This window comes from Caloenas nicobarica, chromosome 1, assembly GCF_036013445.1.
Source record: "Caloenas nicobarica isolate bCalNic1 chromosome 1, bCalNic1.hap1, whole genome shotgun sequence".
Lineage (NCBI taxonomy): Eukaryota > Metazoa > Chordata > Aves > Columbiformes > Columbidae > Caloenas > Caloenas nicobarica.
Window position 1 is genome coordinate 138,913,849 of NC_088245.1, and position 72,089 is coordinate 138,985,937.

Below are 72,089 nucleotides of genomic sequence, written 5' to 3' on the forward strand. Positions count from 1 at the left end.
AAATTTGAATGGCTATAGGTGGAACTATGCTGAGCACATAACTAGACACATCTGAAAAGCTTGGCCTTCAATCATCACTGCCACAGTGAAACAGCAGCAGAAGTGGAAACTGGAAATAAGTACCAGAAATAAGACTCAAAAGAATCAGAAATAACAAGAACAAAAGATGGACTTTGTCTGGTAACTTTAGATCAAGGAATGAACAATATAAGTGATTTTGGGTGCTGGTGTATGCTCCATATATTCTAATTACTCATTCTAGAAAGGCTGCTGCTAAGAACACTTTGAGTTCAAAAGACTTCAAAATCCCTTGTTTAAGGCTTCAGTAGATTCTAGTAAGGATATTACATTAATCAGAAGACCTAATTAAGATGGCTGCATTTTTCTTTTGCAGTAAGCAATACAAGAGCAAAGGATGACTTTTCCAGGAAGCATGAACAGTGAATCTGGCTGGATTGTTCTTACCTCCATGTTGAGGAAGACTAAAATTGCAACACACCACAAGGTCTGGTGATATTATCTACACTTTAAAATACCGATAAATGAAGTGGTTTGGTACCTGCTCAAGGAACTAGATATTAAATGAGGGTTTTGGGTCTTCTTTTTTAGCATATACAGAGGTATAATATTTTAAACTGGCACCCAGTTTAAAATGGAGCACTGACCCGTGTTTCTCAGAGTCACTTTTTTTTTTTTCAAATTCAAACAATATTTTCATTGTCACTGGACAGGGGATAGGCACCACAGTCAAGCTATTTATCACCTCATTTCCAGGTAATGAAGACAAGTGTTCAAACTCTGCTATTCCCTGCCATTCCTTGTCACAATATTTAGGTAGAAGCCCTGAGGACAGGGACTATGTTTTTGAGCATTTGCATAGCACTTTAAAGAAGGGGTGTTAAGTGCCAACTAGTGCTCTGGGAACTTACCCAGTAAAAATGTTAGCAAAGCAAAATGTCTGCAGTGGTGTTACTAAACCCCCCAAAGTGTTTCCAGTCTTTCAACATCAATCAGCACAACTGAAGCCAGTAGTAAATTGATTCTCACATTCCACTGCTGCCGGTTTTTGTTAGAAATGATTTGTGATAGATATGGTGGAATATATTGATTAGTACTGACAGTCCCAGTTTCCCAGGCTCTTTGTAGCACTGCCATTCCAAAATGACCTGCTTTCCACCTTGTCAATTTTCTTCTGCAGAGTCTGTTATAAATATCTATTCTATTCTGAGAGCTTCAGCCCCTCCAGAAAACAAAAAAGGGTCAGGCAAGTGAAAAAAAATATATACATATATCAGTACAATAAAATTGGTTTGCAGTGTTGCAAAAGAGCTTGTTTTTATTGACAGATTTTGTGTCAGGGAAGAAAAGGCACAAAATAAGTTACAAAGACAATATATGAACTGTATGAGACAGAGGCAGTATCAGAGCTGTTACAAATCACCTAGAAGTTGGCTTACTAACATAGGTTAGCCTCTACAAAAATCTTAAAAGAAAAAATATATTTCAAATGATCAAAATCATTGAGAAATTAAGTGAGAATGTAAAGACCACCAACATTAACTTTTGACCAAATTCACCTGGGCTTATCACCATAACTCTCGCTTAAAACACATATCACTGGAAAACATGTAGTATTACAGAATTATTTAAAAAATTCATTTACATTTTATAAATTAAGAACCTGATCTTTACCTTTCGTACCTTCAGTGAAGTACAGTACACACAGGCAAGGTAGTATGCATAGGAAATACATTAAGAAAACAAAATAGGTAAGTACAATTTTTCAGAATATTTCAACATTTGTTATGGCCCCTCACCTATGGCAATGAACATCTTAAAAAGATGGATCCAACAGCTGTTCACAGAACATATGAATATACCACCATAAAAGGTCTATTGTGGAAAAGCTTATGCTGTCTTTAGTTGTGACTTCTCAGATCAAGTATTCTATTAACAGACTTTTCAGCAGTATAACTGAGTTAACAAGAGCACTCTAATACAGTTAAAGAAGAGAATGTACTTCTGAAATATAAAAGTCCTCATTCTAAGGTGGGAATGCTCAAAACTCTCAGTATATTCAAGTAATCCAAGTTAAATATTTAAAAATACACCAAATATATACAACTTGATTTTTGTTTGAAGCAGTAAATCTATTCCCCTTCATTCCTATTTTCCTATAACTCAACTCTCAGCTGGCAAGGACTTTTGATTGTTCGTTCAAATTAAACTGGCATGAGGAAACAGTACAAAGTCTACAGGATATAGAGACTATACAAAGATCTGATTTCATGATGATGAAGGGTTGAGCAGAAACAAAAAGTAGTTTACCCCTTTGGCTGCTCCTCTGGTCAAGCAGAGATCTAAGTTCTGTCTGCTGAAATCAACAGGGATGTAAATGTAACCAGACACAGAACTTGGCTATAAATGTCTGATTATATCCTAAGGAGTTTCATTTACTTGACCTAAGACAACAGTAACACAGAAAGGGAACACAGTACCAACTACTACTCACAAAAACTGTCAGTCCAAACTGTGAGGACTTCATCTGCAAGAAGACCCTGTATAGTCATGTATTGAGCATAACTGTCAGGGGTTTGGTAGGGAGGGAGCTGCCCTGTGCTGGTCCCAGCCAGCTCAGCAACATGCAGCACAGAATCACAGAATGGCTGAGGTTGGAAGGGACCTCTGGAGGTCATCTGGTCCAACCCTCTGCTCATGCAGGGCCACCTACTAAAGCAGGCTGCCTAGAGCTATGTCCAGAGAGTTTTTGAAGATCTCCACAAATGGAGACTCCACAACTTCTCCAGACAACCTGGTGCAAGTGCTCAGTCATCCTCAAAGAAGTGCTCCTCTGTGTTCAGATGGATCTTCCTGTGTTTCAGTTAGTGTTCACTGGCTTTTGGGCACTGACCTACTGCACTCCAACACTGCCAGAGGAGTTTCGGGCAGTTCTACAAAAGCATGTTTAAGAAAGGGCAGTAAATGCCAAGAAAAAGATATTACAGTGCTATAGCAGTAGGAGGAAGAAAGGATAAGACCATGCCAGCACGAAAGGAGCAGAAAGGAGAAACAGCCGAGCAGGAGAAATGCCAAAGGAAAGTCATAGCCTGAGCAGAGGCTGAGAGTAGACTCAGAAGGAACTACAACTTTGAAGGGACTGCAGCTGATAAAGAAACCCACACAAGAGCAGTTGAGTAAAAAACAAGGTGCAGTGGAAGAACCGCTCCTTGCAAGTACAGACAGATGCTGATCTCCTGTGCCACCTATTGCCTTGCTGAAGGGGTTGAGCGTAACATGCAGCCAAGGAACTGGAGAGCACCATGGGGTGGTGGATGGCATGTGGGGAGAGAGGGAAGAGTGATGCTTGGAAGAAAGCAGTGGTGCTTTCCCCATAAGTGTTTAATCTATTTTTTATTTCAATACCAAATCCAGTAACTAAAAGCTATTTAATTGGCAAAAAATTAAAATTCATTAAAACTCCAACTCTAAACTTTTTATTGGCCCCAAAAATTCATGTCCTCAACTGAGTTGGTATAAAATTAAGGGCTTTTTGGCCCTTTTAAAAGTAAACAGTACACACAGGAGAACTGATCTTTTAAGTGTGTTATTATTATGCTCCTTTAAAAGCTTAAGTCTTTTAACTAAAGGACTTTAGAAAAAACTTTAAACAGAAGGAAGTCTTGTGATCTTTAAGTAATGGATTCCCACATAAAAGGAAATAATTTGCAGTTTCCTAAAAAAAAAAATCTATTAAATACAAAATTGACAAAAAGGCTCAACATAAAGAGGTAGCTTAAAAAAAAAAAATCAAAGTATTATTAGATTCAGGAAGGAAAGGTAGTGCAATAAAAATATCCATATGAGAAACATACTTCTACTTTCTACATGACTCACTCAAATTTTAACAAGAACAAAATAAAATTTGAGTTAGACTTTGGAGAATGACAAGGATCAAATACTCAAACCCAGTCTTTTAGAGGCATGCTTGATATTACAACAATCACAATAAAATCTTCTACAACAAATCACCCAGCAGTTGTCTGCTCTATAACAATTTTCAGTGCCTGCGACACCTTTTTTTTTTCCTCCTACAAACTAGCATCAGAAATGCCTGTCTCTCAATCAAGTTGCCATCATTTCAAAACATTTTGTTTGAACACAGAAGTGCCAGATACCTCTTATGGGGCATCTTTAAGTAAATATAACTTTCAACATTAGCAAAGGTTTTCTTACTGCCATACTTTTTGCCCGCCTCCTGATAACGTAGGTATAATATGGGCACCTCAGATGTGCTGGTGGGAAGCAGTACCATGCATACTGAAAACCTGTTTCCTTCTACAAACTTTTTGTAAATGAGGGTAGGCAAGTACTTATTTAAACATCCTCCATTCTATAAGCTTGCTGTAAATAAGACCCTGACATCCCACGGACCCGCTTCATTCATTTCTTTCAAACAATTATTTTGAGGGCAGACAGCTCTTGCTGCACAAGCTTTTAGGCACTTGCTTATTTACTGGCAAACAGGCAGCCATGATAGGGCTGACTTGCAGTGAATTTCAGTTGTAACAGGGATTTAAACTCCTGACATTACTACTTAGCAATGCCTCAAACAGACTGTGCATTTTATAGAAATCTGCTAGATTCTATGAAGCTCCAGGCAAGCTGTTATTAGCAATGCTAATTTGTAAGGCTGATGAATGAACTTAAATTCTAATTTGCAGTTTTTAACCTGGTTTTATCAGTCAGAGTAAGCTTTTGACATTTGCAACTCAGAAGCAAGTAAGCTCTGCAGATTTATCTATATGGGCTACATGGTATAAATTCTCCATGTTCTGCAAAACCTACACTTTATCTTTAAATCCTTCATTTAATTTCTTTAGTTTCTCAGAAACAAAAGCTACTTAAGTGAATTGAGCAATGAAAGACAAGCAAAGGTAGCTCTCTTACTGTCCCCTAAAGCTCCAGAGATGCTTGTAAATACCAGCTTTAGCAGGTTGCATGGAAGAATTCCAAATGAATGCAGCTAGAACTAGTTTTGGACTGTCTTTGGCACTTATATAATCCAATTCTATGATACTACTTTACACACAGTCTCACATCAAGTTGACTGAGGAAATTAGAAATGACTTCTATAAAGCAGGCACTTCAAATAAGAACAGAAAAATCTGCTCCCCATTAGGCAATACAGGAGCTTTTTTCAGAATGACAGAATCAGCCAGCAGTACCAAAAATAAGATGAGAAAGCTCAGTAAATTCAGATTGTCAGGGTGGAAATTTTAACCAGCTCTATTAGACTTAAATTAATGGTAGCACCTGGAAAGCTACAATAGACTGGACAAAGCATTAAAAATACATAGGATGGAAAAATTCTATATAAATTTGTTCACCTTCCAATTCTACATTTAGATCTGTCACAGAGGTTCTCTTATGTATGTATCTTTTTTCCACTTAATACATCTTGTAGTAAGATACAAGTAAGCAATGAGACTCAAAATACAGCTATACTTTCAGTTTCCTGTTTGGTAAACAAATGAATATAGACATTTCTGACAGGCATTAAGTGTGTTAGGCCAGACTAATTTCCACCATCAAATGACAGCAGTGCTCTTGGGCTTTTCTAACATACCTTGCATGCACAGATGCCTAGATTTGACCGTGTCAAAGAGCATGATCAAAGAAGCTCTAGCAGGGTGGCAAAAGATATACAAAGCACACTATCCTTCAGCTAAAACAAAACAAGACTAACTAAATATGCATTTGGTGACTTTGCAGAAGACTCAAGAAGGGGAGTTTTAGTTCAGATGTTTCCATTAACATACTCCAGGAAAAGTAAGTTTGTTCCTCACTTTCTCCTTTTCCTCAGCACAACAAAAACATTCTGCATTGCCTATAGTCTTGCAAAGGCTATTCTGCTAACCTCAGTACATCCACAGAGTCTGAAAACCCTCACATAGATTGTGCACTGTGAGCAGAGGAGCATGTGGCTTCAATCCTTAAAGCTTTGACTGTAACAAAGCGGGTAACTAGCCACAACCTGCTCCGTGCAAATTAGATGTCTCTGGAGAGATGTGGACAAGTTCTCCACTCAGCACCCTGACCTGAACAGAGTCACTTGTGGCCCTCCTTCAACATAGAGCTTCTAAATTTCTGGTGTGTCAGGGAGTCTCTGAACAGCACTTTCCCAGTCCCTAAATGGAGAGCCTTAGCTTTGTTTCCAAAGGAAGGAGTTTAAAAAATAAACTAGTCAAATCACTTCCCTATTTTATTCTCTTCAGCCTAGCAAAAATAGCCAGGTAGTAAAATCCTTTTAGAAGGCTGAAGTTTCACTTCATAAGAAGTTGTGTGACAAAAATGCATCAAATTCTTCCAATCTTTCTAAAGCAAAGCTGGTAAATTAAGCAATGCAAAGTTATACAGCATTCTCCAAAACAGGGCTTTACAAATTTTAATGATTTCAGTGACATGCCATCTCACAGAAAAGCCAAATCCAAAAGAAAATGGAAGCATGCCACATTTTATATGGATCAAATGTTTCATTATTAAAGTAGCAGTCCTGAACAAAGCTGACATTAAAAAGGAAATGATCAAACTAGTTGCCCCAATAGGACACTCCGGAATCAATACTAGCTCTGAAAGGAGACACTTGAAGTCAACGTAAGCAACAAGAAGAATATTTCCACCCAATGGCTACTATCTTGTGTTTTCACTTACCCTTGCCCCAATGTGTTTCTGTTGAATCCTCTATTCTTTCAACTCCCTCCAGCTAATTCTCCTCCATGCTGTCTTACATGACCTGTCACTCTCCTTCACTCCTAGCTGTATTCAAGAATCACTTGTGAGGTCCCCAGATATTAGAATCCCAAACATACCTCACCTGAGACAGTATTAAGATCTGACTGATCAGCACCATAGGAAAGCCGCTCTCATCTCTAGCATAACCCCAACAAGTGAGCTGGCTGAAAACAAATGACAGTTACAAAACGGAAGGAATCAAGGGAAAGGATTCCTATCTTGGGAGTAGGTATCCTAGTGCCTGCACAACACAAAAATCAGTTAACAGTGCAGGTTGCTTAGCATACAAAGCTACTCTAGCAAAAAAAAATGTGGGATAATGTTGTCATACTTAACTACAGCAAGGACATTGGGTCTCAGACTCTTAGCATTACAATATGTCAAACTGTAATATATCTAGTGCTGTATCAGCCTTTGCTTTCCAATAGCTTCTCAGGGCAAACTTAGTGCCCAAACACTGACTTATTAATTGGGCCTACACAGACTGCTTACATGTAACTTCAAAGTCACAAGTTCTCTCTGACCTTCCCATAGGTTTTGAAGTAGCATGGTTGCAAGACCCATAACAGGTTACAACTGAAGAACCTCTGCTTATCAATAATGGTCCATCTAGATAAAAAAATGCTGACCACACAGGCTACAGAACACTGTGCAGCATCTCCCTCCAGTGAATGCTACATACAGCACAAGTATCTCAGTATTATAAAGCATTACACTCTATGGGTAAGAAAAAAGTGCTCCTACTGTTTTCTGTACCAGAAGGACAGTTCTTATAAAACAAACCTTTCTGAAAAGAAACTTAATGCACCTAATAGATTTGGACAAAGGGGGAGACCAAGTAATTGCAAGAAGTCTGATACTACATTGCTGAGCTCCTCCTGGAGACATTCTCTCCTATAAAACTTCTAAATTAACTGGCCAGGAAAAGTAACAATAGAGAGTTCCTATGGTTGACACAAAAAAGATACTGCCCTTTAAAATTCCAAAGGTGCAAACATGGGAGAAATTCAAGGTTAAAAAAGAGCAGCAACTTCTATAGAAAAAACAAAACCTGCTGATGTTTTCTTCACTCTTGTTTTTGCAATTTTATATATGTATACTTATCATATAAAAGTACATGAGTGGAGAGGTAAGTTTAATTATAAGTTGATGACTGTCACAATATCCAGCTCAGGTCCTGTGAAGAGTGATCTCCTACACCTGAACCATTACAGCACCCTATTCTTCTAATGAAAATTATGTTGAGGTGTCCCATTGCATGACCAGGGTTGCCAGTACCCGATAATGACAGTCAAACTATGGGAGGAGGAAGGCTAACGACACCTGTCTGCTTCTCAGGTGACTTACTCCACCTACCGTCCAGAGAGGGACAGAGGCAGCGAACACCTAAAAAAAACCTGTTGGGTCTTGGCAGCACATTAATACCACCGGACTTGCCACTGTTGACTTCTAAGTAAGCAGGTTTTATTTCTTTAGAAGCCATCAGCAACAAAAAGTCATTTTTCCAGCTGTCCATAATTCAAAACGTGAATGCAAAACTAAAAAGTTCTTTGAACAAATAGATTCAACCTTTCCAAGTATTTCTGAGTACCTTATTTGGAGCAATTTTCTTGCACACAAAAGGGCCAAATAAGGCAGAAAGACTATCCAGCTCAATTTAAAAGTGTCCTGCCACATCTGCAACAACTATTCAACAGTCTGGAAAAAAGCAAGTAAAGACAGCAGGCTGGAAGTTCCTAAATTCAGGCAAAAAAAAAAAAAAAAAAAAAAAAAATCACAAGAATACTGACACATTGTCCATAGGGACTGAGGCTCCCAGTTTTGCTCCCAGTCAGCGTCTGGATCAAGTTCAGGACAAGTGGGAGCACTGCATGTGTGAAGCTGCAATCTCTGGGCTGTCTCTGCTCAAGCAGCTAGCTGCAAGCCTCAGATGCTGCTCACTTTCCCTTCTTCTCAGGGTAAAGGAGCTTCCTACTTTAACCAGAAAATATTCAGCAGTCACCTTTTAGATTTTTTTTTTCCTCATCCAGTTTTTTTTTAAGCTAACATCCACAAAAATGGCTAGCAAGTCTGACAATATACTTGCTGCCATTGTGTAGGACTTTGCTAGGAACTCCAAGTATAAAGACTAACAAATATTTTATGGAAATCAATCTTAATAAATAGAAAGCCACAGGTCAGAGGATGAAGACGCCAATGTAATCAAGAAAACTGAATCCTTGCAAGGACTCATCTTTGTAATTGGAACATTTCACATGTTCGTGTTTCATATTTCAAGATTCCACATCCTCCTCACGAAGCACTTACAAAAAGTTCAGTGTGAACAAGACACTGAAGTTGTTTTCCTCAACAAGGTCAAGTAATCAAGTGCTTGAGCAAGCCCCTGGTTAAGAAACAAAGTTAAGTACCCAAAAGTTGTCTCAAAGAGATTTGTCTTTTTTTTTAATGAGAACTTTATCTGCACATAAGAATTTTAAATAAATGCTATAGTAGCTTCCTGGCAATAAACCCTAAAATATAACAGCAACCCATAGTTCCTCTTATCACTTCAGAGTTAAGTTTTTTCTAGAAATAAAGACACAGATAGATCCACAAAAATGAAATACATATTCTATGTCCCACCCATGAAATTATATCCATCACAGAATTATTTCACTGCACATAGAAGTTGCAGAGCTTCAAAATTTATGGCAAAGTGAGGACAAGGTAAAAGTGGGCAAAGCTATAAACAGCAGTGTGGAGATGTGGGGAACATGTGGCAAACATGCATAAGACAGTCCAAGAAAATGCCTGGTAGATGAAAAGGAAAAAAAGAAATAATTAGTAATATCCTTTATGTCTGCAGACTTTATGGGTTGCTCTTTTGTGTAGTCTTTTCTCCTGGCCTTTCATTATCACTAAGCTAATGCACAGCTCATGACTAACCAGCTGCACCCTGTAACTCTATACAGGTGTTTGTGTGCAGCAAGACAAACCTTATGTTCATAGTTGTCTCTCCCTTACTCAATATGCAGAAGCCATTTTAACATACAATTTCAGTCATTTGTTACCACTGAAGTAGCACAGATTACATTCTGTGACGACTTTCACTCTACAGAAGAAAAACCACACAGTGAATGGTTTCAAGTTTAACAATTTATACTGATCCAAAAATCAACCACCTTGAAGATAAAATAGAAACATGTTCATTGATGATCTGTCCAAATCTGCCTAAGCCTAGGTAATTTCCTAGGCTTCAGAAATACATGATCCCACCCTTGCTGTCTCACCTTGTTTGAAATGTGGTCTATGCACTGTCATTCTGAACCACAAGAATTTGAACAGCTGTCTCATACTCATCAGTAGTGTGATTAGTCTGAATAGTACTCAAACCCCTCTCCCAGTCAGGAAAACACCACAGTCACTTGCCCAATTACATTCCCTGACAGGCGAGGTCCCCAGTACTTGTCTTACAGCTGGACTGACTGGACAAGTAAGAAAAGGCATAAAACAGGCCAGTGTTTCTTCTTTTCATTGCTTGATCATGTGAGTCTCTTCATCAGCATCATAAAACTCCTCATCTTCACTTCCACTCCCTGCAGAACTGTCTTTATCTCCAGACTAGAAAGAAAAATGAAGTCATTGGTTAGTGCAGAAGCCACTAAATCAATCTCAGAATATGTAAGCATGAACCATTACACCTCTGTTGGAATGATGGTAGAGAAAAAAGTAAGGAAGGACAGGTCAAATCACTGTATTAAAACTTTGTCACAAAGACATGCAAATGAAGATTTCTTTGTGCTCTTGGTTCTTCAAAATCTCTCTAAAAGAGATGGCCTTGTAGTGGATGGACTTTCTCTGCTCCATGAGTACACTAGAGAATACATGCAGAAGAGAGACTAGCTAGAATGGTTCTGAAGTGAGCACCTACTCAGCTTTAAGTCTAAGGTCCCTACTCTGTGGTGAGCTACTGGAAACAGAGGCTCAGAACACATAAAATTACTTGATTAGGTAAAAGCTTCTCCATCCCAAATTATTACTTCTCCATGTGTAGCATAGGCATTTTCATTTTAATTAAAAAGATCCCCCCACAATACTATCTAAAGGTGCTATGCAAAAGGGAAAAAGCAGTATCCCTTCATATGTTCAGAGAGTAAACTCCCTATTACAGGCATACCTACTCCAGCCAGAGTCCTTTTAACAACATGTTTTATATTATACATCATACCCAAACTAAAGTCAGCTATTACAGCTAATTGATTTTTATTTGGCCAGTGTAGTATTTTTCCATGGAACTGATGATTCCATGGAACAAATGATTCCAGTTAAAAAGATTATCTTGCTAGTATAAACTCCATCTAGTTTGAGTATTTAGGATTTTTTTTTTCCCCAGTATGCTCACCCTAAGACTTCTGCCTGCCTAGTCCTATGTGAAGAAGGGTGAGAGAGAGGGTGAAAAATAGATAAATGGAAATGATGTTCCTGACTGACAGTAACATGCAAGCAAAATCTGTAGCTTTAGATCTGTCTTCAGAGGAGTTTTGCTACAGCAATGTGCGTTAACTGCAAATGAATTTCAGACAGTTTGAGTACTAAGACCTGTCAGAAGATATAAAGTGAATCGTGTTATGATTTTTTTCTGGATTTCTAAAATTATTTGAGGAAAGTCAGGCTATCACTGGATGCTGTCCAACTTGAATATCACATTCATGTATGATAACAGGGACAAAACCTTCATTCTGGGCAACCAGAATGCATGTTATCCTGAAAGTGGTACAAAAGGACAATGGATTCCACAGGGGGAATTCAGGGTATGCCAAATAAATTCTACACCTTTCTTACAGCAGTTTCATAAGACCTTTCCATGGCCTTGTCAAGTAGGGTTAATGTTTAACAGCTTTCTATTTTATCAGTGTTTTCTTTGTGAGTTTTAAAATAAACCCCTAATGTGTCACAGACATTCCAGATACAACTTCACTGAAATCATAGGACTGCTTCAGGCCTGAACCAATGACTCTTTCTTCATTTGGATTCAATAATTTAAATCCACCCGAGGAAAAGTGTTCTGAAGAATGCTCTCATTTCTTTCCTTTTGTTGATCCTGTTCACATTGGGATTTTTAAGAAGCCTGCAGAAGTGCAAGTAGGGAAGATTTAAACCTGAGAAGACTGCTTGACATAAGTGAACAAAGTTGCGCAAATACTGATAGACAGAGAATACTTGTCACTCTAAAGGGCAATACTGATCTTACTTGGTTAGAAAGGAAGATAAAAATGTGACTTTTGCCCCTCTAACACCTGCACTGTTTGCTAGAATTGTTTTTTGTAAGCCATCTGCACAGTTAAGATATAATAATGATATCATTACCTAAATAACAGCTGGTGTAAACTTGATGTAAATATATATGACGGGTTTGTGTAGCCAGCAAGAACACAGTGCCACAACACATTATCCAGTATGGTTAAAAATGTTCATAAAATGTGCATGTAAAGTAGCTGCCTCTTTCAAGCTTTCTTCAAGGGTGCTTTTGTCACTGAACCACGCTGTCCTGTCAAGAATTATTACAGATAAAATTGGTAAACAAGGCAACACCTTGAAGCCTTTGAAAGGAAGCAACTGTTCTCATTCTAGAAATAAATATTACTCTGTCTCCTGATTTCTGTAAAAATTAGTTTGACTACCTCTGAATCTCAGGCTGCTTGACCAAAAATTAATCAAATCACAGTAAAAAGTATTATAAGGATCATACCTCACCTCAGCTGAATGGGACAAATAACATTTTTTGTTACGAGTTCCCCTTCAAGTCTTCTGACTACTTACTTGATTTTTACCAGTCTCTCTATACTTAAAATTTTGGGACCAGGATTTAAACATTAAAACTTTACCCAAATTCAAACACCCACTTCCAGCTCTCTAGCTACTTCTCTGTAATCCCACTCCACTCACGGAGGACTAGCCATGTAGAAAAACCTCCACAGACTGGAAGATATACACACGTCAAGAGGTGTCCAGGAGTTTGACAAAATGTATAGAGTAGTATGAAAAAACAACATTAAAGGAAACCTCACTGAAAACCATCCTGCTGCCACATTTATTTATGCTTACGCCTGGGAGGTTTGTAGTTCTAATGTTTCCAACAAGTCTCATTTTACAGAACAGTGGGACAGATCTCAGAGGTTCACCTAGCTTTAGCCCATTTAAAGACTATCCAGGATAGACTCAACAACTGATGTTGCAGAACAGCCAGTGCAGGTTAGGGCAGAAGAACAGTGTGCTGCCTTTGAGAACAGCCCTTCAGAAACAGGCTTCTGATTTCTTTAACCTAAGGCTTGTCAAACTTCAATGGCCAGCTTTGCATGAAGCACGCTGCAGCAATCCATCTTAGAGACCAGAGAGCCACAAACACCACCAAGTTATTTATCCCAAAGGAGAAAGATCATAAGCTTTCAATCTTGAATGGATGAATTAACCCAGTTATGTTCCAGCCTGCATTTCCAGACAACATTTCAGATGTGACGATAAGGTTACTAAACTATCTCTGCATCTCCTTGGGGCCTGCCCTCCATAGGACAAGAATCACTATCCTAATCTAAGTAGAGTGGCATATTCAAGCTGACAGCCAAAATCAACACAACAGGAAAAAAAAAGAATATACCTGTGAGCCATCTAGGGCTTGCAATGACATGGTTTCATCACCCAGCCTCCAGTACGAGCATACCTGCAGGTCTGAAATAGTTTCTAGCAAAGGGCTATTTAAGGTCTCTGGCAACAATAAACTTAAGAGTCCAGACAAAAGACCAGTTGCTCCAAACACAATGTAAGGCAGAGACCACTGTACAGATTTCTGGAAAAAAGAACAGAGAGAGTTAGGTTGAGATTGGTTTCCTCTAGTTCATACTGCATATTTAAGCACCTAACCTTTACAATCATTCCATATGGCAAGCATTTGTGTTCATATTTAACATAAAAGTAACCAGTCCTACTGGTTTTTTTAACCATTATCTTCAATTTTATCTTACCAATACTATTAGATTCACACAGAATTTGGGATGGACTTTTAAAGAAATACCTGCTGAATTTATATTCAATTATTTTCCATATTTTTTTTAACAAACACAACATCACTTTGTAGTAGGGAAGAGGTATCACAGAATCACACAAATCTTGGTTGGAAGAGATCTCTTAAGGTCATCTAGGCCAACCACCTACTCTAACCACAACTACAGACAACACTAGACCAGGTCAATCATAGCTTTGTGTAACCAAGTATTGAAAAGACTCCAAGGATGGAGATTTCCCCCTCTAAGTAGATTGTTCCAGGGCTGCATTAAGCCTCTCAAAAATAATGTTTTCCACATTTCCTATCTAACCCCCAAGCCAAAATTTGTGGCCATAGACCCCTGCTGAACTGTTCCACACTGCTGGGGAAATCAAAGGTGCAATATTCCCTCAAGCTTTCGTCTGAAGCCATGTGCCTAGTCTAGGGCCCCTGACCATCTTATTTACCCTCTGCTGGATCCTCCCCAGATTTTTCAACATCCCTTTAAAACTAGAAGGGAACTTAATCTGTGGGCCATATACTGAATTGGGCCTGATGCAGCTCAACATTAAGTTTGCCTGTTCATGATAAGATACGGCTGGCTCCCATTTAACCTGTCGTCATAACTGGCTCTTGTCCAGCAAGGCTGCTACTCAGCCAGTTGGTTCTCAGCCTGTACTGGCCATGTAATTAGTTCACATGAGAAACAGAATTTTATTCTTCTTGTTGGCCTTCATGGGACTTCTGTTGGTCCAAAAGGTCCCACTGGACTCAAGATCTACCATTTAGTGTGACAATCACTCCTTCTTTCGCACTCTCTAAAAATAAGAAGAGGATGTATTCTTGCCTTGTCTTCCACTTGTTACCAGCCACCAAATACTGAGCCTGTCAGTATTTGAGTCAGTATTCCCTTTGAGCCTGGTGGTCCATGCAGCATTCAAATCTAATGTTCTTTTCATCCAGAACACACTTCCTCAGCTTCCAAACAAAAATGCTGTGAGACAGTGTCAAAAATCTTACAAAAGCCTTTCCTGCTTTCCTCTCTTTCCTCATTACATATTACTTTCAGTGATGAAATAGCTGACTACCAAATCAAGCTGGCTGATAGTGAATTGACCTTGCTAAATCCATGTTCACTGATCCCAATTTAACATTTTGGCCTTCATATGCAAAACAGACTGAGCCGTCATGTCTCATGATCATCCCAGAGACTGAGTTTGAGCTGCTCATCCTGTAACTCCCTGGATCCACTTTTTGATCTTAAAGATGCACACAGCATTAGCTTTTTCCCTCTCCCCTCCTGTAATCAGTGATCTTTCTCTACAACAGCGGTTTATAACAGATGGAGACTTGCCTCACTATCACAGCCAGCTCCTTCACCACCTCTTAGGGAATCCCCTCCCATAGAATGGAAAGTTTTTCTTGAACCTATTGCTCTGCCACTGCTGGCTGGCCATCTGCTTCCTCAACTGTGCTTAAATGCACAGTCTTAGGGTTGGGTCTTGCCTATGAAGGCCAGAGCAAAAGTGTTAAGTATTTCAGCTTATTCCATCTCATCCACCAATAGGATGTCTATCCCATTCAACAGACTAAATATTTTCTCTAAATTTTCTTTAGCTGATGGTATCTCTATTTAAACTCCTTGCTAGTTTTAGCTTCAACTGAGCTTTTGCCTTTCTGTCATCACCCCTGACAGCTTAAGCAATGTTTATATTCCTCCTTTGATGCCTGTCCCTGTTTTCACATGGCTTGTTACAAGCAAAACTACACTGGGAAAAGGTGTGTGCAAAAAGACGAGCCATCTACAAAATAGCTCCAAAATGTGTACCTTCACTTTCAGACAACCAATGAAGCAAGCTCATTTAAAAAAAAGGCAAGAGTTTAGCTGTTTGTTTCAAAAACTCACTTTGTATAGTAAGGAGCAATTCTAAATTGACAAAATAACAGGTTGTGATCAAATAGAAGAGCAACATTTAATCTGTCTCAGCAATTAACTTTTTCCATTCTCACCCATTTTATAAGATCCCCAGATAAAAGATACTGAAAATGCATTAAAATAGTTGAAGAAATTCCAAAACACAAAAATTCTTCCCTCAAATCAATGTTCATTTGTTATTTAAACAGAGCTAGTTGCACTTTCATGGGACCCGTTCAAAGATGATGATCCAAGATTCGTAGTGCTTGATACAACAAAGCGAATGGTCCAACTGCTACATAAGAACTGCCTATTAAATCTACCTTGGAGACTTGCACCAGTCTTGGCTTTGCCTGTTGTATCCCAGAGGTGCTCACGCTCTCACCTACCCAGAATTTCTTTCTGCAGATTAAAAGGCTCACTGTGCTCATGTGCCCTTTTGCAAGCCCTCTGCCTGACATAACAAGATGGCAAATGGCAGATCGGAATGTTATCCCAGATGAAATCTACCATATTAAAGGAATTGTTACTTGACCTCAGCAAGCAGTTTATGTGAAAAACTGGCACACTCTTCTACCTGCATACACACAAGTCTATGAACATTGAGCAAAATAACAGTATCATCCCCATGTTTCATTCTTCAGAATTTTTCTTTGCCTTGACAGGCTGCTGTGAAGTTTGTGCTCAAAAGCCTTGCCAGTGTATCATCACCTTCATTCATTTAAAGATAAACCACTTTGCTGATAATTTTAATCCATGATATTCCATGAAGTGGATTGATGGTAAAACTGATTTACTGTCAAAAAAAAAAGTGTTCTTGAGCCCACATGCTTTATCTTGGTGCAACAGATCTTTTAACCACGTGGCGGTTTTGCTATTGTTTGCTTAGCATTTAAAATTGGGTATCACCACCTTGGGTATTCTGAAATCACTATATTGCTGAAGTCCACTAGCTAAGTCCCAAAATTATTACAGGGCTAAAACACCTTCTGAACTAAATGACATTGAATTTTTGTCTAATCACACAGATTATATTGCAATGCCTTTGGCCTACCACGATACTGTTAAGACATGCGATTTCCGTATCTCAGTTTATATACGTAATTTATCCAAAATATTCCCACCTCTGTAAGCCTCTGATACATCAGAGCCACAAACAAAGATATACATAACAGTGAGAAGTTCAGACAAACCAATGAGGGGACGAAAGGTGCAATGATTCCACCAACACGGGAAAACATGGAGCAGGCACCCATTCCAACATTCCTAAGAAAACAAAAGTCATTAATCAGTGACATCTGCATAGGAGAGATATTACGACTAGAAAACTGTCATTGAGCAAGGGAAAAAAAAAAAAAAAAAAATCTCAGTCATGACCCTGACCACATTAACTGGCAAAGTCCAATGTAACTGGAAGCATCCCTAAACAGGAATTAATACATATGCTTTGTGCTTAAAGAGAAGCAAAAATCACCTGCACATTCAGAATTCTAACAAACATACACATATAAAAAGGTGAAAAAAGTGTGATTTCAGCTAATACAACTTGTCTCTGCCTGAAACTTCAGCTAAATTCCTTTATCCAAATCCTATTTGTCAGCAGATTTGCCCACCCATGAAAAACATCACAGTATAGTTTCACTGGTTAAAATAGCTATTAAAAATTGCAAGCATAAGATAGATGTTTTTGTCTGCTCTGACAGCACAAGCAGGGGGTACTTCTGCCTCTACTGAGTGAAACATTACTGTTGCTTACATATGGCCTATGAAGCATCAAGTTACATTTACAAAGCTTATTGAGCAGTCATCTTCAGTGTTGCTGGTTAAGCAAGTATGGATGTTTTAATAGAGTTGTCTGGTTTATAAAACACTGAAAAAGTTAGATATCACTCATTAAAAAGAAAAAAAATATCAGCAATACCATTGTTATCCTCTTGAGTGGAGAGGGCTGTGAGCATACCAAACAGCCAAAGGACTATTTTATTGTTGCATAAAGAATATGGTTAGTCTCAGGAGAGCACTGCAAATTTGTGGGAAGAGAAAATGAGAACAGGATAAAGGAAGAAATTTAGCATATAAACCTACAGATAATCACATAATAACTGAAAATCTCAAATGAAAAAGTATAGTTAATAGAAAAAAGTAACAGAGAAGTAAAAGGTGATATCAGGTAAAAGAACCAGAAAAATCAAGACCTTAAAATTAACTTGTATTACCTGATCACTGTGGGATACAGTTCTGATGTGTAGATGTAGACAATGTTAAATGCAGCACTGATTGTCAGTTTCCCCAGCAAAGACAGAGAGCGACTATTCACCACTGCAAACACTCCAGTATCTGATAGAGAAAATGCGACCCTTTTAAGGCTGTCAAGCACTCAAATACATCTCTCTAATCATTTCAACCACACAACAGCATGGAGTGAAAAGGAATCTACTGAAGAATCTGCTATGACAGCCGAGCATTTTTCTATTAAAGGACAGTATTTGTCAGAGGTGATCTGTACCTTCAGGAGAACCCTCAAAACTCAAGAGACTCCAAGGAGCCTTCTTTTAGGCAGCAATGTCAGAAATCATCCAACATAATTTATATTCTGTGTCTAAAGATTTATTACCTTTATCTGTGCAACCAAATTTGCACAAAGAGGAAAATTCCCCATGTAACACTGAAAAAAAAAAGGATTTTAAATCCATGGCAGACTTGCTACTAGCTCAAAATATTTTCAATTCAATTAAATATAATCCAACAGAGAAAGATGGGGTTAAATGACTGAACAGTCCCCGAGACTACAGACTGGAACTATTTCTCAATACCAGAAAAAAGAGCAACCGAGTTTTCCTTTCCTTGTCCTCAGTGTTACAATAAGTGACACCTTTAAAGCATTAAAATCCTGCATTAAGGCTTTACTACATCAAATTTAGAAATTTAAGATAAAAATCCTATAAACATCGTGAAAGCTGAAACAAAAAAAATCATTTTCTGAGTCTATCACTAATAAAATACTAAACTAGTTCTCTTGGTAAGTTGAAGAGTAATTGATGTATTTTTCAAAAGTAAGCAAGTTTTTTTAGTGACAAGAGCCCTCTTCAGTGTCAGTTCCACAGTACGATAACATGCTTCTAACATTATTACTTTGGAAGAAAACAAAAGACAGGAAGGTGCTGTAAAGAACTATACCAAGTATCCCATCCAGCTCAGTTTTGTCAGAATGGCCAATGCTTATTCACATATGCCAGGCATATCAGAACACATTAAACACTTGCCAAGCAAGGCTACAGCATAAGCCATTAATGAGCATGATTAGTTCAAGGCAGTAGAAGCAGGCGCTTGCTTCTGGCCAGTCACCCATTCCACTTCCTAAGGCACTTTGCTCCTGCCTGACTTTGGCAGTTCAGCACACAGCTGATCTCCTGAGGTCTGACAGTTCTGGCCTCTGAAAAATCTCTTTTTGCATGTTTTGCTTGGACTGATATGCAAACACTACTTGATGACTGGTACCAGCCTAACCACAATATCTGAGTGTCTAGGCTCTAGCATCTGGAATACTTTTGGAGATTTCAGCTGCACTTCTTTTAAAAAAAAGTTTAACCTATTGGATTCATTGTCATCTAGAGCAACTTATTAAACATTTATGATGACAGTATACATCTTTTTGAACCATGCTTCAAATGTTTGAAGCACCTTCTCTCCTTACGACAGGTGTTACACATGAACAAATCCTACAAGCTGACATGAATTTCTGTATCTAGTTTTCAAAAGAAAAATTGCTCACTGTGCAATTTTATTCCTATCATTTCGAAAAACATCTGAAAATGAAGAAATTACCATTAGTGTGTCTTTAAGAAATGTGAAATGAAATGTGTTTTTTGTAAAGACCCCTTGCTTCAGAAGATAATGCTCTCTGAGCTGTAAATTGTGTGGCCATATTACTAAGACCACAATCACATAGCCTTGAGCATTATAGAGCAGTGAGAAAAAGATAGAAACTTGCTCCAAGATTCAACTCTTAGGACCTTTTGACATTGGTCTTTCACTAGGAGAGACAGCTACAAGTTCCATGGGTACTACTTACACTGACCTATCATTTGGCTAACAGGTACCCCAAGAAACATCATTCTTTGGGATTAAGTCAGAAACACTAGAAATGAATGATTGACATGATCAGAAGTAAATGGCAGAATCCAAAGACAAACATTCAAATCCAAGCCTTTCTAACAAGCCTTCCTTAAGGTTTTCGGGAGGTTGCTACTAATACGTTTTGGAAATTGCCTTCTCTGGCTTAAAAAATTGAGACTCACATGTGGTATAAGCCTAGACTATTGACAACCACCAAATCCTTAGTGTGTAGGATGCCGTGTTTACAACTTCTTATCATGTACTCCAGAAACAAAAGGAAGCCTTTACCTTTCTTTTTAGGAAGAAACATGACAATAAGACAAGCCAGTCCTCCCAGGAACAGAAAAGCACTCAGTGTCCGCTTCCGACCAAACCTGATGTGCAAGGATAACAAAGCTTTATTCTGCATTAAATCTGTAGTTTGCAGAGCAATGAGTCCTCTAAATTCACATTGCCTCTTTATTTGCAGTTGGAAATTCTGAATGTCATCTCTCAAACACTTCCTCTCACACTGTTTTTAACAAGCTTCTACTGCACTCTTAACAAAATGAACACCAAGAAGCCTTTATGCAGTGGCTGACAATTTCTAGGGTTTCGATTTGCTTCCCACTGTGCGTGCACATTTGTAAAACTCTTCGGGAGACATGTAAAGTAGAAATCGGGAGGTGAATTCTACAAAAAGTAAACGACATTGTCCAGAGAATCATGACTCAGGAAAAGACTAAATATACAAATCAAGAGCTCTAAAATACTAGTGCACGCAGTGACTTACACAAAACCACATGACAGCTTTGGTTGAGTTTAGTTGCAATAGCTTTGACACAGCAGTGAGAATGGGGTTTATACAACAGAGGTAGGAAGAATGGCACCTTGCGTTAGCATGGAGTCAGCACAGCCAGGTTTGATTGACATATATCAGCCTCACCTCTGAGCCAGATTTAAACAGCTCATTAATAAGTGAGCTACTGAGAAGAAGTTAAACTGTTATTATTTGAAATAATGATATATCAAGTGGCACTTTCAAATAAAAACGCATTTCCCAGGATAATATAATGAAGTAGTAACATTGAAGCAGGAAGCCCCACGCAACAGATGCGAGCTAGGAGACACAATATACAGGAAACCTATCTTTGATAAAAATTACAACAAAACCAAACCCTGAATGCGTTAATAAGTTTCATACTTACCATTTTTGGTTAATCAAGTAAATACAGATTGGGTATGCTGGGATTTCTATCAACCCTGAAAGGGCTAAATTGGCATAAATACTTCCACCTAAGTCACCCACATTAAGGGTAAGACCATAGTAAACCAAACTGCAGACAAACCTGCAGAAGACAGAAAAAGAATAAAATCAGAGCTGCTGTTTTGCCTGCCAAATCAAAGCACTGGTCTGTCACAATATACTATAAATGATATTTAGTGTTTCAGAAGATAGATGTAAAATGTTTTGCTGTAAGTGTATGATGCTTTCTAGGTAAAGAAACCATCTTGTCTCTGCACAGACCCAACTCCTGAGTTATTACTCAATGAAACTTAAGACTACACTTAAGAAGAATGTGCATAAACCAGAATAAAGTTAAAATATGATCATAATTTGTTATTTGACTTGAGAAATGATGGCTTTGTCCTTTTCATTTTTATCAGGTTTCACTTTAGTCCATACTTTTCCAACTGTGTGTAAACCCATTCTCAAACAGTTCAGATGTCATTTCTGTCGTCTTTTAAGTCCTACACCCTAGTCCAGATTTACTCCTTCTCTGATTCTGATTTTTACTTTTCTTTTGTAACCCCGACTGGCTGACTTCTTTACAGAGAGGAAAGGAACAGGTCACTAATTCGTTCTGCAGGAAATCAGCAATTCTCATTTAGGGAACAGAAAAATCAACTATTCTGCAGTAAGCGTTTGGAAAAGCAACCGAAAAAACAGTTTTGTGTTGTCTGCTGACACAGTAATGCCATTTGTTCTTTTCTTAATCAATACATCTTTCCCAAACATACACATTATACAAGCAACTGTATGAACAGTAATGCCAGAAGACTCACATACCATGTCATACATAAGGTTTATTTCAAAGTGGCAGCAAAAGACCTCAGGGCTAGCAGAGCTACCTGAAACAAAACAGGCACTTTTGGAGAGTTAAACTTCTGCTAGTGACTAGAGGTAGTTCCTGCTCCATGTTCCCATCTGTGTTCCTGCCCGTTACTACAGCAATTGCTAACACTGGCAGAACCTTCCCTTAAGAAAATAAACATTCATTAGATGAAGTAGGCCACCCACCTGCTAATGGGCTCCTTACAAACAAAACAAAGAATAATCCCTGTGACCGGAAGTACTGGCACACAGCACTAGGCCAAAGAGGGGGACTGTCTCACTAACCTCAGCAACCTTTGAGGATCAGAAAGGAAGATAGTTCTCAACTAATGTGAGACTTAAAAAGCATGAAAAATTCAAAGATAAAAGCCCTCAGAACTAGATCGTAAAAACAGCTTCACGTTACAAATGTACTAAGGAAATACTATAATACAAGGATCCTTTTTAGGTACCATGTCCCTAGTAGTACAGGCTGAGACTAAGTACAATCTGCAGGATAAGCCAATTCTCAGCAACATATTCTCTCAAAGACTTAAAGAAGCAACAGTAGCACAGCTGGGCATACAAAGTATTTCAAGTACCAGGTAAACATCATGATCAAGGTGCGTCCCAAGAGAATCTTATATCGGAACAGATCCAAGAAGCTGCCAGTCTCTCTGGAGCTCCTCTCTGCTGGGAGTTTTAATGAAAAAGTGCACTTTTGCTTGCGGTTCCTCTTTGCAATGAGGTAGAGGGCATCTTCTGCTTCATTCAGCCGCCCTTGTGAATAGAGCCAGCGTGGGGACTCTGGAATGAATCTGAAACACACAGAGACACAGACAGCTTTAGGGGTTTTCTCTTCCAGAAGGCTGGACTTGTCTATGGAAATAAGGCTGAAATACATTTCAGTATAACAAAGAATTTTTCAAACAACCCTTCAGGCATAGAATTCACTTACTGAAACAGAGACGAAGCACACTGAAAGGAAAGGGAACATAAGTCATATGTAATTTAGATACTAAGAAATTATACTGAGTATATACATATACACACACACACACACACACTAGTACAAATTACAGTATCATTAGGACTCCCTCTTCAGAGAACTCAGAAATAAGGAGGCACCACATTACTACAAGTTACCACAAGATGTTTTTGTAACACTAACTAGTTGCCTTCTGTTCCTCATTTTCCAACTTTTTCCCAAATTCTCTCCTGTAGACAGAAAGGCAGAGGCTGTGGAAAGGTCATGCTCTTGCTCCCCACGTGCACTGTTCACTTGATAGGTCTATAACTCCAACATAGCCTACAAAACAAGTCTTCTTGTATTACTTTCAGATTCCCAAAACTAATTTAAACTTTAGCCTTTTGCCAGAAGCTTTTTAAGATTTTTGCCTCTGGCCAGAAGTGACATTTTCCCTTTAAATTTAAAGGAAAGCAATTCTGTGGTTTTATAAAATAAGAGCTTAGAAAGGAACACATTTTCTTCCCCTTAATAAAAAAATATGATGGCATTTCCTGCACAGAGTAATTTTTAAACAATGATGGAGGGAGGCAGTGTGAAGTTTGGAATAAAAAATCCTTTATTACAGTAAGATATGGCTCTGAGCACAGCTCTGAAGTCCCAAGCATAAAGCACTTCAAAAAATTGTACAGATCAATCCGAAAGTTAAACTTTCCCAAAGGCCCCAAATACCACTTTAAGTTTTGAAATATCAGAAGTGTCATTTCTGGTCTTCACCTCATGAACAGCCTCTAAAAACTTCCCTTGAATTCTGATGCTTCCTTTGAAACTGTGTGTTGACTCCTCAGCAAAGAGCTTTATCCAAAAAGTTAGTTACTGAAGTTAAATAGATATTGGAAGGAAAAAAAAAGCTTTAACTTTAAACAGCAGCTAAAGTTACTTCCTTTCAGTTATTGAGGTTCTGCTGTCAGGGAGTATATAAGAAGAGCACGCTGCATCATATAGCTTTCAGTGCTGAAGTACACAAACATAAAACCCCTACTACCTTAATAAAGAAGCCTTCTTGCTATTCTTTCCTATTCACATTTGAAAAATAAAAGGAAGCTGCCTATTTTTTCTTTTTCATGTCACCTTTAAGACTATGTGCAAGCAATTTTGATGCTGTTCCTAATGTGTAAGCACAATTATAAGAAAAACATCTTGTTGTCACATAATGACAAAAAAATTTTTCTATCTTTTAACATGTATATATAGTCTCTTATAGCATACCAGACAACACTTTAGATCATCTACATATACCAGCTAAAGAATAGTATATGTTTTATACCACGCTAGAGGCTGTTCCCATCTACAATAGCAATGCATATACAGTACAATGTACACTTACATTCTCAAATACTGCAGCACTGCTATTTAAAGCAAGCACAGAACATGGTGTGGTAGAGATTGAGAGAAATACCTTAGTTACAGGATTTCATACCATTCTAGCAAAGCACCTTGACTAAGCTGTTGGGTTTGTTGGTCATGGGGGGTTTTTGTTGTTGTTGGTTTTGTTTATTTTTATTTTTTGTTGGTGGTGGTTTGTGGTTTTTTTTTTTCTTTTCTTACTTATGACATCTTTATTGACAAAACTCAGTTTGAAATATAACTTACAGAGAGAGAAGAAAGACAACTGTTCCTTCCATGTTAACCACAACAGCCAAAGTCCTCCAGGAACGAATAAAGTAGCCTAATAAAGCATACTGGGCAATTCCCACAGCAAAGAACAAGCCACCAATAGATCCTAAAATACAGTTAGAAACAAAACTTTATCACTCCTTTAAAGAACATTAATAGCTCTCAACACATGTGATCAGACAGAAACTAACACTTCATTAAGAAAAATTCAGGCAATCATACAGGCAAAACCACAGCTATTTCACCAAAGAACATTCTGTCCTTCATCCATGCAAGGGAGAAGTATTACATCTGATTGCAAAGATCAATACAAGTCCAGGAAGCACCATTTTACATCTTCCTTACCCACCAACACCCCATGAACAATTAAGTCTTGTAATTCCAAATATGTTTCAGCTTTCTATGTGTAAAAATAAACACCACAAACCATTGGAAAACTGATATTTTAAGGAATATATAGTATTCATTTGTAGCTCTCATGATTTGCAAGATATCCTGTTTTAAAACAGTTTTGGCATAGCACTTCTTTGGCACTTGTCACAGTTCACTAAGTCAGGCCCCAGAGCTGTAATAGTATGATTTATACACAACATACCTGAAGGACAGCTTCAACACTAGCAACCAAGACAGTTAAGGGCATCTGTATGTTTTGTTCCAAGGTTGATTACCACATGGGACAACTTTTCTTTTAACATATAAACAATAGTTGTCTCATCTTCCATTATATAAAAACACTTTTGATTTCTTTTTGAGAACTGCCAGGAATGAAAGAATTTATAGATAGCTTTCATACAAACAAACACTAAGCTCTGTTTAGGTTTAGTAGAGTCCAAAGTTCTGATGGACAGAGTCTAGCTATCATGAACCCTGGATGAGTATTTAGCTGTGTAACATTCGCAGAGGATGTTTCACTGGACCTTTGTCAACTTGAATGAACCAGAAATGTAAATGGCTCCAATTTACCTACTGCACTTGTCTAAGGTTCATATTAAACAAAGCAGGGCTCAAAGACTAGGGTCACACAGACACTCAAGCAGAATTAAACTCACAACTGCTATGGTGTTAGCTTTGGCGTGAGGACTGAAATCTATAAATTCTGACAATATAGACACTGGCACTCATACTTTACCTGCTAATGCCCAGTAGGCAGTACCCACACACTCATTCAGTAGAACAAAGGCCACCAGTGACATCCCACCATTCATCGTCCCTACCAAGAAGCGAGAGATCGCAAAGAATTCATATGAGGGTGAGAGTCCATTTGCAATGGCAAACAAGATGTCAAGAGCAAAACCTGGAAAACAAGGCAAGAGGTTTCATTTCAGAAGAGTACTAACGAAAACCAGAATAATTTATCAGTATCCTTACTTGATGCTCAGTGGCATCTCTCCCAAGTAATCACAGTCAACACCACAGGTTTAAGCAGAAATTTAAGTTCCTAAGGTCAACATCATAAAAGAGGGGGACACAAAAGGAGTGGTTTCTGATACATAATTTGCCATACTAAATCTTCAAATTCAGCTCACGGTAGGCAATTTTGTTCATGTACTCAGAACTACTGTCTGGCTCCAGTAAAAATGGCTTGATATTTATCCCCATATAGAAGCCACAGATTAAATACATGACCAAATATCTCCCCTCATTCTTGGAAAGTAGTCTGTACAAACCAGAGAAGAGAAACATTACCAGGGGATAGTACATGGGGAGTTTGCACTGCATAGCAGGCCCACCTTTATCTGCTTTGAATGATGTGGTTTCTTTAAAAAAAGAATCCATTTTTTAATTGTACATGCTCATCTATTGACACTCAACTTCATAAACTCATATACAAAACACGAAGTTCCAAACGTTGTTTAATCTAGGAACAGCAAAAAAGCCCATGAGCTTTAAAACACCATGAGGATCACAAATACATAAAAATTAAATCATGCAGATGGGAGATAAAAGGTGCAACAAATTTGTATCAGGTTATACATGTAAGAACACTGATAACAAATTACTAGAAATATTAATTGCATTCTGTGGAGATCCCACAAGCATGACATGCGTGAGTGTTAGCCCTTATGGCATGATTCCTAAATCCAGAACACCTCTCAGATATTCAGATGGTGACTGAATAGTCAAATAATAATTTATTGTCCCTAATTATATTCCTGAAGTATACTGGAAGGAAAAAACAAAATTAAAATTACAGCATGTGATTCACTGCTGCATATCATGCTCTTAGCAGAAACTGGGCTCTTGCCACTGATCTTCAGAGACACAACACCTCTACTTCATTCATTTTGTTAGGTGGCAGTGGTTACCTGTGAGATAGACTTTCTTCCTCCCAAAGCGATCTGAAAGCTGGCCAAAGGAGATTGCTCCAACAAACACACCACTGAAGTAGAAAGAACTGGCAGCACTGACTTTGTACGAGGTGTTTCCAATTAAAAACCACTGGGTGGGGGAAAAAAAAACAACAAACAAACAGGCAAATTAACCAGAAGCCAAGTAGTTCAGCAGTTCACCAACAGCTAACCGTTGGAGGGGCTGACATACTTTAAGGTCCAACTTTGCATAAAACCTGCTAAACATCATATTCGGTGTCAAATAGTCACCAAAACACAACTGTTGTCTCTCAAACTCACGAGGTGGTACTAACCAATTACAGAGTTGCCCCAAATCATGTGTAGTCTTTGACTCTGAAATCAAGTACTGATCCCTCAGAATACTGTAATTTTTGGAGCCATCTCGCACTCTCCCCTTTATTGCCTTCTCTCACATGAATCTATTAGCTTAAATAGACTCATTCCTACTTCTTGACATAAGTCACTGCAGTATGTAGGCACACTACGCAAAAACAGAAATTGTGGTTTATGTCCAAAGATAATCCCGCATATGCTTTTCCTTATGAACTGCCTTGTCACTGAGAAACACTTTGGTAGCATTAGACAGGTTTTCTGGTATTGCAAATACTCATCTTTTTCACAGTATATTTTGTGTCATTTCCAGTTCTTCTCAATTCCGAATACAAACCTGATCTTCAAATGATACATTGTTACAGACTTAGTGTCTCAGGTTGAACCTGAGAGGATTTTTTTTGCCCCCCCAAAACTGTAGAATGAAAATATGCCATGCTCTCACTGTTCAAAAGTTATTTCATTTTATAAAAACTCCACATCTTGTATTCTTTTCTTTTTCTACACCTCTTGCTTCTTGAGACAATGTTTTCCTTTAGTGACACCCAACTTTTCTTCCTATGCTGGTAAAGCTGGTGATTATGTCATTATCCCTGCAATAACACTCTAATCTTCTCCTCATAATCTTCTCTTCTTCTACCAAAATCCCATTAGATATCCTTTCCAGCAAAGCTTATATTATTTCAAAGCTCAGTTATAAACTATTTCACCATGAGAATAGAGCCATGCAATTAAACCTCACCAAGATTAGGGAGCTAACAAAACAAAATCATTCAGAAGCTCCAAGAAAATAACTTGCTTACTCTCAGTATATGCTTCATTTTGAATTGTCACTTTAATGGTGAGGTGTTTACCGCTATGGTAAGTAATGTGCCCATAAAGCATCAAGACTGATAAAATTCAATTCTAAAACTAATCATGTGACCACAAATCAGCTTTTCAAGCTTCTCTAGATCTTAAGAACAATTCCCAGAAAAATACATTTGTATAATAATAGCATATGAGATTAATTTTATCTTGAAATAACATGGCCAGTTTGTTTTATAAGAGCTATAAGAATCATGCCCTAACTTTTTGTATAAAAACTAAAAAAGCTGCCAACACAAACTCAGTGACATTAGATGCTTCCCATTCATGAATTAAGGGATGATTTGGTTGCAAAGCAAAATTTGTTCTGCAAATTCATCTCAACAGCCAAGAAGCCCTTTAAATGGCTCAAGGCTTTCCTCTTGTACATAAAGCATGTTACATATGTATGCTTCATATTCATAAATCAATTTTTTTTACATCAGAATAATTTTCAGTGTAAATTTGCAATGTTCATTTTATTAGTAAGTGATGCCACAAGATAAGCATCAAAAACGGCCTCCTCAAATGTAGAAAAAGCTTCTTTACACATTGGTAATGAAGTCAGCCAGTGAAGAGATCTCTCATATGTGCAATTTCACTAAAATCTTTGTATTTAGCACATAACTTCCAAACATAGTACATATTCAGCTAATCAATTTTGAAGAAAAACTGTATTTTAACAGTGGGGAATGGGAGAAGGAACAAGATTTTATACACATGAACATCTACTGAGAAGTTTGGGGTTTTTCGTTTGGTTGGGTTTTTTTTTTTAGTTCCCCATTTTTCAAGTAAACATAATTCTTTACCTGCATTTCTTACCTATTGAACTAAAAAGCACAAGAATCTTCACAAAATTTATGTCCTAAAACACTGCTAGGCTCCACAAAAATGTCTGATTTGTCAAGTTTAAAACAATAAAAGATTCTTGGATAAATCAAAAAGCAAAAGAGAACAATCCCAGAGAAAGTTTTAGAATTCTGCTGAGCTTTAAATAATGTTTAAAATACTGTTCATTAGGATTTTAGTTTAAATAGTGGCATGAGTACTCATATCCTTTTTATTACTGGAATAAGCAGCGATGCCTGTTGTACACAACTGCTTAGTACTATTCCAAAGCTGGTAGTTTTTATTAAGATGCTCATAGCCAATGAAGTTAAGTGCTTTACAGGACTAATTCAGATAGCATTAACACCTCCAGACAATAGCCATGAATTATCAAAGGGTACTACACTTGACTCAACTGTAAAGCTCTAAAACTTGTCTTGTAACAGATGCACTTAAATAGGCCTCCTGCACAGAACAATTTGACATTAACAGATAGTGAAAGCCCCAGGAAGGGCAGGTGTTGCGCACATCAGTGCAGAGTCTGAAATAATTTCTGTAGGGACTGTGGCTAGACCACGAAAGATGACAAAACAGAGGCCACAGCAATAAAGCTAAAGCTTGTTTTGGGATAGAATGGGGGGAGTTGCTTTGTCCACCTGACTCCTCACTGCCCATGCCTTCCCTCATATCTGCAGTTGCAAAGGCTGCAGAAGCCACATCCTCTCTCCAGTTCCTCCACTGCTCACTAACTGCCTGACGGATGCACTACATGCATTTGACCTCAGCAAGGGAATCAAAAGAGGTGGTCAGAAAGAACTCAGGGTCCATAAAGGATTTTCAGCACATTAGTACAATGAATGACATGATTCCAGCTCAGTTGTGGAACCAGGCTACAGGATCCAACACAACTTCCACATGGAAAAGGTGTGAAGTTTTGAAGCAGAATTTTGGTCAAGATCTACATAGCAAAATAAAGCTAGTTTCTATTGTCAGTAAAGATATTAATAGCCTACCTGTTCTCTGCCTGGAGGCAGTACCTTTTTCATTCGCTAATCAAAACACATAAATATAGGAGAAAGGGGCAGTACATCCAGTCCTTCACAACTGACCCAATAAAATTTACTACTCTGACATGAGACAGCAAAACACATTTCAGGCTTACCTCAGAGACTATTGATGTGAAGCTGCTGCTGAAGTGTACGTGCTTACGCATCTCGCTGCCATTGGCGGTCAGAAGCCATTGCCCAAAAGCTCTCTGCTCACTTGCTGACTGGTTGCTATGGCTCTGATTAGCTGAGAGCTCTTGGAGATCCCAGTGGTAAGGAGGTGTTGCACCCACCAATGCAATGAGGATGGCTTCAGTGGCCACATAGAGCTGGCATGAAAGACAAAAGAAAGATGCTAAACGTATCCAAGCAATGTTTCTTCTGCAGTTGGATCAAATCAGTATTAAAAAAAAATTCCTGCTTTATATTTGCCTTCTACCACTATGAGATGCTATGTATAGCCCCCATTGACCAAATATCACGTACTAAAGAACCACAGTTTCAAGTTCTTTTGATTATTTGAAAGAAGTTCCCCTCCTGACATCCTTCCCTCAGTCAGAGGCCCCCCACAACACACACATACACATCCTGGATGCATGAAAACTTGTTGTAGTACTAAAGAGACAAAATAAAACTACTCTTTAAGGCAAGTATATTATTCTACTATACCTTATCTCTCCACTTGTGTTGTTCATTCCTCTAACCTGATATTTGGAAAAAGATCTCCTCTTCACTCTTTCATATCTAATCTTCCCAGTTCTACCACAATTGATTCCTTCCCATTTTTTAATCTTTTTACTCTTAAAGAGACAGAGGCACACATGTGAATGTACATATGCATTTTGATACATCTACACATATATAAACAGATGAAGTCTCACTACAGTGATTAACAGCTGACTTTTTTTAAGGAAAGAATAAATAAAACTGCTGGAAACTCAGATGTTTCAAGCCTGATCTAGAGCTGGGTCATTGCTGCTTGCTCACAATCACCTTCACAGGCCACTGCTTTAACAGCCTACATTGCAACTCCATCTTAACAAAAAAAAAAAACACAAACAACACACACACAAAAAAACCAATGCGTTTTTAGTCCTGTTTGAACACAGAAGCATCACGAGTTCTGCAACAGAAGACAGACAAACTCTTCTGAGACAGAAACCGTTTCTGGTAACAACACAAAGACCTCCACTCTCCAAATAAAACTGCCTCTTGTCTCAAGCCCTCACTGAGGAACAGTAACTCAGTACAGTAGTCTCTGACAAAAAAAAAAAAGAAAAAAGTCACCACACCCACAAACCACCACACAAGCACAACACCTCAGCCATGCCACTCAATTCCTCAGACCCCACTTCAGATACCTCCTGAATACAGTCCTTGCTCTGCTCCCAGCATCTCCTCCATATGTTCTTGGGAAGAATGTAACCACATGTGCTCTCTCAAAAGCCTGCTACACAAATAATTCTCAAAACTGGGAAGACCAGAGATAGGCACAAAAAAAGTAGTCTGAGGATCCCTGAATTCTGGCACAAGCCACACCAGGTAATCCTATTCTGTTCTGTACAACAGCTGAGCAGTCAGAATTACACCCAGATCTAAATGAGAATTACTATTAAATTAACACATAAACCCCTGAGTTATTACCTGAAAGCATTTTCTTTCCATTAGCTCCTTTTTGCATTCTACTTGATAAACTGCTACTGTAGTCGCAGGAGGTAAATAAATATTTCACAAATCATTCTCTTTCTATTTTTTAATATAAAATTTGGAAGAAAAAACATAACTTGTTAACTGCGCTATTATTTAAGCTAAAGAACAACTTCTAGATGGACAATGATGATAAGTAAAAGACCTCATCTGCAAAAGAAAGCAATGACTAAGATTACATGAGGAAAGAGGTGTTAAAAAGCTGAGTGGCTATGTTGCTAGGGATATATGGATACAGTACTCAAGAACAGTCTGAAATTACTGAGAAATGAGAATTACAGGTCATGAACTGTGGTGCATCCCTGTACTCTGAATTGCTCAGACAATTTCATGTCAGGACTAAGTGATAACATCTTTGCTTTTGTATTGTGAAATAAACATTTTTGAAATAGCTCAGGAAATTAAATCCTCAAGGCATTTGGTTTAGAGAAAAAGCATAATGCTTTCATTTTTGTTCTAGGTGAAACCCACCCCAGCTACAGAAAGCTAAGACAAAATATAAGTGATTGCAGGCACACAAAGAAACACCACAGATATTTTCTCAATAAAAAAAATTCAGACTTAAGCATCCTAGTGGCTGCAGCAAGGAAGAATATCAAAGATACAAACACTTTCATCTGATCTGTTGAATCAGAAAAATGTATAAAGATGTTATCAAACAGTATTGTTCTATATTCACGTTCACTGGAGTAACTGCTGTCATAAGACTCTTTTTTCCTAGTTATCGTCTGCCTTGTATTTGAGTAACAGGTATGTTAAACCTTCTTCATTTCATTGCAAAACCAAAACAAAACCTAAACCCACAAAACATCCCTCCCCGATTTGTTTACACTTCTGAAGACCAGAAATGTTTTCTGTAAGTGATCTTAAACATGACAAAGTAAGCTCCAAGCTTAAAAGAAATTCAGAATACAGGTTTAAACATTCAAATAAAAGGCAGGGGTTTCTGTTAGTGAATGTGGAGATTCCCCCCTTAAGAATTCTGAATGCTTGCACTTAGCAATAACATCGTTGTGTAGACTAGTCATCAATATAAAATGCTATCAAGTCAGAATAGAAATATTGTATAACAAATTTATAAGGTATAAAATGGCTACATGATATGCACTGTGGAAAACAAAGCCTTCTAGTTTCTTTAACCCATATAGTACAAGTCAAATTTGTGTTTTTTAATGTATGCCTTGTATTCATAAAATGTTTTAATTGGCTCTACATGGATGTTAACAGTTCCCTACCGAATTCCCTGCACTGATCTGTATTAATTAAGATGAACACCAACCATAAGGGGAGGAGGTAGCAGCTCAATTTCTGTTGATGAAATGCTGAGAGTTTTGTTAGTTTTGCTTAAGTTTCTCCTGTTTGTTTAGATTCTCTTTGGTTAAAATTTTAGAATTGTCTAGATTAGAAGTCCATGGTGTAAGGAGACTTATTAAAAGGCAACATCTTAATCTGTAAACTTTCACTTTCTCTGCTAAGTGGAAGGAATTTTAGTTAGCCATTCATAGATATTTCATTAAAAGTTTTGAAATTAAGTTAAAATTAGTATTAACAGAAATGCCTGGAATGTCTTATACCAGCTTTTTTGGTGTTCATTTTCATAATAAATTACTTCCAAGAAAAATGTGAAATCTCTAGTAAGACTACCAAGGCAGGGGAAGAACTTAAATAGTTTCATTTGTGTATAATGAAGATACACAAAAATAATGTAAGAAGCTATTTTAGACCTCATAATTTACTCATTATGAAGCACAAATGAAAAACAAAGGCAAGACTTAAATTCTACTAAGAAGTGCTTTCAACCTTTTTAATCAGCTCATTAGCAATTCACAACCAGCCTGGTCATTCTAGATAAGTATCAGCTGAAGCATTCAGTGCTGAGCAAATAAAGAGTAAGCCACTAACCTCTGACCTTTCAAACATAGAAACATTAAAACTGCAATTTGAGAAAAGACAGAAATTAAGAACGAACAACAAATAACCTTGCTCTGGTAGACACCTATGACGAAGAGATGGTTACATTTTAGGATTAGAGTAATTCCTCCTGAACCCATGACAAGCAGCTGAAGAGCTGGAGGGCCACCTTATTTTTGAAAGTCTGACAATCTCATCTGCTGAGTTATTTCAAAAGGGTGATTTGTCTTTAAATTCATATGATTTTTTTTCCCCTCAATAACTCTTGTGTAGAAAAGCCTTAAAACATCTTTCTGCTGCAAAATTATTGCATGCTGTTGACAATATGCTCTTCTACCAAAGTCTCTTTCCCCTTTGGGTACCACAGTAAGAGAGAGCAAACACTGTAAGACAGAAGGAAAAGCTACGTTGTAGTTACAAAGCAGAGAATCACCATGTGCATAGAACACAGTGTAACACTTAACAACCTCAACCCCACTCTGATAAGAGACATTCCCCCTGAAGAATGTGACCACCGTTGATCATTACCTGTGCAACCACACAGTCAACACATATTTTGAAAGAACTTCAGGTTTCTGTAGAGAAACTGATAAAACCTACCCAATTTGGAGTTTTTTGACCTTAAAACGAAGGCCTCCAGAATCCACAGGAAAAGGTCTAAAGTCTGTCCAAACCCATACATAACTTTATTCTAGAAACTCCTCAACGTCTACAATAAAATCTAACACTGTACAGCACACCACAATGCTCAGAGCCTCATTTCCTACAGGTTTGTGCAAAAAGTGCCTTTGGCTTCTCCTCCGTCTCCGTTCTAAACATCCAAACACACATCTGAACTCCATTTCATGCTCAGTATCATTTTGATGGGCAATGGCAGTGGTAAGGGTTTGTGCTCCTTCTGCTCAGACTGGCCAGCCAGCACGTGTGCCAATTAGTCAGGAGACTGCTGCCACCAAACAGCACGTGCACGGATAATGCCTGCTTTACATCCCATCAGCACAGGCAAGTGTTTGAGTTTCAAGAGCAAATAACTTCCTTGTACAAGCTCTACAAAGACAGACCAGATAGTAGCCTTGTACTTGTACTCCCGCCTGCCTAATGATGACAAAACCACTTATAGCTTTGGTGATAGGACTGCAGAACACTCATCTAGGTGCTAAAGTCGCTTTAATAAGTATTTTGTAGTCTATCACAACAAATGAATCTACCCTTCAATTCAAGAACATTCTTGGCAACCTTCTGCAGAAGCAATTTTCTGCCAACATACAGAAGTGATCTTTACCAGCAAAATTTAGTGAAGTACTTTCAGCCTTGCACTTTTTTCACTAGTGACATCCTAGAGATCCAGTATTTCTAGGTAAATTGATACCATTTAAGATTTCTCAGTTATTGTCAATGAACCCAAAACATGTCTGGAGATAAAGGGTATAAGTGGACAGCAAAACACGGTGGAATGCAGAGAGTGACAAAGGAAAGTCAAAACAAAGTTCCACAAAGGTTTCTCCAAGAACAAAACAATATTCTTCACACAAGATCACATGAGCAAGTTTAACTGTGATTATGCATACTTCATGAAATGATGCCAACAGCACTGGATTCTTCTACCTCTTCCACTACCCTGTTCTTCCAAACACCATAATACATAAAACCAAGAAAACTTACCATCAAAAGACAGATTGCTATGACTTCCTGGAAGCTGGATTTCTCCACAGTGCTATAGATACAAATAATGAGTGTGGCACTAAGAAGTCAGCTGTCAGTCTTGTATTGAAGCAAAATCTTGCAAGACAGTTATTTGTTTGGTTTGCTCCAGGACAGATGAAACAACTTACAGGACTGAAGAGTACTCCTCTACTGTGGTATACCAGTTTCTTGACTAAATGAACACATCTAGTGTGCTACTACCACAGAAACATTAAAAATTACCATAAATACAATTTTTTCTTTAAAATTACATCAGAGGTACAGGCAATGCATGTGATACTAAGGAGACCTGGAATTTTCTAGAGACCCAGAATGGAGAAGCAGGTGCTACAAAGCTTCTAGTACATTACAAAGTACACCACCAAAACTCCCAGCCTTGCCCTACAAAGCATAAAGTTCAGTGACAGAAATTAACAGAAGTTTTCCTGTATATTTAAACAGCGTAGCAGCTGACTGCATGCTGGTAGACTGAAAACCTGAGTCCAGAACTGCTTCAGGCAGCATAACCTAAAGCATTTGCATTTCTGTAGTATGCTAGACTACATGCAACAACACTTAAGAAAGGCAAACATACTTAGCTAGCATGGACTCATATAGTGCACCTCAGAAGGCTGGGACAGGACTTGGCATTACTACAACTGGATCACCGTGAGCAAGGGAAATAAAGTCACCTTCACATCATAGGTTGACAGGACTCTGAACACGAATAAGGAAGTTGGCAGAATTATTTTTCTGCCTTTAAAAACAAAAGGCTGAAAGCTTAGGCACCTTATTAAAATATCTACAAGTAAACTTCTGGTTTCTTTCTGCCAAAAGTGCTCACACACTGGTAACTTAGAGAACCAAGCCAATAAACAAGAACCAAAATTATGAAAAGCACTATAAACCCTACCTCCACTTGCACAGGATTATTCAAGAAAGTTAAGTTACATTAATGTGCAATCACGTGCCAAGAGTCTCCAACAGAACACCAGCTATACAGTTTCATCAACGCCACATCAAAAGTGCCATTCCTCTCTTTTTACGTAAAGAAGTACTTATAGGAGAAGAAAGCTAAAAAGTGCCATAAGTTCCTATATCAGTTTACGAACATACTATAAACCAGCACAGGACTGAACTGTCTTAATGGTGCTGTAGGATAACATGAAGGAAAAAACTGCAACTGCTGGTAAAAACCAGCAGGAATTGTGGGCTGACAAGTATCAGGCAGAGTTTAGCCCTTCTTCCACAAGCATAATTATTCTTTTGTTAGCATTTCACCCTTGTTCCTCTTTATATCTTCCAGCCTGCTTTGGCTATCAACACATCCAAGTCCCAGCCAGCATCATAAGAGGTCAAATTTCTCACCTTAGCATGCTGGTTTGGGACACTGCCAAAGAATATTGGGTGAGCATCTTGGTCTCACAGAAGAAGTTCTGCTAAGACTATGAGATGAGCACATTCTCAGCTGTGCCTGGACTTCCTTGCTATCAAACGATTAAAGCATTTAACTTGGTAAAAAGATGCAATAAACACATGCACCAATTACTTCTGAAGTTTATGCTATTTAAGTATCCAGACTAAAAGACATTGATGACATTTGTATAAGCTGCTCTCATTCATTTATTCATTTTAAGGACTTGCTTGACGATAAGCAATTGGAACTACTTTGTTTTGTTCATGTTTGTTTGGTTTCTGTTTGTTTTTTTTTTTAATTTAAAAAAGTCTCAGGTTTACTGCTATTTCAGAGCCATATGATGCTCCAGAAATGAAAGAACAGTTTCTTTCCAGTTTTGTGGTGGAACTTGCTAAACCAGTGATTTTCAACTTACAGCATACAGGCCCAGAAGTCCCTGAATTACTCCAAGTTCTGGGAAAAATAATTACAAACCACAAAGCTGTCAGTAGTCTTAAATTTACTGTACAAGGATTTAACATCTGTAGGGGTGTCCGCAAATTCAAAGAGATTGAAAAGCTCTGGTCTTTACATATTTTTAAGACACCAATAACTGAACAGCATACCACAAACAGAAAACTGGAATAAGCTATATAGACAACTCTTCAGCTTTCCTTACCTGAGGATCTCAAAAGCTTCATTGTGCCTTCCAAGGCAAATTCTTAACACCCTTTCCCACCAAGCCCACCAGGATTAGGAAAATGACCAGGAGAACACAAATACAATGTTCAACCAGGTTAAGCCCCAACCTTAGTCAGAGATCATACTGTAAACAGACAAGACCTAAAAAAACAGATGCTATTGCTCCAGAGGGACTCCAGTCCTACTGGGCTGCTACCTGCAAAAAGCAAGCAGAGGTTTTACCTAATGCAAACAACGCACATGAAGGACTACATTACCTATAAATAGAATAAGTTGTATTAACTACTCCAGTTAAAAAAAACAAAAGGCATTTCAGAGCACAAAACCTTATTTGGGTCAGAAATAAAGAGCAACAGTTGGAAACAATTATTCTGAGTTCAATTACACATCTACTAGTTCTACCACTTGAGAGAAAAGGCAATTAGAGTTTCTAAAATTGAGGAAATGACAGCGAGGAGAGCCTTGATGATGTGGCTTGCTAGTGGAAAAATACAGGTAATTTATTGCTTAAAAAACACAGGAAGTTAGAGACTGTGTGTACACTTGGGCAGGGAAGAAGGAAAGTGAGATAATGTGTCATAGTACAAATATTTTTAATCCATAGTCTTTGCTATCCAGTAGAATTATGCCTGTTGACTCCCAGGCTCAACTTCTGAGGGTGCTCAAAAGATAAACTTGCTAGATGGATTGTGACAGGAGTTTTCCAGGCTGAAAGCCATCTCAGTTAAGAGCAGAAGATAGGATCGCTTCAGTTCCCACTGAATCCAAATATCACCCCATTGCAAAAATATTTTAGGTAACAATTTTTTTGTTAATAATCTGAAAACACCTCCCCATTTGTTTTATCCATACTTCATATCAAGATGCCCATCATTGCTGACACAGTGCCTCCCAGGCACCTTCCATTTCCAGTTGTTAAAAAGACATTGCAAAAGCAAGGCATTCAGCCACAGCTAAAGAACCTCAGTGAGAGTTCCTTCTGACAACTTCACTCTTCACATAGCATGAAGCCTTCACTTTTTAAAAAAAAGTTTTGTTTGTGCTTTTTTGTTGTTGTTTGGGATTGTTTGTTTGTTTTATTTCCAGTGTAAATAGGCAGAACAACTTGCTTCCTTCCCTCTGTTGCTAGGCCTTCAGAATGTCTATCGCTCTGTGCTTCTGCCAAAACTCATGCTTCTTGCCGTGCCCATCAGCAATAATTCTGTTAAAGTCTTTACAACAGCACATTGAACAGGCATCTTCTAGGACTGAACTGCGCAGAAACTGAAGTCTGCCTTGTAAATTAAACTGCAACAGCTGACTAGATGTGCCACATACATGTGGTTTCAGTGTCACAGTGAATGTAGTGATATTAGATGTGCAAGAAGAGCCAGCAATTGTGAATGACACTTAAGAACCACCTAAATACAAGCTAAATTACAGGTAAAGAAGTGAAGGTCTCAAAGTTACACCTCATGTTTCTTCCATACCTCAAGCTTGCTCTGACCATACTTTTCCTCTGCATACAAGCACAAATTTAAACCTTAGCTATATGGATGATGCACTGATTTGGATTAAGACAGACCATATTCTCAGGGAAGATGGAAATGCAGGCAGCTGATAAGGTGTTCATTACTCCTCTCCATTTAGGATTATTTAAAAAAAAAAATATAGCAAGTTAGCTATTTAAAATTAATTGGCAAGGAAGCAATTACTAGAATTTAGACTTCTGCATTGTATCTGAGAGTTAAGGACCCCACTGCTAATGAAGCATGTCACAACTCAGCATTGTTATTTCAGGCTTTCTGCAGAATACAGTGCAATGTCTGCATCAGCTGCATTCATGTTTTTACGGTTATAACTGTGATATCAGGATAGATAAACTATTATTTCTTTTAAGGAACAGATAAGGATCTGAAAGAAGTAGTTACAGAAAGATATACTATACTGGGCCTTGATTATATTTCTTCTGGCACCTATGTTTTATTTACAGATGGCCACTAAGGGACCAAGAACTCTTGCTGAGCATCTAGGTCACTGAAATGAAATGTAACATGTGACCAAAGAGCTACCTCTTTTGTTTAAAAGACTACCTGCACCCAACTGGAGCAAATGGTAGGGTTGGTCTTCATTTAGAAGTTCCACCAACTTCCAGCTACATATATTCTTAGCTAAATGAGTAGCAGCATATCTTTCTGTGTGACTAGTTTACACACTTATACCCACCTAGTTTATTTTTCTTCCCAAGCAGTAATTAGCTATACCAGAACAAGGAATTACATTCAGTGATACAACTACTCTAAAAGCCTTCATCACTTCTACAAGGAAAACACCACCATTCTTTAGCACAAGCATGTTCTGAGCAAGATACAATGCAAAAAAGATGCAGAAATAAGAAGCTTACCTCGAAAAATAAAACTTTGGGGCCCTGCTTTTCATGTTTGCATTCATGCTGCATTTGAAACCACCCTTCTGCCTAAGTGGCTGCACATGTTTGACACACATTCTGCAACTGCTTTTTTGAGAATCAGAGAGACTTAAAACTTACTTCTCACATAGACTTGAAGAAAAAAGCCAAACAGTGAGGTAATCAAAGTGAGTGAAGGTTACACAGCAATTCTGTAAATCCTTTTTATACCTGCCACCTTATACACCTCACAGAAAATTGTAGTTGAACTATGTTTAAGTTACAGTGCAAGTAACTGGGTAAACAGCATACTTGTCATGAAGCCCCTAGAATACCTTCAGCACTCTATAGCAGCAACTGTAATGCAATTTGTGTAATATCCATCTCTTTCCTTCATTTTAATTGTTCATCACATTTCAGATTTGTTCTGCACTTTCTGTTCAGGTAAAGTCCTAATAGTATACCTCATCAAGGACAAGGAGTGTGCTGCTCAATTTCTGATCATTCTGGCTACTTCAAAGAACAGCTTAATGACTCAAGGAAACATAAGTATTAAAAGAAGATTCACTGAAAGTATTTCATTACTGCTATTATAACTACAGAGTGACACCTCATGCCATTGAAGAGGTGGAATGTGTATGAGGGGTAGATAAAAATGTCAAGAAACAGTTAAACAAGGCTATATATGGGATCGCATCCATATCCTACCTGAAGACAGACACTACTTCTTTTGAATTATTTCTAAAGATTTGGGATGAGCCCACCCAGAATCCACTCTCCCTCAAAACATTTGTGCAGATGGGCTGATTAAAGAGCAGCTTTCTGCATTGGGATATTCTAATGAAAGAAGTCAAACATGATCTTGCTGCCAACAGTGAAGAGATGTTAGCAGCATTGCTCATTATAGCTGCACTGCATCAAGAATGCCTTTGCCTTAAAACAAACTATTATTTGAGGAACTCAATGTTACTATCTTAACTGTTTTTTCATCTTCCCTTCAGTTAGTAGTAAATCCCTAAAATGGAGGGAAATACCACACTTGGTAATTATCCATACTGCTGCGTGATACATGTTACCCAACTTTAGGCAAAGCCTTTTTCAGCTGTGCAAGTAAGACCTCCCCTTTAAACTCTAACAGGTTTTTAAAAGTCTTTATAGACATATAATAGTAGGAACACATATTCTCAGATTTCTGCAGGTTCAGTTTGGACTTGGGCAACCCTGTAGCTCAGATGCATTGCCAAAGGCAAACCTATTTCAACCGCATATGTTGCATCACAAAAGATCAATTTTTTTTTAATATGCTTGTAAGGTCTCAAGCATCTGATCGAGATGTGAGATTTTGTCTAATGATGCTACGCACACTACACAAACACCAAAAGACACCATTCTTTAATAACGCTTCAAAGTAATTTCTTCAAAAGGTAGTGAGCACCTTTCTAGTAATCAATAAGTATCAAGTTCAAAGTAAAATCCCAAGTATTTTAAGAGTTATCAGCTCCCTTTATTCCTCTCCCACTCTCTTAAAGATACACTAGAAATGCAAGACTAATCCAGCCTCAAATTCACATCATTATTCTATCCCCATATTCTTCAGAGACTTTCTGTCTTTGGGTAATTCCATAGATTTGGGGGGGAAAAAAAAAGTTTCTCTACATTAGCTGTCATCACTCAATTATAAAGTTAGCAACTACTGCTACAGAACATTCCTAAAAATCTTCTGAAGTCCTATTAAGTTGGCAGTGAATAAGCCAAGCATACCTTAACACAGTAACAGATCAAGAAGTTAATGAATAACAGCAGCAGGTAGCAGAGGAATAATACAAATCAGTGAAGAAGATGAAAGAAGCAGCCCTCAAGATATACTTAATCTAGTTTTACACTGATGACACACAAAAGCATTTTTCTGACTACAAGCAACCTGGAGGTTTTTTTGCCAGAGTGTCAGTAAGCGCATTCAACAAGTCGAGTACCAGTTCACTCAAGCCCACATGAAAACTGACTACCATTAACAAAAGTCCCACCCATACAGACATAAGTGTTTGGTACAACTTGCCTCAAAGAAGTTCTGTGAGCTAAACTATGTTTGTCATTAGAGCTCAGAGACCAGATACCTTGGCATATCAGTAAGGCTACATGGCAGAAGTAGTTTACTGTAGAAATTTATATGAGAAGAAAAACACTAAAATGAGGAAAAATATCTATAAAGTATGAAACTCAAGAGATAAGAAACATGCAGAGATGAAAAAGCATAAGAACCTACAAGGAAAGCAAGCACATCTGCTGGTAATCTTAAATTTTCACTTTCCCTAGCCTGTAAGCTCAGTATATTAGCATCAGAGACGAAGGGACTTGACACAGCAAAGACAAAAATAGTTTTCAGCCATGGGACATTCTTATATTTAAGAACGTAGAAATATTTTTATACTAATAGGCCAATGTGAAAACACAAGCCAACTGAGAGAGCACGTGGAAAGGGACAGGGAAACAAGCAATAAAATGGAATAATAAGTCCATCGCAAAGCCAGCAACATAGACTAACAGGAGTTCTATTTCTGCAGTCGGATGCTGCTGCATCTAATTCACTAAAGGAGCCCATGATTACCTAAATCTGTCACACACACCAGATACATTACTTACCCTTGGGTTCATCCTCCAAAGATTGACGATAAACCAGACAGAAGGCTAACACCAGTTGTGGAACCTACCTTCAGTCTTGCTCTTGCACATCCCAGTGACACATTATGTAACTTGGCACCAATAAAGGAACACAGAAAGCAATCAACCACCCAAGCAGGAACCAGTTCTGTAAGTCCAAATCTATTCATGAACTGAAAGACGACAAGCTTCACATTTGAATCCCTTACAAACTCCTGTACATGCCAGTCAGGAGATGATACTCTTTGGTAAAGTTCAATAATTAAAGCTAATATGAGAATTAAAAAACAGACCTGCAAACTTGCTATCTTTTTTTCCTTCCTTATTCTGAATTAGTTCCAGGATTTGTAAAGAACTCCCTGTTTACTTCTCCCAAGAGAAATGCAAGTTAATCCATTAAAAGGAAAACAAACAAAAGTGTTACAGAACAACTGACATACACTACTTAAACCTTTGGGAATATAGAGCACTTGTCATGGTTGCAATTCATTCCAGAACATGACCAGCTACTGGAAGAAAAAACCTATTGCTTTCTTAATCCCTAATCTTCATAGAGCATACAAATTTTCTAGCCAGTCAGCCAGGAGAACAAGCTTTAAGCAATATCTAGTTTTAAACAATTAATCAGATAAATCAGTATTAAAAAAAAAAAGAGGGAGAGAAAAACAGTACAAGGAAACAGAAACCTACAAAGCTTTTGCTGTTCATCATCATAGTTGTGCAACCAAGTACAGAGTTCCCAAACAACAGGACTGGGCACCTGAATTTTCTTTGGTCATCTCATAAAGCTTCTTAATACTTCTGTCAGTCCTCTAGATGCCAGGAGAAGACATCTTCAAGTCTCACAGCTCACGACTGGAAGTTCTTGATTATTACAAAATACTGGTCAAGCAGAAGCAGAAAGACACTTAAGTTCCCCTCTTCCCTCCTGCAGCTGGTAAGTCTCTGCAGTGGCAGTAACCCAGCATTTGTCAGCCTAGCTGAATTCACTACAATTAAGTTTTTGAAGAGTTAACACAGAGTAAACCAGCTTTCTGTCAGATTGAAAATATATGTCATGCCTAGGCCTGACTATGAAGGTGCACGCATTATCCTCATCTCCCCATCCCACTCTCACAGGTATAGGCACAAACATAAAGTAAAGCTGGAAGATGACAAACCTGGTTGCAGAGCACATCACTTGGTCATGTAGTCACTGAATGATATTATAGCACTCCACTATTACTTTGGACTATTTTTATCACAAAACTTATGAGAGTTCCAGTTTTGTTTCTCACAGAATACAAAACTGACTACCTAAAATGTAGAGCCTCATTCAAATGCCTAATGCAGAGACACTGCCCCCTTAAGTCAAGGCAAATCAAAGTACCATATGCAGTCATAGCCTATCAGCTGATTAGATGAGAGCTTCTGCACACAGAGGTATCAGTGACCACATATAGCTCTTCAAACATTTCCACTACAAACAAGCCACACACAACCTAGAAATCACCAGCCTAGGCCATTAACTCTAGGCTGTGTAAGATTCCCAGCAGAGTCTCTGACAGAACTCACTCTCTTCCAGTCTAGCTCATGGAAATCTCAGTTCAATTTCACTTCAACCAGCCCTTCACCTGACAAACTGCATACTCCCAATCTGCTCACCAAGTGACACAAGACATTAACTTCCCAGACAACACGGCACAGGCAGCATCAGCACTTTGCCCCAAATTCATTCAGTAGAAGCTCAACCCGGCTTTGGACAGACATCACCTTTGCCCCCAGGAGCACAACAAACTGCTGCAGGCTAAATCCAGCCCAGCTACTGCCATCAGCAGCCCCCAGACCTCCAACACCAACCTTCACACCAGGCAGCACTCACCACTGGCACATCCACCCAAACACTTGAAAGGGCAACTGCCCACAGCACCCACACTGTGCGGGTGGGGGCACCCCCTCCCTGCACCGCCTCCCCCCCGCCAGCCAGGGCGCTGCCCCCACCCTTAGCGAAAGGGGCGGGAGCGGAGGCGGCCTCTCACCTGAAGGAGCACGGCCAGCAGGACGCACAGATACACCTGGTAGGGCCCCATCTGCCCCACCAGCGGGAACGCCTCTTCCACCTCCATCCCCCTCCCCGCCGGCCGCGCAGCTCCCAAGAGCGGCCGCCGGGCAGCGCATCCCCGGCCCCGGGGCGGGGCGCGGAGCAACCGCCGGGCCCTCGCGGAGGAGGAAAGGGCGGGAGGCGCGAGGCGGCACCCATGCGCAGGCGCCGGGGAGAGCAGCGGGGAAGCGGCCCGCCCAGGGACGCATGCGCAGCCTCCCTCCTTCCCCGGGGCCCGCCAGGGAAGCGGAAGCGCAACGGCCGCCGCGTTGTCGTTACAGCCGCTAGCGCACGCGCACGCTCCTCATTTAAATGGAGAGGAGTTGCGGGGGGCGAGGGAAGGGAGGCTGGCGTGCTCCTGTGGCTGCTATTGGCCGTCAGCAGCGGGGAGAGGCGGGGGGTGTGTGAGGGTTTGGGAAGCGGTGGAGTGTGAGGCGTTTGCGAGCGTGTGTGCGTGTGACAGCGCTGCCAGGGGTCTGTGCGAGAGGACTTGTGAGGGGGTTCGTGAGGGGGGCCCTGAGAGGTGCGTGCGGGGTCTGCGAGGGCTGCCCCGAGGAGGTTTGTGAGAGCACTGCGAGGTGCCTGAGGGGGCGTGAGAGGCCTGGCGGGGTGCGTGAGGGTGAGGGGCGTGTGTGAGGGGTGTCAGGGGGGGCAGCGCGGAGGTGCCTTGGGCGAGTTGCCTACAGCGAGATGGGCGCTAGGCGGAGAGGAGTGGTGTCACCGTAGGGTAGGGCAGCTCCGGTCACAGCTGTTCAGCAGAGGAGGTGTAAAGAGGAGGTTGTAGCATGGGGAGTGTTGGTGTCTTCTCCCAAGTTGCAGGTGATAGAGAGGAAATGGCCTCAAGTTGCGCCAGGGAAGGTTCAGATTGGATATTAGGAAACATTTCCTCACAGAAAGGGTTGTAAAGCCCTGGGACAGGCTGCCCAGGGAAGTGGTGGAGTCACCATCCCTGGAGGGGTTGAAAAGATGTGTAGATGATGCTCTTAGGAACATGGTTTAGTACTAGATGTAGGTTATGGTTGGACTCGGTGACCTTACTGGTCTCTTCTAACCAAAATGATTCCATGATTACCCCTGGACCCTTGGTTAGACAAAGGCAGCACTCTGGCCTCGGGGGCTTGGCAAGAAAGCTGCTCTGGGTCCATGCTAGTGAGGCGGTTCTGGATTTTGTGGTTCTGGATTTTATGGCATTCTCCATGCAGCAGCTTAGCTCTGACCCAGTTTTATCATAAGAGTGCAGCTAAATTACAGTCCGTGCTCAGTGGGTTTGCGACTTCATTGTCCAGTGTTAGCCCTTTGGCTGGGAAGCTGTACCCACACAGTGCGTGCTGCTTAAGCTCTGTAAATTCATGCCAGACCCCTAAATCCTGACATACCTCAACTGCGGAATATCCTGTAATTATACTTCATAGCATATCTGCTGATAGTTGGGGAAAAAAAAAAGCCACAAACCCAAATTTGGTGTGAGATTATTATGTAGGTGCCGCTAGAGTTCAGTTCTGGACCTACACAGATCTTGCTGTTCTTGATTTAATGCCTAGTGAGGACATGTCTCTTTCAATTACAGCAGTCTTCATAAAACTGTGGTTGTAATGTGTTTTATGAAAAATATTTGTCATTTATTTGGAGAGCTTTTACTGTGAACATGTGGTAGAAGTTCTCACTTAGAAGTAATGGGGCTGGTTTGTGAAAGAAGATGAACTCTGAGTAGGAAAGGGAGATAAATACATCTCTGAAATAATATTCATGCAAAGTGGCAATGAGCTTTTCACAGTCCCTTTTAATTCCACGTTTAAAATAAAGCTCCAAGAATGTGAAGCAACTTAGATTGTTGAGACTTTTTTACCTGGTGGTACCAAAAAGCAGCAGCAGCATCTTTATGCTTGTGGCTTTTACCATATGACGAACAGCGGGAGGGAAAGGAAGAGAGTTGTGTCATGAGATGTGACCTTTAGGACCATGCCAGGAGCCTGGGAAATAATACCATTTCCTTGCTGTAAAACTCTCAGCAAATTGACAAGCATGAAAGCAATTTACTCTTAGTATGAAAGTCACCTTTGCCCTAATCACTTCTTTTCATATTTGAGGCTTAGTTAGGATTGATTAAAGCCAAAACAGCAAAGGATTTCTGAAATGTCAGGACCTTTCTGGTGTTCAGCCAACCGCACTTGTCTCATTTTATTACTCAGCATGCTAAGATGCAGAGGAGGTGTCTGGGTGCTCAGGACACTCTATGTTCCTCTACCCTACATCCTTCCTACCCTCCCAGGCAGTTCAGCTGCGCTCTGTGGCAACCACAGCTTTACTGCAGCTTGCCCAGTGCCAGGGAGGGGTGCTGCCTTTGCCATCGACTTTTAGCCCTTCCTTGACTCTGGAGTCACGGTGAGCAGAGTTAGGGGAAGGAGATGGTCCTTGCTCCCTGTCAAGAGGGTACTGCCTCCCAAATCGCTGTGCTCCCTTCACCTCTAGGCACTTCTCCCTCTTGCTTGGGATCTCAAGCACCTCTTCCTGGGAGTTTTCCTTCCTATGTTCCCTGCTTCCTCACAGCCAGCCAATCTACAGACTCTGCCTGCTGCCTGGACAGCAGTGAGAACTGGCAGCTGTCTGCTGTATTCACCTCCCTGTGGCACTGCATTCCAGACGCTGCTCTTGCTCTGCTCCTGCCATGATGGCCCTGCTAAGGTAACACCTCTGCCTCCCATACCCTCCAGTTGTGACCATACCAAAATTACCCGGTGGGCTTTAGGCATGTCCATACCATGCAGCAATGCCCTACACCTGGGGAAGACAGCTATCAGGGGAGCTGTCTTCTCTTGCTTCCCAGAGTCCAGCAGAGGACCATGAAGATGATGAAGGGACTGGAGTATCTGTCATGTGAGGAGAGGCTGAGAGAGCTGGGACTGATCAGCCAACAGCAGAGAAGGCTCAGGGAAGAACTTCCCAGTGTGTATAAATACAGAAAAGGAGCCTAGGCTCTTCTCAGTGGTGCCTACCAAGAGGAGAAGAGGCAATGGGCACAAATTACAAAAAACCAAAAACAAACACAAAAAAAACCCAACCATGAAACTCAATCTGAATACAATATTTATTTATTTATTTATGTTAGGGTGGTCAAACACTGTAACAGGTTGTCTAGACAGGTTATGGAGTGTCCATCTGTGGAGCTACTCAACACCCAACTGGACAAGGTTGTGGACGACCTGCTCTAGTTGACCCTGTCTGAGCAGAAAGGGTGGACTGGATGATCTCCAGAGGTCACTTCCAACCTCAACCATTTCATGATTTTGTAGTTTGCATGCCCCAGCTATGACTGAGCTTCTCATATTCCCACTTCATTCTAAACCTTATGGATTTTGGTCACACCACCAAAAATGCCTGATTTTAGTAGTGATCTGGCTTTTCATTTTTTGCAGTGAAACCTGAGTGTTGGCAGAAAGTCTTGTTTCAGGGTCAGCCTGAAGGATGGGACTTGGCAGGAGTGTATCTATGGGACACTGACCAGAGGTGCAAAGCAAGGAACCGAGAGGAGAGGAGAGGAGAGATTTCAGCATTTTGTTGACATGATAGCGCTGCACTCGGCCAATGATCTCTCCTCACTGAAGCTCTCAGATCTTCCCAGAGTATTATTGTCTGTGAAGTTCATTAATGTGCAATTTGCTCCCTCCTCCTCCTCATTAATAACCATGTCAAATAAGAATAGTCTTAACAATGCTGCCTATGGGGATTTTTTTATTTTAATGAGAGTGATTCAGGCTTCTTACTCAGACATAAATACAGTATCCCCTAGGTTTTCCCACATCCCTCCCAATCCCCCCTCTCTAGTACTGCTTCATGGTTGTGTTGCTCTTTAGAGGCTCACATGTCAAATTCATGTGGGCGCCCCAAAACCGAGACACCTGCATGGCTTCTTTTTCAGCCTTTCTGAAATATAGTTCCATGTATGTTCAGCCCATTTCTGTCTGTATGTAATGATGACCCAGAGCATTCAAAGCACTAGATATATGTAAATGCAAGGGGATAACCCTAAGCTAAGTTTCTGCCTCAAAAAAAAAAACCAACCAAACAAAAAAAACCCAAAAACCAGATATCTTAGAGCTAAAAACTCATTCTGGTTCATTGGCATTGTGTTTCCAGATTTTTTTGTATTCATTTGTAGTAGATTCTGACATGGTTGTTAATTTTGGCTTGGAAACACAACAAATAACTGTTTGAAAAAAGACCTTAAAAGAACTACCGATGTTTCCACCTTCTAGGTGGGGATTCCTCACCCATTCAAAGGGTGGCCACACAAATCATTGATTCAGCACTTAGCACAGCTGAGATCTAAAGAAGGTCTGTTCCTGATGGAGGAAGTTTCAGCTCATCCATAAGTGGACGTTGTGACTAAGCTGTGAAACTCCTTAGCTCAGGCTACTGTGAATGCCAGAAGGTCAAGTGGGTTCAAGGGAAGGCTGGACAAGTACACAGGCGGAAAGTCCACTGAGATTTATCAAATGCAAAGAGGAAACACCTCTGTCTGCAAAATGTGCCTGAGACACAAATTGTTCAAAGCTGTTATCTGGAGGAAATATATTCTCATACTCTTGCTCAGTCGTTGGCTTTCGGCCACAGCAGGAGGTGGAATTTGGGGCAGAAAGGACATTTGCTCCCATGCTGCACAGCCACTTTTGTGTTCTCACACTTCATCAGGTTCCCATCCCCTCCTGTCCTCCATCCCCTTACATCACAGGAGGTTTCCACCACATCAGCTGAGCTGAACACTGAATGACTGAGCTCTGACTGAGGAAATGAGAATGGCAGCTGCGGGATGAGGTAGTAGAAACGTCTTCCATAAGAAAATTAAAGGGTCGTGGTTCATAAAACCAGTTACTATTAAACAAGCCTAGGGCTAAAGGAGGGTCCCCCCCTTAGGACAAAAATAAAGCAGAGGTTCTGTTGTTCCCCTAGCTTCATCTGATCCACAGCAAGATGACAGGAGCAGTCAGAGAGGGGGATGGCACCTGCCAGAATGCTTGCCTTTGCTGGCCTCCTGTTATGTAAAATGAAGATTTTTCTAACTAATTTTTCCAGACTAATCAGCTGCACGTTGCAGCTGGCTTACCCCATAATACTATGCAAAGCTAGCATATGGCTCATTACAATATACCCTGACTAAGTGTTCAGCCAAACAATCCACCAAGGCACTTTTGCTTCTCTGATGTGCTGTTTGCACTTTTTGCAAACAAAGCAACAAACAATTCCTTTGGAGGCACTTTTCAATTTTAGATGAGGCTTGGGGATGCTGAATTTCTCGCTGCACTGTGAATGATGTTAGAAGCTGATTCCCTATCCCTTGCTAAATGGACAGTTGTCTGTTGCAAACCAGCTTCAGTTCATGTTGCAGAGAGATCTGAGCTTCCTCACACATCACATATCTCTGACAGTGGATAGTTGCTCTCAGGATATCTCCCCTGGTTATGTCCCAAGGTGCACATCTGCGTCGAACACCCTTCTTGCCCAACAGCATGTGTTACCACTGTCCTGAGGCTGTTCAGTTTCCCATTACTTAGACATAATCTGCAGTGGCCACTCTGGGGTGGGAGCTTTGGGTTTACCACAAACACCTTCAGGTGTTTCAAGCTGAGCAAAGGAGTTTATGAACCAGACTTTTGTGCTTAAACATACAAAAAACTTAGACAGCAAAAAAAAAAAAAAAAAAAGTGATCTTAAGAGGCGGGATTGCCTGTTGTGACATTGTGGTCTCCCAGCAGTAACTGGGACAGAGATAATGATGTTGAGCATAAAGGTGAGTGCTTGTATCTCAGAATGGTTCTCTTGAACAGTTGTGCCACACTGCCTTTGAGAGAACCCATGTGCTCTTTGTAGACTCTTTTCTTTCCAAGCAGTCATAATTTGGTTGAAGCAGTGCTCATAATCTTGACATTTATACCCTTCATTCTCTGCCTTTTCACCAGTGTACAGAAGACTTGTTTGGACTGTATCTCTCACTTTGGAGACTGTCAGAGATCCCACAGAAGTACACAAAAGCACTTACAGGTGGCTTGTCTGGCAGAAGCAACAGCACTTGGAGGCAGAGAGGGTACTTGGCAGGTGGTAGCTCCCTGACAATGCCCCCAAAATGCAAAATGCCCTTAACAAGGACAATCGTATGGATGTCAGCAGGTCTTCTTACGCTAGCGTGCCATGTAGTGCAGTACTGCTATTCTGCTCAGTACATTTGGCCCCCGTTAAATTTCTTAATCACTGCTGCTGGAAGTTATCACAGGAGTAACTTGTCCTTCAACAGCAACTCCAAACTGCAAAATAAGGCTTTTGGTCCTGTCCTGCCCTTGCAAAAGAAGTGAGATAACTTAGGAAAACCCCTTAGAAATCAAGATGTAAAGACAGCCAGACATCAGACAGGTGCTGCTGAGTGTCAGGTAGAAGCTCACAGTCAAAATTAGCAGAAGTTTAGGACCTAAGAGCACTGTGGCAGTGACATGGGAAGTCTCATGAGGCCCTGCTTGTCTGACCTGGTGGGTTTGCACTAGCTATGCTATGTGGACTGCCAGGCACTGGCTGGCACTAGCTCAGGGCTATCCAAAGTATGATCTACTGAACTGTATAGACACACCTTATGCTTCTCTACAAAAAGAGAAAGCATCCATGGGTAAACGGGTCCTGCATTTTTAGCTCTAAGCATGGGAGGTAGGGATGACTCATTATGACAATAATCAGGATGCCACAGAGAGGTTTTCTATATGTAGTAGTAGGGCATTTCTCCAGCAAACCAGTTTGCACCTTGGGGGAGTCCTCAAGACACAAAGGTCTCATGGACTTCATTTCTCCAAAGAGCTGTAGTTCACAAAGTGATCTTGGGATCATGTAGGACCACCTACAAAAGATATCTGCAAGATAAGACCCTCACTCAATAGTACCAGGAAGGGACAGTGCACACAATCAGGATTTTGCAGCAAAGAACACTTCTGAAGCTTGTACAGCTAGGCAGTGGAAAAGAATAATTTCAGGTGCTTCCCATTACCCAGGGAAACAGGTTTCAAGTCATCCTTGTGTTCAGACATTCCAACAGATACATAGGAAAAGAAAGATATCAAATGCCTTACCCAGCACAGCATCCCAGAGAAACAGCTGGCTTTGCCCCGCAGCTCCTAGACACCTACAGTCAGAAAGATCTCTCAGCCGTCCACGATACTAGATTTTATTTTCCCAAGTTGAGATTGTTGCCTCAGAAATTTACTGTCTGGTACCAGATATGAGTCAATGAAAGCAAGGACTGACAGTGAAACAGGGAGGCAGTAATGTGAATTCAAATGAATACACAATACATGTTTTCTGGATGCAGAAAACATGGAGACTATGGCTTTTAGCACTGAGGTAAATGGTACAATACAAATGAGATAAATATGCTAGCACTGAACTGCCCGTCACAGCTAATATGTGCCAGCAGATTTCCACAGGCACTCAGGTAGAAAGAGGTCCTGAGAAAGGCTTTCAAATGGAGTAAATTTGGACTATACGGGGTTTCTCCAGCAGAGGTGATGGCAGGGAATGTTACATATCCTGGATGTGAAAGTGCAGATGCTGATATCACAGTGCCCTGACAGCTGGAAAGATGCTTGACTGCCTATGTGCTAAGGACCTCAGGAAGCCTGGGACCTTCCCGTATTTTTGTTCAGGACAACCTGCAAACCACTGCAATAGGATGGACATCCAGCCAGGGTCAAAATGTTCAGCTGGCTATACAAAGAAAGAACATGGCTACATCTGAATTTTGGAGAAGGTCAGATCTGTACCAAGTCTGGCTATCCCATTGCTCATAGTCCAAACACTAGTAGCTGTTTGAGTCTGGGAAGGGACTTCTGGATTCAAAACATTTCAGTCTTACCTCTTTTTTATTATGCAGTTAAAACCAGCTTTAACACAATCTTAAATCAGCTAGACACCAAAGTTGAGCATAACCGTTGAAATAATTCATAAATTAGGCCCAAGAACCGGGCTTCGCAACTCAGCTGGGCAGGGTTAGTGCCCTTTTTTGTGCAGGGCACAGTTTATCGTGTTCCTGCTCAGCATCCTCAGCAATTCGCACTTCTGGAAAAAGAACCGGTTGGGCAGAAAGCAAAGCGTGCCCCTCTGCGGTGGGGGTCAGGCTCTCTCCAAGCCCCAACGCTTGCCCGACACAGAGGAAACAGTCCGGGGAGGGCGGATTCCTTCCACCGGCAAAAGGGCCGCGCAAAGGAACCGAGGAAGGTGCTTAAGTCCCTTTTCAGGAGGGGAAACAAACAAACAAACAAAAAGCCATAAATAAATAAACAGCCGTGTGTGGTTCCCTCCGCGCTGGGAACAAAGAGTACCTGCGGTGCCCGGCGAGGCCAGCAGGGGGCGGCCGAGCGCCGCCGCGCCCTCGGGGCCGGTCCCGGTCCGGGTCCCTGTCCCCGGGGCGGCGGTCCCGGTGCGCGGCCCGGCCGTGGGGCGCTGGGAAGGGTGGCTGGGGCTGTAAATCTCCCCACAGCGCTGGGGCGGGTGTTCTCCCGCAGCCGGCGCGTCCTCTGCGTGTGCTCGAGTTCAGCCTGGAACTTGGGACAATGCGGCGGGGAGCAAGGGGGAGCTCCCGGTTGCTGTGTGGTTTATTTAGTCGCTACACATTAGTTGTGCGGCCAGACGAGTGTCGGTTGCAAAGTGCTTACACACAGCAGTATTCAAGCGGCAGGCCTCTTGGCATGTCTCCTGAAGCGAGAATCGCATAGGGCATTACAACAACATTCACATCTTGTTGCTTAAATACACTATTTAAATGTGACCTCACTGGCATGTCTGAAATCTGGGTTTGAATGTTGTAGCCCGGGTTCATCTTTGGCAGAATATGAAGGCAGTCTCATCATATGTTGCTGGCAAAATACACAACAAATTTGCCATTCGGACTTTTAAAAATCTAGTTCTTAATTTCTATTGCCGTCAATCACTGCCCATCACTGTATCAGGCTGTACAGGCATAGAGCTATAACATATAACAAAAGCTAAAGAACATTTTTCTGCCAGAGGTGAGAAAAGCAGCTGCTCTATAGAGGATTGAGTGACTCGATGTGGCAACGCTAACTATCAAGCTTAGCAGCACATTGGCCACTTGGACGTGATGGTCACATTTCCCAGACTGCTGCTAAGTATTAAACTATGATAACAGATACTGAATAGCTGCAAAAAATGTTTAGGATGGCAAAACCTAGGAAAGGAGAAGAGAGAGAGTGTGGCCATGCCAAGTCTAAATCACATAGTTGAATTCTTGGACTTAAATGTATGCTGTGTTTTTATATTTATTTGAGCCTCTGGGCTATTGCACAGAAATAAATTTGTCTTCTTTCAGTTAGCTTAGGCTGAGCGGGAGAAATCCTTTCAGGAAACTGAAATGGCAGAATTCATGTCTCGTGCAGCAATTCAAAGACTTTTTAGGAGATCTGGATGATACCTGAAAGAGTCACCCTTGTCCTCCAAAAGAAGAAGGATGCCTCTGCATTAAAAATACATGCTCTTCTGGTACAATGCATTCTAGAGAAATTTAAAACACTTTCAGCAAGAGGCAACCCAATTGCTGGTCTTTCTGGATGTGTATTTTTATCCTGAAAAAATGTGGGTGATTCCCTCAACAAGCTTGGTGACTCTGCTGCTGCTGCGCACATTCCAGGCCAGACTCTGCTCTCTGTGGGTCTCTTGAAAATATGGGTGGTCTCTCCAAAACTTAGCGTTGCTGTTCTGGGAGGATTTCAGTAAAAGTTCTTAGCCCCATGGGAGTGAGTTTGGACATCTCTATCAATCCAGAGGCAAAATCCATGAATGCCTGCACTTCTGTCCCTGTGAATGCTTTACAGCTGCAGGGAAGGCATACTCTGCCCGTGTTAGCCAGGATGTCCTATCTGACTTTGAAATGAGCTGATTTTGGGACCTACTTAGTCCCATCCACCCTTACCAGTATCATTGGTATGTACTTCATATAAAAGGAGCTGTACCGGGTCTGACAAAAGATCAGAACTGTCTCTACCACTGACCAGCTGCAAATATCAAGGAAAGAGTATAGGGAAGGGGGAAAACATACCCTAAGACTTCCCAGCTCCCTTTCCCAGTCTTCTTACAACATGGGCCTGGTTCAGCCGCAGCTGATGCCTTTATACTTATTAGAACTGGACAGGTTTTCTTCCATTGCCCAAAGAGGAGAGTTCATATCCTCCACCTCACTTGTAGTTTTATAAACTTTGATGGGCACTGTTAGATCTCCCACTCTTCTGGGACAGTGCACAGAGGAAGAACTTCCTGAGGAAAGTTCTGTAGCTGGAAACACAGGAAGAAAGTGTGTAAAAGTTTCTCAGATAAGTGATTTTCTGTGATCTGCTCCCAAACCACTGTGCTCAGTCCAAAGCTGTCTGTTTGGAGCAATCTGATTTAGGGCTGTTGCTGTAAATGAAATGAAAGCTGGAGAGAACTTTTGCTTCCAGAGGTGGTGGTGGTGCTGAATTCAAACTACACATAGCCTTCATGTCTACATGCTCAGTGAAGGTTTCAGGCAGTGGTCCTGCTCCATTTCCAGCTCTGAATTGTGAGAATAATCCATACAACTGAGTTTGGTTTCCCAGTCTAATTCTGATAGTAGCAGACAGGCAGAGAAGGTAGAATACATGTTCCTCCCCAAAAAATCTGAACATGCACAAGCTGTACTTGTCATATGGCCTCAGACTCTGCAGCTTTTCCTGGGATTCCTCTGCCCATCCACCCCCAGACCTGTCTCCAGAAGACCTGTGTGGAGCCAAGGGAAGAAGTTTCCTGAGCAGGAGACAGTTTGCACAAGCAGCTCTATTGGATTCTGGTGACAAGCAACATTAGCAGGAACTGACATTAACTCCAAGCCCCAGTGGGCAGCAGCAATAGAGAACTTCCCTACTGCCGTTTCCACCATTGCCACTGGTGCCTGAGGACTCCTCTTGGAGACCGGGTTCATTCTTCATCACTTAGCTCCTTGTTGACTCGAACTACCAAAGCAGATATCTGGTAGCAGAGGGAGCTCGTGCTTTTTCTGTGGCAGAAAGACAGGACCTTTATTAGCAGCTGCATTTAGACTTCTACCTAATTTCATCTAGGCCACTGAACAGTTGGAGGATGACAGCAACTCCACTGAGTTTTGAGGGTACAAGTGCACCTAAAGGCTTCAGCTGTATTAACATGTTTGGCTACTGCGTGACAGATCTGCCATCGGGTATGAATTCAGGGTTGGAACTTAAGAGGAGCTGGCATTTTTGATCGGTTCGTTGGTCATGACACCTGAGGCATGAGTTTGCATAAGTCTCAGACCCTATTTCCGACGCCTTTAATGATTGCAGTCACTGAAGTGAGTTGTGTCGAGGGGACAGAAGCTCCATTAGGAGGGATAAAGGAAGCACAAGTGTGAACAGCTGTGTTACTCTTCACTGGGGCTGGGATATCCATCCTAACCCCAGGGTGGGCAAGAGGAAGGTCTCCAAGCTTCTCAGCAGGCATTAACTTCCTCGCAGTTTAAGATCCTCATGTGTGGGTACTGGGAATCAAATCCCACCCTAGAATACCAGATCTCCCAAGGGGTAGAGTGGAGCAAGAATTCAGAAATCGGTGTAGGGGGCTTAGGGAAACAGAGGCCATGAGCTAAACTGATTTTGTTAGCTTTATGAAATGCACAGAGAGTCAACAACAGTGCTGGAAGATGTTAAGAGGTCTTTTTGCACATGTAGCTGTGAAGTGGACTGCCACTGTCTCTGGTCTTGTTGCAAAGTGAGAATGTGTAACAAACAGAGAAACAGATGTATTTTATGAGGAAGGACCAGAGTCTAGCATGCTCTGGGCTGGCAACCTTCCTGCAGGAGAGGGACCAATAGTAGAAAACTCTCAATAAGGGTAAACACAATAGGACAACAGAGATCTAGGATGATAAAATAAGGTCTCTACAGGGATTCAGATTTTAAATAATTTAACAAACTCATTGCTCAAGCAAAGAGAATTCTGATCCAGTTGATGGCTCAGATGTATGCCACTTTAATATAGATATATATACTGAGTGGGAAAAGAAACCCATCTTCTTGGACTTGCTTTGCTTCCTGTATAATGTGTTTTTAAGAATCAGTTTGTGGAGCTGAAAGAGGTGCATAGGACATGAACAGAGCATGGTGCAGTGATGTTAACATGCTATAGCATTTCCAGTACCCTGAATCAAGTATCTCTGCATGGCACAGCGTGGATCTACCAGCTCATTCAAAAAACAACTTACAACTCTTAACCTTGATATCAACCTGTATAACAGACTCAGCCATTCTGGACTTGCTGAGAGGGACTTTGTTTATTTCTTCACTGGACACTTTTTCCTGGTCAAAACTCCACATCAGTTCAGCCCTGTTCCATTCAAGTTATGGTGGTGAGAGAGTGAAAGCTACCAATATTTGCTTTCTGTACCAAGAACAATAATGTTGGAAACACTAATGAAGAGTAGGAAGGGTGTTTTCCTAGAAAACATGTTGCCTACATTTCATCTGAGAATGTGAAAAAAAACTGTCGTTGCCAGATCTAAACTTGACATGTTGCTGCCAAAACAGAAGCATTGCCAATAAAAGCAAGGAAAGATTTGCAAAGAATATAAGCAGAACTGCCTTTACTCCTCATGAGCAGAGAATAGTTGGTAAGTGATTAGTCCACAGTGATACTTAGAACCACTTTATTTCTATCGTATGTGCCATATGAACTGCAACCTAAACTTCTCTATAGTTTAATATTGGCTAATAAAGAAAGTGAAAAAAATTGCATATATGTCTAAGTAGACTGAAAGGGAAAACATCGAAGTGGAGAGTCTTTTTCGTAGTGATGCACTGCTAGGCTTACAAGCAAACAGTGGAGAGGTGGCACACTCAGGTTTGACCATGGGGAGGAGACAAGAACTACCCATCAGCCAGCATGGATGATACAGCTGGAAAAGGGAATGCAACACTGAAAGTAGAACTGAACAGCCCCTTCCTCAAAACCTGCTGTGATTTTAGTAGTCCCATGTTCTCCTCTGGTATGGTCTGGCTCATCTTGACAACTAGTTAAGTTTTATCCCTAGTACAAAAAGAGGAACCATACTCCATAATTCAGATGGGGATCTAGTTTTTCAGCCGTTTGAAAGTCAACAGAGATTTGTCAATTGAGAGTTGTGATCATAGCCTTGTCAGTCCTACGCAGAAACCACAGCAGCTGAGGAAGTCAGTTCCTAGCTTCTAGGTTGGGGGACCAAGCTTTTCCCTAAGCCAGGAAAAGCTGGAGCCATATCTGGATAGTCTAAGCTATTTTCACCCCATGTGCCAGAATATACTTGCTGCCACTCCATCCATCATTATTGCCTCTAAGTGAGCATGTTTTAAGTATACACTCATTAATTGCTGATTTCTTTGGAGTTCTAGTTGGGCTCATTGAATGAATTTGTATTCCATTTCCAATTATCTGTAAATAAAACATAACAGCTACACAGACACCAAAGGAGGGGGAAAGCAGAAAGGGAAGAGAGAAAAGTCAAGGTGAGCTTTTTGGATTCACTTAGAAGATGTTTGTCCTTAATTTGTGCTATACCAAATCCATAGGAGGTTTTGGGATTTTTTTAAATTGAAAAGTTTCTTGAAGCAATTTGAATTTTCACTTTGAAATTTAGCCCATTCCACATCAACTGAACATCCTCACCCTGTGGTCAGTACTTCTTGAAATGTATGTATCTACCTAGTGTCAATCTCAGGTTATCCAAGCAGAACCAGACAAGCCATTTCACCTCTGTGCCTCCATTCCACCCCTCAAAAAGAAACAGATTGTTCTTCTTGCTACATGCCAGGATTTTCCAGAAGGTGCATATTTCCTTATTCTGGCACTGATCCAAAAGTTGCTTAAGGTCAATGCAAAGATTTAAACTGATTTCCCCAGGCTTTATCTTAGTTAATAAATATATTCTGAAGTCTTTGGACAAATAGCGTTGTAGAAATGCACTGTTTCATTACTAGTGTGTCTTATACCATCTTCAGTCAATTCTTCGGCTGGCAATATTCCCCACGGAAGACAGACTGAACTAAAGCCAAGTGTTGAGTTCCAGATTTCACCCATTGTCTTCTAAAGCAACTGACTTGTAATGCAGATTGTTCTGCTTTTGTTAGGAATGAAGTGTAGCAACTCACCAAAAGTGAGTTGGGGTATTTCTTGATAGACAAGATGCATCACACCCAGACGGAGGGGCTGACACCCTAGGAAGTTTAATGGCCAAAGGACATCGAGCTTTTTGTTACATCTTAGGCAGTGCAAGCCTGGAGAGACCTTCCCTGGTGAGCAGAACTATCCTTATTTCCCAAATAGGGAAGAGGAGGCAATGACAGTTTAAAGCCAAGCTCACAGCAGACAGCAGGAAACCTCCTATTAGCCTCAGAAGGGCCCGGATTTATCTAATGAATCAGTAGCATGGGCAGGAAACTGACCCAAACCTCACGTGAACAGTAGCTCTGCAGATTGGCTGCATGATTCTGCTCATTTTAGCATTGTCTAAACTCCTTGCATTCATTTAGTTGTGTTGATGAACGGTAGTTGGCTTCGGCCATTCATCAGTGCTGATACTGTGAGGCAGTGTGGAGGTACTGCTGTCCTGTTAAGTCCCATTTGGTTTAACACTGATCTGATGAGGTCTCTGTTTAGTGTTCAAGACCCTGACAGGAGCCTTTCTGTGGTGAAGATGCAGCACTAGTTAAAACTGGAAAAAAAATACTGCCAGACGGAGAAATCCTGCAACATTTCCTTAGTGTCTCGCAGGCTGTAAGGGTTTACCTCTTAACAGATGCTCCTCGACCTGAAAATTCTCAGCATTTTGATCAGTGTATTAACACACAACACTTGAATTGTCAAAATCATTTACACCTCCAAACACATTCCTTTTGCCAGGCAGTTGGAAGTAGTGTGTTAAATGTCTAAACAAAGGCACTGACCTGTGAGACTCAGCAAGCTCTTTGGATCATACGCCCTGTAATGTTGTTTGTCAAAGAAGGACAGAGGTACAGTCCCCAAATCTGAATTACCACTCTGAAGTCACACCAGCCACAACAGATGTTTCTCTCTTCCTGGCCTAGAAGTGGTGCCACATGCAGAGAATCCCCTGTTTGCTTTCAGGAGTGCCGCTCATGCACGTACACTGTGTTGGGTGAGTAAGCAGGGAAAGTCAATCATGCTGCTTCTCGCAAGTTACTTCCCAGGGCTGGGCAAAAGGAACAGCATTTATGCTCAGATAAAAGTCAGGAATCAGTAGGTTTCAGGGCACATTTCTATGATCTGTTAATCAGCAAGTCCATCTTCAGATCCTGTTACAAAAATGTGCTGCAGCATTCATCCTCAGGGGCTGTCTTTGAAGGACAGATATTGAAGATTTCAGGTTATGCAGCCTAGGACTTCTGGAAGAAGCTGCGAACGTTTTATTTCTGACTGTCAAGTAATATACCAAAGCCATCAGTTCATCTCAGAGAGGACCCAGGGAGTAAGGAAGGAATGGGTAACAATTTGTTACTAGACCTGAGCTGTTGACTTCTTCCACAGATGAATAGTTAAGCTACCAGGGATCAAAGACGTTGCCTCCAACAGAAGGGATTTGCACACACATTTGCTTTGCACTAACATTACTACTAAACAAAGTGGACACTCTACCCTTTGAAACCTACCCATCTATTGTTTGAGGCTCACAGTTCCTTGAACATCATTTGCAGTGATCTTGAAGATACAACAAAGGACAACTTTTCTGATGTAGCAGTCTGTGTTGAAGTGGGAAGGAAATACTAAGGGAACTAGTAAGTCAGTCTACATGCATGTATTTCAATGCTGGCTGCCATATCATTGTAAAAGACATTTTTATCCCTAAGGAGACTTCTCTTTTCTAGATGGAACCCTTTCTGGTTCTTACCCAGTGAGCATGTGGCAATGAGAAAAAGGATGACTGCCTGTAGTTCTGCAAGGTCCATAGCAAGAATGAGACTACATGGAAAGAAAGTAGCTTGCAGAAATGCTGGAGGGATATTCTTATTTCCAGTCCCAAAACCAGGTGCCCAAGCCTGCAAGGCAGTGTTTCTGCTTTGGTGCTAACACCCGTTGGTCAAGGGGCATGTGGAGTTAAGCTGAAAAAGTTAAAGCTACTGTTTTCACATTTCACTGGGGAAAAAGGTTGAGTAGTAGGTGAGATACACTGGTTGCGGATAAACGCCCCACAACCACATGATATAGGGAAGCCTGCAATATATTTACTGAGTACAGTGACCACAAGGATATTAGAGTTCGGAGAGCTGCTTTTGGGGAAGTTACAATGTATCAGTGCTTATACAAACATATAATGTAGAAGAAACATACACAGAAGAAGAAACATACTTCAAGCAACAACAACCAAACTAGCACTGAGACCCACTAAAGACCTCTGCAAGTGACCCCCACCTCTGAACTGCGGGAACCAGTTTGTCCAGAGACACAGACCCAGGCTTAGGGAAAGAGCAGCAAGGGCGGCTGAACCGAACCAAAGACGGCATCAAAACAATGGTTCCTACAGCAGAGCAAGCGTATTTTCACGATGCAGGAAAGCCAACTAATAAATCATACACACACACCCCCGCAGAAACAATTCAAGAGACAAGGTGGATAACATACAGGTCATGAGCAGAGCTGGAAGATGTTCGAGAAACAGCACCATTTCGCCTCCCAGTGGGATATCCTCTGGAGAAGAGAAGCACAGCTGTGTAATGGATGGTAAGGTACATGACACAGACATCCAGCAAAGAGGATTTCTGTAGTATGGTAACAGAGCCAGGGAGATTTACACATGCTAGGGACATCTCTGAGGACTGCTAGCTGTTCAGCTACCATTGTAGTAACTCTGCTCTAAGATCAATGACCAATTTGATTTCTATTGGACTGCAGACCCAGCTGCCATGTTATGCTAACAAAAATGATAAGCAGGAAAATGAGCTGGGAGAAATACATCTGTGTGCTGATTATATTCCTTGGCCAGTGCAGGGCAAATGCAATTCAAAGTAGGAAATGCATTATTCTGTACAAGAAACAGCAGCCTATTATGTGCTTGAAACAGTTAAACACATCCTGCTCTCAGGAAGGATTCAAAGAAAACCACAACCATGCCTTAGAAAAGTAGAGAGCAAAACCACAACAATGGGAAGAATTTCAGTATTGATGTGTGCAGTGCACAAAAGCAAGCTTACCTGGGTGCCAGCATCTCCCTGAGGGCTCTAAGCATCACTTCCTTGTCTCTCTGGATCCATCGCAGCAACATTCAGCCATTTCTCCTGACAAAAAAAACAGAAAGTTGACTGCATGTTATTGCCATTAAGTGGAAGAAGCAGGATATGTCTGACAGTGCCAACATGACACCTGTCCAGGAGCAGCATGGTAAGGGCTACTCTGCAAGGAAGGGAAGGCAAGGACCTGAGGGTGACCTCAGCACAGGCAAGGCAGCACCTTCACCAACACAGCACAGTCCCATGGTACCTGAGCAGGGCAAAGAGATGACAGTCCCAGATAAAGTGAAGTGATGGGTCGGGGAGCCCAATCAGGAGCAGCAGGAGACAGGGTCAGAGCCAGGACTTGGAATAAAGCTACTTACAACACAGGTCTGGCATCCAACCTTGGAAAAACAGCCAGTAAGAGTGGACAAGACAGAGGTACACCTAAGACACAGCTCAGGATAGACCTAGGCACTTCTGCCCTGAGCTTATATAGAGTCCTTGGGCCTACAGGCAGATGATGTGTTGGTGGAGAGCATAATAAGGGCTGGGCAGGTCAGTTAAAAATTGGTGCCCTCAGGGTCCTAAAAGTACACAAAAAAACCCTTTTCAAGTAGGGAATATTTCGAACTTTCCGTTTGAAAACCTCAGGAAACAAGATATGCCCTTGCTTAGTTTAAGGTATAAGACCATGGTGGAATGCTTGAACATCCTCCCCAAGTGTAAGGATTAAGAGGTTACTGTAAATCCTATCTAACACTGTAGCAAAATATTTCAAGAGGTGAAAGCTCTGCGAGGCTAAATTAGATATTGACCCCTTCGTGCCACCTGTGAGACTACTGCAGTATAGAGTTCTGCTGGCCTTGACTGTCAAGCCAGCAAACAATGAAGAACAGATCCACATCTGTAGCCATCTACAGACTTTTTATGCCAGCATGACAAGGAAGAGCCAGTGGCAAGACAAGCCCTGGTCATATAGTGAAAATGGAGTATGCAGTCTGCCACAGACATGCCAGGAGTTCATGACCACACGCAGAGATAAAATGATAATTTCCATGAACGACTGGACCCTTAGAAACTGAGATATATTAAGGATGTGACAGGAATCCAGGAACTTATGATTCTGCCTACACCACTGAAAAGTGTACAATACTCTGAATCGGGCCACACCCCATTGGTACACCTCCTGTATCTCAAGTGCAAATCCGAATATACACTTAGAATCAAACTTACCTCACATCATCAGCACACACATAGGCAGCATCTGCCATCAGTGTGGGCAATGGGAAACACACAGTTTCCAGCCTGAGGTTGCCACCATGATTCATATATACCATCACAGTGATACCAACTGGACAGTGTTGGGCAGATAAGAACTCTGTTTGGTCTTTACAGTGGCACACACCACAAGGGCCTCTGGGATTTGTAGGTGGTCCAAGATTGGAGCATCCTTATAGCAGCAAGACCAAAGAAGTCACAGTCTGCTGAAGTACCTGCATGGAGCATGGTGAGGGGAACACAACACAGCTTTTGTCCATTTCCCGAAAGTATGTAAACATAACCAGTGAAGCAGTGCGAGAACAGCCAGGGAGTTGCAAAAAGACTTTTGAAAGGAAAACACATGGAAGGAATCAAACTCGAAATGCTACAATTTCTGTGATTTTTCTTTGAGAGATCCCTAAACTAGTGACGCTAGAAAAGGCCCCTCTGTGTATCCTGTTTTTCACATTCTTCCCTAGCCAGCTGCTGCTGTCTGCTGCTGGAAGCAGGACACTGGGCTTGAAGTACATTTCATCTGATCTGGGAAGGCCATGCGTGTGAGATGTGTGAACTGAATGAAGAATTTAGCAGCTAGTAACAGAAAGAGACTCCATGTAGACTTAAAAAACCCAGCCCATCTCTGGAAAGGGCTAGAGGGGCTGTTCACTGTTCAGTGACAGGATCATGAAAAGTTACTCAAGCAAAAATTGTGATCAGGAAGTTGACAGTGAGATTTGCAAGGGATGTCTTACCAGACCCACCTTACTCACAGGATGGATCAGAGGGCACTGAAAGACATGACTAATTAGCACTAATTGGGAACCTCTGCTCCAGATACTGTCGCTTATGAATACAGCAATCTTTGGGAAGGTAGAGTCAGTCGTAAAGGCAGCCAAGCAATAAAGGGAGTAGAAAGGCATGCATGCCGAGCCAGGCCATCACAGGACAACCTCCTCACATAACAGAATCACCCAGTGTAAAGGCTTGGCCAGAAGAGCAATGCTTCTTCACCCGAGAAGCAGTCTCCTGCAACCCATGGCGGGAATGATGCGTGGCACACAGAACTGTTGAAAGGGCTATGAGGATAGGCAGGCCAGCATTACAGCAAAGGAGTCTGAGAATGTGGTTGAGTAGGTTTGCTTCAGCTATCAAGCAGTCATGCAGAGGGAGTGCGGGAGGCAACAATTTGAGCTGCAGTGAGATGCAAGTGCTGAGGTAGCTGCAGTCTCAGGACAGAAGGGTACACACAAGGCAATGGAAGACAAGCAGCAGACAGCACACCCAAAGAAACAAGAGCCATGCCCAGAAATGGGAGCACTTACAAGTAGCTTCTGCCATTAGCTTGCTTGACATAGGAGAGTTGGAAAGAAAAAGCTGTGGGAGCAGCAAGAAGGATCAGCAAAATGGATGCAGCAAGAGGAAGGAAATCGTGCCCCTGATAACAGCAACAATGCAAACAATGGGTAAGAGAGGGATTCGAAGTCTGGCACACTTGAAAGGCAGTAACAAATGTTCTTTCTAGATGGGGCTGTGCACTGGTAACTACAGGGTATGGCAAGTCAGCAAACATTCAAACAAAACAGTGCAACAAAAGCAGGTAAAAAGGATGCAATAGCAAGCTGTGTGCACCATGGAGCAGTGAGTGCAGGCTTGGAGGAGCCTGGAGTCTAGATGATGCCCCAGCAGTTCTGTCCAGCCACATGCAGGTACAACTCCTGCTGCAGCTGCAATCCCTCTAAAACAGCTGTTGTCAGTGACTAAACCTCTGTTTAGTCTTAGAAACATTGCACTGTTCCTTGCTGTGTGTCCTGCTAAGCAGTGCGTGAAATAATCTCAAAAGCTGTACTCCAGGTTGAATTCACTGCCAGTGGCCCCAGAGGGATTTAAGGCTCTCCTCCTGCCTCAAACTGCATCAGCCCCAGGACAGGGCAGGTTTCTAAAAGAACCTCATGTCCAAACCATACCAGGACCACAGATTTTCCGGCTGAATTATCTTTTGGGCTGCTGAGGCTGAGCAAAGCTGTGCAATAAGACACACTGGAACGCCTGACCTGAAACCCCTGTCTCCAATTCTTTCAAAACAAACAGCATGTAAAAAAAAGAGCAGGTTTTAACCAGCCTTGGTTTGCAGCCAATATGGGCACATGGTTAGCTTTAGCAGGACTGGACAGCATATGGCACAGCGACCTGGCTTGCTGTGAATAATGGAGTATAATAAAACCTGTCAAACTGCTATTGGCAGCTAGGGTGAGGAAAAACTCTCTGTGCAGAGACAGTTTGAGAAAACCTACTTGTCACTGCCATGCAAAATATTTTCTGGCAGTAAATATATATTCATAAAGTGCCTCTAAGCCTGTGGTGTTTTATCCTCAGTTCCTGATTTTTTACTGGAATCCTGCACTACTGCAGGGTTGGCAAAGTGGGGAACGCTAACAGCTAGGAGGAACAAAAAACAGGTGCACAGGGAGGGGAAGGAGAAAGAAAAAGTGCCAAGAAACAAGTCCAGAAGCAAGAACAGCAGGAGGAGCTGGAAGAGGTGGTAGGAGGACAGATGAGGGTCATGGCCACCAACAGGTGTGTTGGCTGAGAAGCACATGAAGGAGCTGCCTGTTAGCTGGGGTGGGAGAGCAGATAATGGTGTGTCCATGGTCAGCCAAAGGGAGGAGGAGGCAGGATGCTGCCGGAGAAGCTGGTGCTGGCTGGCTCTGTGACTGAGGAGGTCTTTGTTGGAGATAGGATGGCTGCATTTTGAGTGCTAAAGCTTGACGACAAGGAATCAACAAAGGAGTTTCTTTCTAATCCATCTACCCAGCCAGTCCTGTCAGGAAAACGAGGCCTAGGGGAAGTGCAGCTCTTCACCTATAGAAGTTCAGCCAGTGCCTGGCCTCTGTGACATCTCTGCAGAGCACATGGGGCCATGAGGTGGGCTTGCAAGTCCAATTCCGGCTGATGTGCAGGGGACTCCAAGTCCCAGTTCCACCTCCAGCCCGGGGAAGCTGAACCAAGCTTTGCCAAGCAACGTAGGTCGGAATGAACCTTGAATTTTTACGTCTAGAGTCATCAGGCTGAGCTTTGGTTTTAGGCTGCATCTGTGGAGAAAAGCAAGTACCACAAGGCTTAAGGGCAGCTCAGCCTGAGCTTGTTTGTGCCCCGCAACATTCTTCTCCCTCTGGCCTTGGATTTGTCTGGTTTCTGCAGTTGTCCTGTTTCCTGAGAGCACCACAGGCAAGCAGGAGCACTGCTTAGTGATCGCATCCTGCCATTTCAAGCATCAGTCTTGTTTTTTTGAAGAAAATGCTGCAAGTACCTCCCTCAAATGCCTTCAAATCTTGCTACTGCTGTTTGGGGTGGCCGGTTTGTGATATCAATGGTCTGCCTTAGCTGTGCTAAATGCACTTGCATGGGAGCAATAGCAACAATCTGGAATTCAGAAAGTCTACAAACAGGCAGCCTCATTTTAATTAGTTGAGTACAGAGACTAATTAATATGCAAATGAGGAGCTTAGCAATATTAATCATCTGTTTTACTAGGCTGCTTTACTAAGGAGTTTCTAACAAATTTGCAGATGAAGTTTCCATGACATTAAAAATCAGCTAAACACCTATCTGAGAAATACTCTCTACTTTATATACAGGGAAGAGAGAAAGGGAGGGTGGGGCTTTGTCTTTTTGGAAAGAAAACAGCAGTGGCTAAAACTAATTTTGTCTTTGGCAAGTGTCATATAGGTTGAGTCAACCTTTTCCAAACCCTAACTGAAAGCATTTCAACAAGTCAGACAGCAGAAAACACTTGGACCAAGAGCTGTGCACATGTGTCTCTGTGTGTGTGTGTGTGTGCGCGCATAGGTGCTTATGAAGCACATATGGACTGAAAAATTGCACGACTGACAAAAAGCACGATTTACTAAAAAATAACTATCTACCTTTGACATCTATCAATAGCGCTCAATGCTGTGGAGCATAAGCCCCAGGTAAAATCATGGCAGGGTATATCTTCTGTGATTTTCCTACCTCTGTTCCTGTTACTAACGGCTTCAACCACAGTAACTGAAATCCTGCCCCTGAGCTACACCACTCTTGACTCCGCTAGGTTTACATTTTGCACTCCGCTAAGCTTCTAGGTGAGTTCGGTGGAACTTCTTGTCAAATTCACTCTCTGATTCTCATACATTACTTCAATGCAACTGCATATGTGTTCTCCTCACTGCCCCAGGAAACACAGAAATCAAATAAAGAATGTTTCCATTGATAACAAATCTGCTAAAGCATTTCTGTGCCTCCTGGTTTTCTTCTCATATCCCTTTACCCCCCCATTCCCTCTATTAAAAATGGAGCTTAAATTATTGGCATTATGTGTTCCTTTAAATGACTGAAAAAGTGAGAATGAGATTTTCAAATATCTTCTTGAATCACAGGTGGGACCAAAAATCTGCCAGCAAAATACTTAAAAAAATGGAAGACAGCCTTAAAAATGAATCCAAAAACACCGGCTGATCTTCAGTGCCAGTAAATGGAGCTTGGGGCTGGTTTGCATTAAAGAGGTTCCTGAGGTTGCAGAGCTGGAAAATGGAAATAGCTCAGCAGCACCTGCCATCACTCCTGAGATAGGCTTCTCCCTCCCATCTGGCCACATGGAAGATACACATTCCATTTATTCTGAAACAAGACCTGGGCTGAGGCTGCCCTTGCTCTTTGTTCACCTTCACTTAAGTGACAGTCAGGGCGTGTTTCCTTCCTGAGCCAGGGGTACTGAGATGAGAAGGACAGATAGGACAGCTGAGCCCTGTGCTCACTCCCAACATCACCTGAAAAATCCTACTACTGCTAACTGGTACCCAGTTTTCCTATAGCTGTCTGCAACAAGGAAAATTGCTTTAATTTTACTTTTTGCATTTTATGCAGGAACATTGCTCGTTGTTCCTCCCATCACTGTCTCTTTTCATCACTCTTTCCAACATGCTTTTAGCTCCCAGACTCAGGAGCTCTTGAGGGGGTGCAGTAGTGCCAGGGGAACACCAGGGACAAGGGTCACACTGAGGTGCTTGCAGGACCTTGTGTGGACAGGGCAGGGGCACAGGTGAAAGGATAGGCTGTGGGTGTGTGTCTGGAAGATTTCGGTGCGACTGGCAGTAAAGAAGGCAAGCAAAGGTGGGGAAGTGAGGGCTGGGAGATGTCACATTAGTGTGGGAGGGTCTATAGGCTTTGAATCTACCTCAGGAACAGGGTTTATAGCATCACAGAATCATTCTGGTTGGAAGAGACCCTTAAGATCATCAAGTCCAAGCAAAACCTAACTCTAGCACTAAACCATGTCCCTAAGAACCTCATCTACGCATCTTTTCAACCCCTCCAGAGATGGTGACTCCACCACTTCCCTGGGCAGCCTGTTCCAGTGCTTCACAACCCTTTCCATGAAGAAATGTTTCCAAATATCCAGTCTAAACCTCCCCTGGCACAACTTGAGGCCACTTCCCCTTGTCCTACTGATTGCCCCACTGTTATGGGTGCATGAGCTCTGATATTCCTCATTATCCTAACAAACCCGATTCTGGCTTTCATGGAAAGAGCTGAGGTGTTATCTTAAATGAAGGATGCTTGCCTGGGTGTTTCAATTCTTTCAGAGGCAGGTGTGTAGTCTCTCCCTCCATACTCCATGTGGTACAAAGGGCTTTGCTTTCTTCTCTTTCTTCTTTCAAAATGTTTCTGGGTAAGGCTTCCCTTCTTTGCTTGTGTCCCAACATCAGTTGGAGAAGACCCTCTTCCTGATGTCAGGGGCATGCTGGAGGGACCGTCCCCCTCTCCCCTCTCAGTCTACACTGTCCCACCTTACACAACTCTTCCCCCTTGGTCCATGCCTTCCCCACCATCCTGTCACAACCCTCATCCTGGACCCCATCCCCATGATCCCACAAACCTCCCACATTCATTAAGATCTGAGCCTCATGCCTTCATGTACTCATGGCACATCCCATCTCCCTGTTTTCTGCCTGCAGAGCTGGAAACACTGACCCTGGCACCCACTGAGTCCTGAGCCACAGTCTGGGGATGGAGCAAGCTGGAGGACAGGAGGCTGGAAACTTCCCATTGGTTAAGGGTCCTCTCCTCCCTGAGGGCTGCCTTTCTGCCACCTTTCAGCCTCATCCCCCAGTCACCAAGGTGATAGAAATATCTGCTTCTGCAGAACTGCTGAAAAGCTTGAGCTTGTCTTTCCCAGATCAGTCCACCTTTGAGCAGCCATGAGAAACTGGCTGGTTGCAGTCCCCAGAATGAACATTTTAGGAAGTTATGAGTGACTGAAAATTAGCAAATAGAACAAAAATGTTTAGTTGGCTTTAGCTGCAGCTGTTGCTAGCACGGCACCACATCAGCAAGGAGAAGGAAAGTCAGGACAAGAGACGGGAAGGTGCGATAAATACAGTCAAGTAGTCTAAAAAGCAAAGACCTACCATTTTGCTGATATGAGCAAGTTAAAGTAGCCTCTAAATGTAGGGTCTGTGAAACAAGCTCTTTCTAAGCTTAAGACTAATAGCAATATTCCCATGGGGGGAAAAGACCCCATTGATTGGAGAGAATTTGAACAGGGAAGTGTTTTCTCTCAGTATTAGCAATGCAAATGACAGCATGGTGCTAGAGTTTGGTAATGGAAGGATGAAATTGTGTAGAAACTCACTGAGGAAAAAAACAGAAAGCATGTATTTTTTTTCCTTTTTCCATGGAAATGTAAGCAGAACTGAATGATATTAAAAAAAAAAAAACACAACCCAAACAACAGGCAGCATGTTTTAGCCTATTTTACACAGCAAATTTCCATTGTGTTACTAGCCAGCCTTCTGGATTCTTTTTGTTTGTCTGGTTGCTTGGTTTTGGTTTGGTTTGGGTTTCTTTTTAGGAAAATTTGCAATATTTAATATGGCTTTATTATTTTTACCACATGTTAAATTTTCCAAGGAAAATGAGGAGCAATCTTCTTGTTCTTTGAAGGAAGCACAAGGATAGGAGAAAAGACAAAAAGAAAAGAGCAAATATGATTAAACAGAAGCAGTAAAGTGTCTAATCTCTAATACAGGATCCAACAAAAAAGACCATTGAAATGGTCTTTCCAAGCCCTGGTGTAATGTGTCTGTATAATCTCCTCAAAATAGTGTAAACCACAGTGATTATTAATATATTTTTGGTTGTTTATATGAATCTTGAGGGGGAAAGGAAGCTTCTGCCATTTTAATTCCTTTGTTAATGTCTTTATGAATGCAATTAGCACTTCATTCACGCTTCTTTGTCTCTGGATCCCATTACTATATGGCTTATGCCAACTCCTGTCTCCCAGGAGAGGTGAGGCATCACGCAGCACTCCACTCAGCTGTGTGGCTGAGCACTGACAAACTCAATTTACTAAAGGAGAGTGTGAGGTGACACCAAGCAGTCGCTGTTGCTGTGATATGGACAAATGGCCTCTTTCATTCCAAACAAGGCATCACCTATCCTGGGGAAACGTGTCTGTACATAGGTAAGTGGAAGAAAAACAAGGTTGATTTACCTGACAAGAAAGTAACCTCCTGCAGCTGGTCTTCAAACTGAAATATCTAATTATTCTGTCCCTTTTTTACTGTTGTATCTCACCTGCTTACCAGATATCCATTCAACTGCTTTTCATTTCTAAACATGGCGCTAAAGTCACCCCTCTTTTAACCCCATCAGTTTCTACAGTACTTAACCAGGGATGGATTCAGCCCCTCAAATTTTTCCTGTCTGCTCCAAACAACTTTGACATGAGCTGAACGCCACAAGCTCCAGCTCCTGAGGCTGCACCGCTGAAAGCCAGACCTTTATATTACCAGGGGCTTGGGCTCACTGGGGTCTGATCCTGACCTCATAGTCCATTGGTGTAGATTAGGAGGATGCCCAGTGAAATGAGTGGGCTTGCAGTGATGTCAAACTGAAGTCAGAGGGAGCTCAAGCCTGTCAGCCTCTGAAGGCACTACACGGACATTTACAGGTGCAGGGACCGTAGGTATCAGGTGCTTGAGTGGTGCAGCACCCATGGGCAGTGAGAAGTCTAGGTGTTCCTGAATAAACCCATCAGGTACCAATTCACATCTAAGTATTTTTGGGAATCTGGTCCTGAACCCCTCCGAGGCCAAGAGCCAAGGACCAGACCTGATTCAGGAGTGTGCTCACTGCACACAGCCAGGAAAATCCAGAGACATTTGAGCCTGTTGGAGCCCAGCAGTGCTGCCAGCTGCAGGGTGACAAATTTTTTGCCACCTCTGTCAGAGCAGAGGATGGAGGTGGATGCCGTTTACTCGCAGAATCAATTCTTTAAAATAACTACACATATTCTCCCCAGACAGCAGGATGAAGGCAGTGAAGCCACATGCTGTTCCTCTTGCCAAAAACTTCTGTGGAAGGGAACTGGGGGAAGTGGTTCACAGTGCTGTAGATCCTTTTTCCCTCTTTTTATGCTGGTCCCACGCAGTCTTTGCCTTCCCCAGCGCATCCTGGCGCACAAAGCACATTGGCAGACACAAGTCCAGATGGTCCCTGTGGGCTTCCCTCTTGCACCACTCCTTCATCCCACAGGAACCCACTGCCAGGTAAAGAGGATTGTCTTTTCCATCACAAAACAGAAAGGAAGGAAAAACTGTGGACTAAAAGCCCAAGGAAAAGAGACAGGAATTCTTTATCGCTTATTAAATGTGCAATTCAAAACCTGGTGAATAGGGAGATGAAAAGCTCCTGCTGAGAAATGGAGAGAGAAATTGCATTTTGGCCTCGGGGAAACCTATGCCTATAATATTAAGGATGTGCAAATAAATAAATAAAGGCAATAGCTAGATTTACGTGTCTAATATCCTTGCATGCCGTGATCAATGTTGATATTTTACTTTTTTATGAGGTTCTCCAAAAATCTATGACCCTTCCCTTTATTAATTGTAGATCCTCATTGCAAAGGTCTTTCGCATGTCTCCAGCAACTAAGTCTTAGCTGTCAACTCCATTAAATTCTATTATAATATGGCATGATTGAATGCTCCAGTGGGATTGGCTAGCCAGTGTGTATTAATATATTATGGAGC

The 72,089-nt window shown here is 41.2% G+C and overlaps 1 protein-coding gene across 1 annotated transcript; it reads right to left on the reverse strand.

Moving 5' to 3' along the window:
* Nucleotides 1-10,045: 10,045 nt before the first annotated feature.
* On the reverse strand, nucleotides 10,046-44,525 carry SLC22A15 (solute carrier family 22 member 15). The gene is made up of 12 exons (XM_065649303.1): nucleotides 44,422-44,525; nucleotides 30,077-30,289; nucleotides 26,866-26,998; nucleotides 25,689-25,853; nucleotides 24,536-24,665; nucleotides 22,518-22,733; nucleotides 21,029-21,169; nucleotides 20,130-20,215; nucleotides 17,942-18,062; nucleotides 16,919-16,991; nucleotides 13,427-13,615; nucleotides 10,046-10,392 (listed from the first exon to the last, which is right to left on the reverse strand). The coding sequence occupies exons 1-12, from the start codon at nucleotides 44,506-44,508 to the stop codon at nucleotides 10,303-10,305; spliced, it is 1,644 nt and encodes a 547-aa protein (XP_065505375.1). The 5' UTR covers nucleotides 44,509-44,525; the 3' UTR covers nucleotides 10,046-10,302.
* Nucleotides 44,526-72,089: the final 27,564 nt, after the last annotated feature.

Coding starts and splice junctions, on each gene's coding strand:
- SLC22A15 (XM_065649303.1), bottom strand. CDS start 44,508: ATGGAGGTGGAAGAGGCGTTCCCGCTGGTGGGGCAGATGGGGCCCTAC. Junction 21,170..22,517: donor TTGATCATGATGTTTACCTG/GTACTTGAAATA, acceptor TGTCTTCTGCAG/GTTTGTCTGCAGTTTGGTTT. Junction 10,393..13,426: donor AAGCCCTAGATGGCTCACAG/GTATATTCTTTT, acceptor TTTTCTTTCTAG/TCTGGAGATAAAGACAGTTC.